This window comes from Melopsittacus undulatus, chromosome 12 (assembly GCF_012275295.1).
Source record: "Melopsittacus undulatus isolate bMelUnd1 chromosome 12, bMelUnd1.mat.Z, whole genome shotgun sequence".
Taxonomy (NCBI): domain Eukaryota; kingdom Metazoa; phylum Chordata; class Aves; order Psittaciformes; family Psittaculidae; genus Melopsittacus; species Melopsittacus undulatus.
In genome coordinates this window covers 2,650,774-2,721,591 of record NC_047538.1, presented here as the reverse complement: position 1 = coordinate 2,721,591, position 70,818 = coordinate 2,650,774, and the positions used below count along the sequence as shown (strand labels likewise).

Genomic DNA, 70,818 nt, shown 5'->3' with positions numbered 1-70,818 from the left:
GAGGGAGATGGCAGGAGGAGGTGGGAAATGATGCTTTTTCCTTCCTTTTTTAAAGTTCACCTGGTCCCTGGTGTTTCTTAGGAGATAAAAGCTTTCACTGGCCTCGGCAGGGAGCCAAATCCCATGTTTATCTGAACACAAACATAATGTATGATCTGCATGACAGCCCCTAATTCCTTAGTTGGTTTGGTGGGGTTTTTTGTTCTTCATGGGGAGCATCTGTCGCTCTCCAGCTTTTCCATGCAAGGGAAATATCAGCCTGAAGGTCCAGGATGTTTCAGTGTGAGGAAAACCCCTTTGGTACCCATGAGGTCAGGGTGTGAGAATGGGATGCAACAAAGCCTGGAGCTTTGGAGGCTCAGTTTGTTTCCAGACTGTGTTGTTCCAGGCATTTAAGTGAAGCCATGTGAGTATCACAAAGGTGGAGAGGAGGATGCTGAGCATCAAGGACCACAATGGTCCCACCTATGAAGTATGTTTGGGTGATGAGAGTTCAGTAAGTCAGATTTACCCAGGTATGTATTGAATAAAAAGGACTTAATGTCCAAGTCTGGACAGGTGGAGAAGGATGAATCCTAAACCTGCTCTATAATGACCTAAATACTATTTAATATCATTGTGAAGGTGACCTGCTTTGCTGGAAGACTTCACAGCTAATTGCTGGTGGTAGTGGACCATCAAGATCTGTGAATTTTGCTCTTTATCCTTGGTTTCCAAAGCAGCTACACTGTAATTAGAGCCAGGGACAGGCTGTGGTCATCCCTGGGGCTTCATCAAGCCCCTTGGTCCTCAGTTTCAGGGCCTCAGGCTGGATCTGGTGCATCAGCAGCTGATGCTTTTCTGGAAGGTTGCAGTTGTGCTCACATAATGTCCCCATGCAAAGTGTTTTGCAGCTGACTGCAAGAAATACTGCAGTTGCTTCTCTTATGGGTCCTTCCAGCTGCTTTGTGATGCAGCAGTAGATAACTGCAAGGTGCAGCTGGATGTGCATTCTTTTTGGGGTAGTCTTCCTCATGATGATGGTTTCCAATGGGTTCGACATTAATGAGATGGTGGGATGATGCTTGCCCCCATCTCTTGGAGCCTGTCCATTGCCACTAGCTGCCTATAGGTTTGCTTATCTAAAGCCTTGATGCTGGTAGACTACAGTGCACCTCTAAGTCTCACATCTAAATCCCCTATAAAGCTTCTGAGATGTTTCACTGGTTGTTATTTGCATGCCTTGATGAAAAGCTGCTTGTAGAAGAACAGCTCAGAGGGTTTTCCATCCTCAGTGAGAACATTGTCCCTCAACCTAGCTTATTGCTGAAAACTGGCTGGTTTGGGGGCAGAGATGGATGCAGAGCAGCTTTGGGAGGGGGATTGCATTGAATAGTCAATTTCCTTGTTTTCTGTGCCTTGAAACTATTGTGTTATTTGTTCAATTTAGTGTATGTATGTATATATATATATATATATAAACACTTTATGGTTGAAAAGCACTCTCTGCACTCTATCTGTTTATCTACCTTATCCTGAGCCATCAATCAACTGTCCTGATTGTGTAGGTGTGATGGACGGGTACGCAGAGGTGACATCAAATCTGCTCACAATATTTGGAGGGGATAAAGAATGGCTTGCAGTGATTTATGATGGTGCCTCTCAAAGCGTGTGGTTGAAAACCCCAGGGCTGTTGCTCAGCCCCCGTCTCAGCAGCATCCTTGAGACAGAATGAAATCTGTAAGATTGCCAGTGGTTCGAAACCAGTTCTGGTTTATGTATTTTGATGTGTTTTGAGGCTGGGGGAATGTGTAAAACAGCTGGAACATGTAACTGGATTCGAGGAGTTCTTAGAGGAACACTAGGACTTCATCTGCTCACACCAAAGAGGAAGAAATACCCAGCAAGTCAATTTAACTGACACATCTGAATGAGTTTTTTAGTTAAAATCACATGTAAATGGCTTTTTCTTCTTTTAAATGACCTAGATGAAAGATGGTTAACCTGACATCAGGTTTTTGCTGCCCGGTCAAGCCCTTGCCTGTAGATGTTTAGAGACAGCAATTACTGGAATCAGCTTCCCCCAGCCCTTGCTCATCCCATGATGGAAGGATGTCCTTTGGGGACAAGGGTAAGAATATATTGAAAGGGGACTTTGGCTGGTCCTTCTCCCCCTTCTGAGGCGTTCTGGGGTGCTGGAGTATTTTTCCAGCTCTCCTTCGGTTTTCCAGGCTGAATTTTAATCCTTCCCCAGGAAATCTGAATTTAGGCTGCCAGTCTGGGGGTGTTTATAAAGGTTTGTTTTCCTTTTTCTATCTGGGCTTCAGCTTGCTTTTCCCTGTGGAAGCACAGTCCTTGGAGGCAATGCAGAGAGAAAATGAGATCTTGAGACACCCCCCCAGTTCTCCATACAGTCCCATGGGCACATGCACCACCCTAACACAGAGAAGAGCATCCCATGGGGAGAAAAAGAAGCAGAAACCCATAATCTTCAGCCAAGAGAGAGAAAGCAAGGGATGAGGAGCTGAAAGCTGGAAAACACCGTGCTCAGCATCCCTAAAAGTACCCCGTTTCCTTCCAGTTTGTAGCTTACTGGCTTATTCCTGACCTTGCCCTCGTTGTTTTTCTTTTGACCCCTGTCTATTTTATTTACAGATATATAAATATATGATCATAGAATGGTTTGGATTGGAAAGGACTTTAAGTTCATCTAGTTCCAGCCCACTGCCAGGGGCAGAGACACCTCCCACCAGACCAGGTTGCTCTCTCTATATATATATTTATATATATATTTAAATAAATAGGTATAAAATATGAAACTAAACATATATATAGCTAAATATGTAACTAAATATATATATGCACATCTCCCTACATGTGCCTGCAATTTCTCCAACCCTCTCCTTTTTTATTATATCTCTTTTTTTAAAGGGAGTTGATTTTTTCACTTGATAATCCTTTGAATGTCGCTTCTCTTCCCCACACAAATCCCTGCAGCTGTTAGGACTTCAAATCCTTCATCCATCAAGAGAGGCAAGGGAAAAGAGGGGGGGACCAGGAGGGGGAATGAAAGAGCTGCCCGGCACACACAAAAGCACCAGAGCCTGAAAATAGGCACTGGTGATGCAGTTGATGCATAAACTGGAGAAAATTTCTGGCACTTGCCATATCATTAATCTGTCTAAAGTGTCTTTGATCTCTTCTGCTTTAATTAACTTATAATTATAATGTCATTATATTATTTCTTTCATTATGTTATTTCTGGGGTGAAGTGGTTTTGCAGCAGTGCCCATCACTGTCCTCGTGGAGATGGGTGACCCTTTCCTAGGCACCTCTGTGCATGAGTCCCTTTGGATTTGGTAGTTCTGGGGGACCTAGTTTAATGTTCATTCTCATTGAGCATCCCTTGGGGACTTGAGCTCCTAAATACCTTCTGAAAGGCCATTTAGCAAGAAAACACTGCAATTGAAGTATTGGGGTCAACTATTTCAATGCCTGGCACCAGCAGCAGTCGCTCTGGCTTCTCCCATACCCAAGAGCACTTGAATTTGTGATTTTGGGTGAGTTTGCTGCCAAAAAAGGGTTTTCTGCAGTGGTGAAGCAATTAGACAATGGCCTAATTTCTAAAATAATGGGGAGGGGGGGAAGAAATTGGGGTGAGGGTCATGGGGCTGCCCCCAAATCCCTGCCTCTTGTGCTTGGGGACCTGGATCACAAATAGCTCTTTACAGGAGCATCTGCTTCAGGGATGGGGAACAACTTGTGCTCATGGAGTTCTTAAACCTTATTTTGGGGTCTATTTGCCTCCTTTCACATCTCTGCATTTTCCAGTTGCATTATGAGCCTGAGGGTGGATATTGGCTTTTCCAAATGGGACACCTCTGCTGTGCAAATAGGTTTTGTTTAGGCAGAACTCATGGGGATTGTGGGATTGGAGGTGCAATAAAAACCCAAACCCCATCCATTTCACAGGTGCTGATGAGGTGAACTTGCCCTGGGAAGGGGAGAGAGGCAGGATGATAACAGATTATATTCCTTTGGGTGATATATATTCCTCCACAATTGCTCTTGAGCAGCTGCTTTGCATCAACATCTGGATTTGGGTGCTGTGGGGAAGATAAAAATGCAGCAAAAGGGGCATTCGCATGTTTTTGCCTGTGGTGGTGCAGTGCTGCTTTGTCCTGAGTTTTTCCTTATTGGTTTTCCTTGTCGTATGGAACTAGTGTGTATTAGAGCAGGGATGGAGGGCTGCAGAGCTGTGTTGCCCTCCTCTAAAACACAGGGGCATTTAGCAGCCCAGTGCCCCAGTTAAGGCTGGGGTTTGGTTGGGGTCTTGCTTGTCATCTCTGATAGCTCTGCACATCTCTCCAGCCTCTCAAACACTCAAAGGACTGGGAGCTGCTCCTCTTCTGCTTTCAGCTTCTTCTTGCCAATGTGCATGCAGCTTCTGCATCCAAACTGCAAATTAACATGGGCAGTTGAACAAGTCGGTATCGATCCGCTTTGTGCATCTGAAATTCCCTATGCTGCTCCATGGAGGCAGCTGCAGGCAGGAAAATTAGGGGGTTTAGTCAGTAATAACTTCAGCAATGATGCTTGGGCATGCTGGTGGATGGTCTGCAGGGGCTGTATGAGGAAAGCAAAAACGCACCTCTCCAAAAACCTCCTTGGCACATGAGCTAAAGGCAGGGCTGTTTCCTTGGAAACTTTTGGAGCCAAGAGCCAGCAATGATGGTTATTTGAGGGATACAACACTGGCTGGAGACTCCTGGGTCTCCTGTATCAGTCAAATCATGTAATCCCCATAAATCGTAATCCTTGGTTTACCCCAGCTCTCCATCTTCTTTCAGTCAGCACCCAGACCCTCTGGATGTTCTTAAAGTTGGTGGCAACAGCCAGAAGATGTAGTTTGGATGGGGCAGGAGAAGAAAACTGAGATTTGGGTGATTGTTTGGATACGGCAGGAGAACAAAAATGAGACTTGGGCGATTCTAAGCTGTTCCCACTGATATAAGCATCTTGCTCTCAAGTTCATGGGCTGGACTGGCCCAAGTTGTTGGCTTGTCTGACTATGATGGAATGGTCCATTGTTCTGTGTGCATCACAGTGCTGGTGCAACAAGAGAAGTGGAAGCAGCTTCAGCTTTCCTACCTGGCTCAGAAATCTAATTAAAATGAAACACCTACTGATTTTGTAATCAGCATCTCAGGAGGACTCCTCTGCTTATAACTGGAGATAACTGGTCCCATAGGACGTCTGGTGTGGCCAAGGGGACACAGCAAAAAGCAGTTGAGCATCTCCATTGTGCCATGTACTTGTTCAAGAGGAGGAGCATGTCTAAATGTCTTTGCATTTTGGCATCTCCTGGGGATATTTGATGGTAATATTGCCTTTGGATCATGGAACATTTAGCTGTTCCCATCCCACAAAGGACTCTGTGGTGGGGTAGTGTCCCATCCTCAAACATGGGTCATGGAGGAACCCACTTTGTCAAAGCTTGAGGAGTCTGGGGTTGTCCCCACATGTTTGGAGGACACCAACGTCAGCACTTGGGTAGCTGTGGGACCTGGTGGAGCTGCTGTGACTGTGAATATTGGCATCTGGATAGAGTGTGGGACTCTCCACCAGGAGAAATGCTGCTGTCGCAGCAGCACGGTGCCTGTTTCCAAGGCAATGACATCTCACCAGAAGATGCTCCTGGAGAAGGTTGCGATGGAGATCTCATTTGCACCTGACAGGCTGGGAAATAGGCATCTGCCAGCAGGAGAAATAGCATATCCTACCCCAAAATTGTGTTTATTGGTGGCGGACACCACTGGGGCCACTGCTGAGTGGCACAGTCAGAGCAGATAGCAAGGGAGGGAGCTTATCCCCATCATTGGACCCACCCCTGCTTCATGCAGGCGCTGTGAGGAGATCCCATTTATAACAAGCATCACTTGGTTGCTTTAATAGATTAGAATTCTAATTTGCAAAATCAAAGAGCTGGTTTCTAAAGATGCATTTGGGTCCCCAGGCAATTCGTATCAAATCCTGCCTTGGTGACAGACTTCCAGGAAGGTGACAGAGGGCTGGTACATCTAATGGGAGACATCCCGCTTGCATTATAATATATATGAGAAAACAGCATCTCTATAAGATGCAAAAATGCTCTGGTTTCACCAGGATTGTGTTTGGGGAAGAAAGGTCCAGAGAGAACAGAAATGCTTTGTTTCATCTTTCATGTTGTTCAAAACCTAACCGCTATACTTACTTCTTTCCTCCGCTTTGAAGCGGTTGGGTTTCAATTTGGTTTTGAAATGCATCAACTGACGTTTCAGAGAAGCCTGAACCGACACTTTCGGAGGAGTTTTCCTCCGGAGAGTCGGGGAAATCGGGATTTTTCCTTTGATTTTCTGTTTTCTGTGAGGACATCAGTGAAATCCAATTTTCATGTTCGCAGGGCGTGAGTTTCTGAACTTGGCCCTTATCTGCTCAAGAGACGCATTGCTCCTTGGGGGCAAAACCCAACTGGATTCCTTTAGGCTGCCTACTGCATGCAGGAGATCACAGGTACCCTGAGGTTATTGCAGCAGCACAGGTCACCCTGCAAGGGGAAGGTGGAAAAACCCTCTCTAGAGGAAAGATACGCAGCTCCTGAGCTCGTTTCCTCTGTGCCCAGCTGTAATATAGAATAATGGAATGGCTGGAGTTGAAAGGGACCTTAAAGCTCATCCAGTTCCAAACCCCTGGAATGGGGTAAGTTGGGACAGGGCTTGGGGCAACCCTGTCTAGTGGAAGGTGCCTTGGAACTGGATGAGCTTTAAGGCCCCTCTCAACCCAGTCTGGTGTTCTGTGACTAATGCTTGTTTTAATTTATTATGGATTTGGGACTTACTGATATAAACAGCCCATATTATTATTGGGATATATAAATATGGGGTTGGAACTGGATGATCTTTAAGGTCCTTTTCAACCCAAACCATTTCATGATCCTAAGGTCCTTTCCAACCCTAAGTATTCTATGATATTTATGTGATCTGCCAAAGGCAGGCAGCAAATACAGAGGGGCTGTTCTCACAGTGGGTGTAAGTTGGTGTTGTTCCTTGTCAGTCAATGGGTCCTAGCGGGTTTTACATCCACAGCAGACCAAAACTGACTGATTTTGTGCTATTTTACATGGATTTTTGCACCCTGTTTCATAGTAGTTTATGTGGGGACAGGGAGGAAAAATGGGCATTATCTTGTGTTTCCTAAAACAGTTGGTTCTTGCACAAGTTGGCTAACATGAATGGGTGTTGAATGAAGCTGTGCTCCTCCTAAGGGTGCTGGGGAGTGGAGGGACCACTGGACCCCAGCAAAAATCAGGTTAGTGGTGCAGCTGAGGCTGACATACAATGGTGAATGATGCTACTTGGGCTAAAAGGGCTCTGAAATGCCCCTTTGGTGTTTATAGTAGGAGATACACCAAAAACACCCCCAAACCATTGCACAGGCTGGAGAGATGGGAGCTCCCAAACAGCAGAAACTTTCATAAAGAAGTCATTTCAAAAAGGCACCTAAAAATACCATATAAAAAGACTGAGCTCTTGCAACCTTAGTGTAAATCCTGGCCTGAATTAAGCAGCAGATCAACGGTATTTACTTTTATTATGATTTTTCCCCCAAGCAGAACTCATAATGTTTTATTGTAAAATCAATGCAAATTTCCATGAATAAAGCAAAGTAAAGGGGGACCAAAGGCGTCCATTGGCACATTATGCTCAGAGGAAGAGGTTCTGGGGACAAACCCGGGGACTGAGCATGATGCTTGAACCCAAAATCTCATCCCAACCTCAGCTCATCCTTGGGAAATTGAGATCAAACTCAATGGATGGGATTTTTAGGTAAAACAGCTCCTGCAGCTTTCAGCCCTGATTTCTTTCTTTATAGCCCCAAGATACTTAATGTGCTGTTTCTTCCCTCTCAGGATGGAGCTGCAGGATGCGGGACTCCTTTGCAAGGATGCCATACATTGGAGGAAGCTGCCATAAGCTTGTAAAAATGCTTATTTTGGGGAATTACATCCTGAATCTATGTTGTAAATTCATTACATGAAGTTTAGCTCCTGGGAAATAGTGGCATGTTGAATTTTTCCCATAAAAACCCAACCCAAAATGTCAAAATATCCCAACAAGGGACGGGCACCTTAGGATTTTGGGTGGATGGAGGCTGTTGTGATGTCCTGTCCGGTGCTTGCTCGGCCGAATCTCCTGAGACTTGTTAAAAACCAATATGGAAAATGGGATTTACAGTTTGCAAAAGCACTTGGAGGCTCTGACTCCTGCCTGGAGATGTATCTCCTTCCCTGGGAGATAGCGATGGGCATCAGGATGCAGCATCCCTGTTCAAATGTGGCAGATAAAAAGGCAGCAGGCGCCCATGGAAGTGCAGGGAATTAGGATGGATGGGGGAATGCTTCCATCCCACCACCTCCTCCCATGCGCCAGCACCATGTCATCACTATTAGGCCTCAGAAGTGGCTAAAGACAGGGAAAAAGGTGCCAATTAGAAGCTTTATTTCAGCTATCCATCTTCCTTTCATGCCCTCGGCTGGCTGGAGAGGGACAAGCGAGTGAAGAAGGACTTAAATGCTTCCAAATGACTTCCAAATATTTAAATAAGACTTCCATCAGTCTTCCTCCTTTTTGACCGGGCATTTGGGAATGGGATGATTTACAGCCTATGGCTTCCTAATGGTCTCAACGTCACCCCGGGCGGCTGCAGGGACAGGATGAGGTTGGAGGATGGAGCTGATGAAGACTGAAGGTTGAAGGAGAATGGTTTCAAACTTGGGAAAAATGAAAACAAATCTGTTTAAGGATTATTGTTCTTTTCCAGGTGACTGTTTTAGATTTGAGGTCTTTTTCCTTGGAAAAATTTAGGAAAATAAAAGGGAAGAGAGGTAAGGGGAGGAGGAGTAGAAAGTGTGAAATGATTAAAGCCACAGTGAAATGCATAGATTGAACTGATCATATTTTAAAGGCATTCATCATTCAGACTTCATGGAGATTGTATATATATATATATGTATATATAGTATTCCCCCCCCCCCCCCCCCCGATTCAGGGCAGAAGCATTTATCAATATCCTGCAGAGAAACCGCTCCCCCTGGTCCCATTTCCCATCCTTCCAGGGCAAAGTTGGGCTTTAGGAAGCAGAAACCAACTATATTTTGAGGTCACATTTATCCAAAAACTGGGATTAAAACAGCATTTACACCATCCATTTAGTTTCTTTCTATCACCAATATATGTTTTCCTCTTTTGTGGTTTATTTTCTGTCCCCTTAAAGACAAAGTTGGGTCCCTCCTATTAGGATTTGCTAGGGCTGGCTGTGTTTGACCCCCCTTCTTGCCTTAATGCTTTGCCTTTAAAATGTGACTTTTGTTTTTAGGGGATAAAAATGCTGGGAGCATTTGCTGTTCTGTCATCACCAGAAATAATATGTAAAAGCAGATAACGGATGAAAACTGGGAAAATCATGGCTGCAGCCACCTCTGAGGTCTCTTTGATGGGAGAAACATTGGGAATTTGTGGAAAGATGGGATTTTTGAGAACCTGAAGGGTTTCTTTGCCTCTACCCGCCCCTTATGCCCATTGTGCTTGTGGAGCAATAGAAGGAGAGCAAATCCTCCGGTGACAATTCACGAGCCAGGATCATCAGTAACAGGAGAGAAAGCAGCCAGAATAAATCTTGTTGGGAAATTAAAGCAGCTTAGGAGGAGACAGGAAGTGTTGGGGGGGGAGAAAAAGGCCATTTAGAGATTTCAGCCTTAAATGAATGAATCCCAAAGAAATGCAGAGAAAGGGGAGAGATAAATGGGATTTCACTGTCCAGAATGAAGGCACGAGCTGCAGAGCAATATTTGAGTGTGTCCCTGTGGACTTGGTTCAGCTCAGCCCAATTTATGCAGGCTTTAGCTTTGAAGCTTTCCTCAGCATCCTCTTCCCCTTTCCCCTTCCTCTCCCTGAGGCCAAATCCCTCTATTTTTTGCCTCCCTAAATCCATCTTTTTTCTCCTCAAAACCTTCCCCCCCTCCCCCAAATTCACCTGTTCTCTCTTATGGCCTCTCCAACAACTTTCATGCCAACATCAAAGTAGGTTTGGGTTTGGAGTGAGGGGTTTTGAGTCCAGAAAGCAGCTTTTTGGGTTCACAGTGAGGCTCTTTGCCTCTGGCAGGAGGATTTGAGAGGGATGGGGAGGTCCTGGGTGGGTTTTCCTGTGCTTGTCATCAGAACCAGCTCCTGAGCAGGGTGGGCAATGCAACCTCCCCTTGAGGAGCAGAAAGACACCTTGACCCCAGGCTTAGAGGGTCTGGGGGACTTCTCCTTACCTGCCCCATGGTGGTCAAATCCTGGGGGTCTTTTTTAGGTGCTGGCCTGAATTCAAGCCCAGTGTGGACTCCCATTTCTTTTCCCCTGGGGAGTTAGAGCTGTTCATGGATGCAGGGGGTGGATATATCCATCATCAGGTTGCACTGGGATTATTTCCCCCCCTCTTTATTTATAGGCATCCTATGGGGGCTGAAAGAAATCTTAATATCGTGGTATTATATAATGCCTTGATTGCCAAAGTGCTGGATGAGGTGGGAATGGCTTCACCCACCAGTGAAAAGGAATTGCTGTGGGAGTGGGAAGCTCCTGGGCATGCAGAGAGAAGCCGGGATGCTGCAAGCAAGTTCTGGAGAGGTTTCTGTTGAGTTAGTGTGTATATTGGGGTAGTGTTGGATGGGATGATCTGTCCTAATCTATCCCCAGCAAACCAAGGGGAAGGGATAGGGTTAATGGTACCAATGTGGAAAAGCAGGAAAAGAGAATTCTGTGGGAAATCTGAGGCAGTTTGAGGAATTTTGCAACTAATTTGTGCTGGGGTGATGATGAGTTCTGTGTTGCTGTTAACTTGAGACCACCAAAAATAGGATCTTCTCCCTCTTTCAATTAACCCAGAGCAAAATTGAGAGCAAGTGTTTCAGGGGAGAGATGTCCTGCTGATTCAGCATCCTCAGGAGCTGCGGTTGGGGTTCTCTGGGTTTTGAGGCTTCAATGCTTTCAGCATCGAGCCCTTGGCAGCAGTGATGATGCTTTGGCAGGAGTAAAGGACAGCGATGCAGAAGCAGAGGGGAGATGGGGTGCTGAGCCCTGACGCTTTCATCACATGGATGGAGGTGCAGAGAACTGCTGGAAACGGGAAGATTTCCAAGTGTGGGGCTGGAATGAGTTATTCAGAGATGAGGGATCGATGGGCCCTGATCCTAAATGGAGCATTAATGCATTAGCAGCAGTTCTGCAGAGAAGCAGTGGTCCTAATGCGATTTCCCAAGGCTGTGGCCAGCAGCCAGCGGACACCAGCACTGCTGCCTGTCCTGCCCATACCCAATCCCATACCCCATCCCTTCTGATACCCAAGACCAAATTCCCTCCACCTCCATTCTCTCATGAAGTTTAAGAGGCATTTTGTAGCTTTCAGAGGTCTCCTGCACCTGGTTGTGGCTTTTCCCTTCCCTTTTGTGTTGGGATGTATGTAAAAACATTTACCTCAAATGTTTTGCCTCCACATAAATCAGATTGAGGTGTCCTCACCCAAGCAAACACTGAGCTAATTAAAGAATTACTGCATGATGGATTCTTAAAACAATACTCCAAATCTGAAACAATTTCTAGCAGAGGAATTAATTTGGCAAATGTTTGACTTGGGCACTGTTATCCTGCGTTTTCCTTCTCGGTGTCAAAACTGGCACTGGCTAAAAGGACTTTGAGTAATTTCATATTAATCAATCTCTTTTTAAGAGGAGCTCAAAGGACATTCAAGGCCAAGGATGGAAATGAAGGCACGAGGCCAAATTAATCCCCATTGCAATGTTATGGACTCTAGCAAAGGAAGGCAGCAAGGCACTGAAGTAGCAGGAGGCAGGGAGGAGATGTGGTTCCCAGATTCCCCAGAGCACAGTTTGCATGGAAATGTACCCAGGCAAGCAGAGGAGTGATGCTCAGCCATGGTGCTTTGCTGGTGCTCCTGCTGGCTGCAGTATCACAAACCTGTGGGTACTTGGGTTCCAGTAGTGCTGGTGGCAGCAGTTTCCAGACTGAAGGTGGTTTGAATTTATACAGTCATGGAATTCCAGCCTGGTTTGTGTTGGAAGGGACCTTAAAGCTCCTCCAGCTCCAACCCCTGCCACGGGCAGGGACCCCTTCCACTGGAGCAGCTGCTCCAAGCCCCTGTGTCAAACCTGGCCTTGAACACTGCCAGGGATGGGACAGCCACAGCTTCTCTGGGCACCCTGTGCCAGCGCCTCAGCACCCTCACAGGGAAGAGCTTGTGCCTAAGATCTCATCTCAGTCTCCTCTCTGGCAGGTTCAAGCCATTCCCCTTGGCCTGTCCCTACAGGCTCTTGTCCCAAGCCCCTCTCCAGGTTTCCTCCTGTTTCAGGGATGCGCAGCCTGAGGTGGGAACAGGGCTTTGAAGGATGGAGTTGAAGCTGAAATAACAAAGAATCAGAGCATTCATCACCCTTGTTGCAGTGATTTGAGAAGGAGGCAGAGGGGACAGGGAACAAACCCCACTTTTCCAAGGAAAAAACACCATGACCCAGCTTTCATGCCACTGTTCAGAGCCACCTTGAACAGCTTTAGCTGCCAGCACGGGGCTGCAGAGTTGAGTTGCAACGGGAGCGCTGAAACATGGAATGATCCTGAGTCACAGGGAAATGGGGCGAGCTCGCAGCATGCTGGGGTACACGGTGTGTGTGGGGGAGAGCTGCTAAATCGGGCTGCCAGATGAGTCACAGCACGAGGGATGTGCTCAGCAGCCTTATAAAAGTTTGCTTTCTCCCAGTTTCCAAGCTGAAGGAGAAGGAAAGCACTGGCGATCTCCTAATGGAGATGTGCAGAGGGATGGATTTGAGCTGTCTGCCCCTCCAGCCTTGGGTATTTCTGGTTGGGGTTTTTATTATTTCACTTTATTGTGATGTTTCTCAGAGCTGGAAACAAGACCTGAAATGAGCAGTGGCTGAGGATGGGGCCACAGCCTTCAGCATCAACCCAAATCACCCCCAAGCACTAAAAACCCTCTTTTTAGGTGAGGTCGTTGCTCATGGCTCAATGCCCTTTCTGTTACTGCAATATGAAACATCTCAGCTGGGTGAGAGGGAGGACTGGGAAGTCGGATGGAACACTCATGGCGAGAGCAGGATTAAAGGGAGAAAAGGGAAGTTTCTGCTGGATATTCAATGTTTTTATGGCAATGCCATCACCCAGCCCTGCCCTCTCCTCGGGGAGGAAGGGAGCAGCTCCCCAACAAGGAAAACAGTCGGCTTTTGTGCCTGGACCTTTATTTGCCTTGGCTGCCGGAGGATTTACCAATTAAATGGCTGTTTAGGGCTCGAAACCCACTAATCAGATCTGCCAAAAGCCTTAATGAGAGCTTTTCACTTCCCTTCCTCTTTGTTTTAGTTCTCTTTTTCTGGCATGTTTAAAGGTTCATTAAAGATCTACAAAAGGTGGCAACGAGTTTCTCAAGCCACGTTCCTCTCCCCAAAGTAATTGCATCAGCAGCTCTGGCCCAGCCGTTGCCGTCACCACTCTCTAACCCACTGCCATGCTGGTGGGAACTGGGAATGGGATGCTTTTCCTTGGGAAGCATTTTGCTTTTCTCTTCCTTTCCCCATTCTCCCCCCCCCCCCTTTTTGTTATTACATTTTAGGCCTTTTCCCTTTGTCTTTGCTATTGTGGGTGCAAAGACTACAGCAAGCCCTTAGGAGAAGGATGTTTGGAGCACATTGTGTTTTCTCCATCCTTGACCTCCAGATCCTTTCTGGACTGTTTCCTGCTCTCATTCCAGCTCCTCTTGCTGTTTCCAGCCTTGGAAACTAAACCTCTCCCTATAGAGCACAAGCCCTTCAAGGGTAGCAGATGGCTGGTGAGGAGGAAAGTCGTGGGCAGAAGGATGCAAATGATATTGGATGTCTTTGCAGTATTCATCTCATCAAGGTCGTGCTACTGGGGAAATGCATCATCCAGCTTGGCTTGTTGCAGGTTTTTACCCTCAATCACACAGGTTTTGGGGTAAATAATGAGTATTTCGTGCTTTTGCAGCACTTTGAATGTCTTGGCCACTATAGCATCACGTGCCAACAAAATATTAAAGCCCCATCAAAAAGTGCTTTGTAACATCATCCAGGTTTTTCTGGAGATGCTGCTCCAGAACAGGCTCCCTGCATCCGCAGGCAGTTTTGCAATGATATTTTCTCTGTCAGTTGGACTAAACCTGCAAACTTCAGGATGTCATCATTTCCCTGTGATTGAAATTCCGTGTTTTCACCAGCTCTGATTACTGGATGTTACCATGCATTGCTTGAGCCATCTGAGCGTGTTGGTGCTTCAAAGATCTCAAGAAAATAACAATTTCCAGCGGGGTTTAGCTTTCAAAAGCTGAGTTTATTTGCAGCAAAATGGGATCTGCTTGTGTTTTGCTAAAAGAAACTCTTGCTTCTAGACTCAGCGCCAACTCCAAGTGTGGTGCTGAGTGAATATGTTTTAATATTGAAGGAAAAACCATCATAAATGTATGCAAAAATGCTGTGGGGTTTCTCAAAGCTACTTATCAGTGGCAAAACTTCCCCAGCCCTCTTCAAAACTGCAAAACTCTGCTCTCAGATGAGCACATTGCACATTTAATTCTCTCTGCACAGATCTCCTCTGCATTGCGAGGCGGCTTAAGCCACTTTAATGTGTGCAGCAAAGGCTGGTGGTGACACATGTAATTAAGTCTTGCAGAACACCCTTCAACAGTAGAGATCAAAGCAATTTGCAAAGTAAATGTGTGTCATTATCTCGACTTTACAGGGAAACTGAGGCTTAGAGAGGGGAAATCTCCCAGCAGACAAAGGCTTGGAGGCAGGGAGGGGAAAACAGGATTCCCAAATCCCTCTTTTGCTGACAAGGCGAAACTGCGTTGAGCTAAAATTGCTGGTGAATATGTTTGGTTGCCTACGAACAACACAGGCTCCAACGGGGAAATAATTCAGCTTGAAAGAAGAAATGGATTGAGATGCAAACAGATTCTCCCCATAGAAATGACAGCTTGAAAGAGAGACTTGAATTTCTGCGTGGGAAACTATTTTGAGGAGGAAAATCAGTATTTTACTGTGTTGATCCAAGGAGCCCCATTCTGCATGAACAAACTCAAACTGTCTTGTCTTCACGCTAGGAGTTGCAGCAACCCAACCTGTTCGCATGCCGTAGGCTCTGCGTCACTCCAGAACTCTTGCTTGCTGCCATGGTATTTACACCTCCACAGGCCATGTATCAGAGACGACATGGAAATCCAAGATGCATCAACATAAAATCACAGAATGGTTTGGGTTGGAAAGGACCTCAAGATCATCCAGTTTCAACCCTCTGTCATGGGCAGAGACTCCTCACCCCCGACCATGTCACCCAACCTGGCCTTGAGCACTGCCAGGGATGGGGCAGCCACAGCTTCTCTGGGCACCCTGTGCCAGCGCCTCAGCACCCTCACAGGGAAGAGCTTCTGCCTTATCTCCAACCTGAACTTCCCCTGTTTCACTTTGAACCCATCACCCCTTGTCCTACTTCTGGCTTGTTCACGTCTCTCTGTGACCATGTTGGTCAAGTAAGAGTAGACCAAACCAGAGGTGCTCCTCAAGTCCCCATTTCCTGTTGCTGTGTGGTGGTGATTTGCTCCAGGCACAATTTGTTGCTCATAGTTCTTGTTAAGCAGAGCTGGATGCCCCACTTGCCCACCCCAAGGCTCTTTGTTTCCAAAAGCCCTCAAGATGGTACCCGATGCTTTCTTTGCTATAATTAAATTTAGCTTTGCAACCACCAAAAAAAATGCCTCCTGCCAACCAGTGAAAAATAATTAGCAGCACATTGTGTCATTAAACACTAGACTTTAATTAAATTGTGTAGAGATAACTGCCTCTAATGACTGGGAGTCTGGAGCCTCGAGACAGCGAAGCACTCGACAGAATGGAGAACAAGACCTCATAAAATAGACACAAGTCAAGTCCTTTCCTCTGGTTGATGAAGCACTTGTTTAAGTAGGACATCACATTATATCTTCCACCTGAAAATAGCTTTTTACTCCTCTTCCTCCCCTGCTTTTCATCTCTTTGGAGCTAATGGGATCATATCAGGGTTGGGTTTTATCCTAGAAAGAGATGCTGCTCTTCTCATGTTGGCCTCCCTGTGTTGGATGACCTGTTTTTAATCATCATGCTGTGGGAAAGGTGTTTCCCCCAGGATGTGGGGTGGCTGGACCTGGACCAACCAGGACCGCAACTCAGTGTAAGTCACCTATGAAATCTGACAGTGTTGCATATTGGTGGAGGCTCATTCAAGTAGTATCTTTGGTGGGCTGACTACATGGGCAGCTTCTTAGAGTATCTAAGCCACCGTGTCCCATTGCTTGCCCATGTCCTTGATGGACTTGGGCTTCTCTAGAGGGGTTGGAAATCTTGAACAGACCCATTTTCAAGGTCATTTTGGGTCTAACCACGTGCCAATTTCCAGGCATGTGCTGGCTTTACCACCTACTGGAAGTCTCTGCTTGGTGTACGTAGGCTGAGTTTGCACCACTCGTGAACTTCTTAGGGTGTCTGTGCATGTTTACTGGTAAGAAGGTGGCAGTTGGATTGATATCAGAGGGGAGAAGGTGCTCCCAAGTTTGCACTTGTTTTCTGAGCTGAAATGTGTAACATTTTCCTAGTACTATTGCCTTGCCCTAAATGCAATTGCGATCCCTCCATCGCTGGCCCACCCTGACATTTTATGCTGACTTCTCCCAATGTGGGAGCAAAGCAGAAACCTTCTTCTGCATGAAAATTTAATTACTGCTTTCTCGCATCTCGCTGCCAGACCTATAAAAAGCAGCTTATCAGGAGTGATAAGCCCAACGTCCTCGGGAATCGCACCATAACTCATGCACAGAGCTGAAATGCAAAGGGGCAGCTCCTTTCGTGGCCTTTTTCCAACCTGGCAGTCTTACAGCCAGGCACTTTGATGCAAATACCCAAGGTTTTGGGTTTGCTTTTTCTTCTCTCTTTTAAGTTATAATTAAAATTCTACTGCTTCTCTCTTGCTTTTTGCTCTGTCTTTCATCCTCACCTCTAGCAGCCGTAGTAACATTTCCCCCTCCCTACTTCTTTAGCTGGAAATCCTCTTGGGAGAGGTTTGTTTTGAAGGGATCCTGTCACTACTGTAAAGAAGCAGAAAGGATCTGGGTCAGACATTGCCAGTGACTCTTTGCTCACCATCATGTTACAACATCCCCCAAAGCTGCCCCTTTGTGAGCAAATGTCTAGCCTAATCTCCAAAGAGCTCATAAATAGAAATCGAAAGGGAAGTGAGATACCTCCCTGCTAAAAGTCAGTTTTCTACACATTCCTCAAGGTGCTTTTCCTCCTCGTAAAACTGCCCGTTACAGACTGAGGTCGGGTCTCCAAAGGAAATAGTTGTGTGCAGGCCAGGGTTGTGGATGTGCCCAGAATTGAGACAAGCACCAAGCACAGTGCTTGCTATAAAACTGCTCAAGGAGGGCAAGGTCTCATCTGAAGGGCTTAAAAAAGCCTTAAAAAACAGAATTCTCTCTTGGTTATCAGCTTGAGCAAAGCAACTGGTTCCCATCCCCTCTTGGCTTTTCCCCCTGTGCAAGCTGGGTCATGCTCTTTTGCTTTTGCCTCCTGGTTGCTCCACAGCAGGTTGCAGTGCTTGGCTGTGATTTATTATTGCTGGGCTTGCTCAAAGCACTGGGGAAAGTGATGCTGCTTCTCCTGTTTCACCGGGATGAGTGGAGGAGTGAAAGCTCCGAGTGGCATCAAAATCATTATTCATTCTCTTCCTTAAAACCATAAAAGTCGTGAAAAATAACATTTATTTTCCCTTTTGCCCTGAAAAAAAACCCAAACCAAATACTTCTTGTTCCTATGTTGGGGGGATGCATAGAACCTGGCTGCTCTTCTGCACCATTTAAGGTCAGCTCTATACATTTTCAATTGCAATATTTGGCTGTCAGCACCACAGCTTGATCTGATGCTGAGCTGTGCATCCAATTGACCAAACCCCTCCTGTCTTGACAGGGCTGTTCTTTCTCTCTTCAAAGGTCACTTTTAGGGTCCTTAGCCATTGTGATTTGAAATGTGGCTTCTCCCATATTGCTGCTGACTCCGATGTCTGTATGTGTGTCCATCCCCATGCAAAGTGTTGCTGCTTCTATGATTTTCCAGAGGATTTGGGGTGGGTTTTAAGGCTTGCTCCCATAAGAGCAGTCTGGTGGGAGCATGGCCACATGGGTCTGCTGTCCAGCAACAGCATGGATGGGCAGGAGCTGGCTGCAGGCAGCAATGGACCATCTGGCAGGGTTTTGTGCGCAGGCAGGTAGTTGGCAAAGGGAACACTCAGTGCTTTCAAAGAAAAGGGGAATAAAAAGGCATTAGGATCAGAGTTGCAAAGTTCACAGGATGAAGAGTCCAGCATTTACGTTGGGTTGGTGGAAGCATTTCCTACAACCCTTGCTCAAATCTACTGATTTAGAGGGCAGAAATACTGTGTACAGCAACCGGTTTTCAACTTTGTATGGAACAGCCCTGTAACCTAATTTGAAGCCTGGCTTCAAATCTCAGCTGTTCTCCTATTCCTGCCCTCTAGATGGATGACAGCTTTCCTTGGGTTTGGGAGGTTTGGGGTGAAAAATAAGGGAAAACCATAGTGTGCTCAAGAGCACGGTGTGATAAGACACCAACAGGTACTTGCCTGCCTGTTCCCATCTCAAGGTTTGCTCCGTGTTGTATTTATTTTGGCTAGCCTGGGGGAAAAATAGTGATTTAGTCCTTGGAGGAAGCATTTATAAAGTCTGCCTGCCTTAGAAGAGCTTGTCTCTGAAGAGCGATCGCAAAGATTGGACTTATTTATCCAAGAGGAGAGCTTGGTAGGAAGGGTATTATGGGCCTGGGAAATACAGAATAGGGTAAAGATGAGAAATCAGGTGCCAGTGGTCCTGGAAGAGGAATTGAGGGCTGAGAAATGCTGCAAAAACCCAGTGGGGAAAACTTGACTTGATAAAAGGAGGATTTCACGCGCCTGGTCCGTAATGAGACTATATACTGTGATTTTAGCTGTTTTCTCTTCCAACTCACTTAACTCCGGGCTGGTGGGTGCTGTGGTAGGTGTATTGGATTTGTTTTCAAGGAGAAAAGCTTCCTTATTGCCATCAGATGCATTTTTTACCTTGTTTCCATGCAAACTTCACTCTGCTTTATTCTGCTGCTCTTCAGGTATTTGGTTGTGGATGGATTTAATACTTAACTACAGCCTATTCATGCACCTCTACCTGCCCGAGGAGATGAGGGGAGTGATTTGCATAGTTATTAAATATCTTTTAGTGGGATACACAAGCCACACTGCTCATCTTGTTCATGATGCTGGGAGGCAAAGCAGCAATAGGAGGAGGGGGAAACCCACCTATGTTAAAAGATATTGGAGGTAAAACAGGCAGGGATGCTCAAGGAGTCAGGATCTTGCTTCTTCTCTGTTATTTCCCCCTTTCTGCTAAACCTCAAGCTGGAAAACCATGCTGGTGCTCCCAAAGGAGTCGCCTGGAGGCAGCGCAGGCATAGAGGTGCAGTGGGGAAAACACTCAGGGTCCCTTTTTGAAGCTTGAAAGACTCATATTGTGCTTGGAATGTGTTGTTTAATATTGCCTTAATAAAAGAGGAGGGCACCTGTGGTGATGGGATGCTCTTTGAGATCAGAGTGTGGTTCATCTGCCTGCCATGCAGGTGCTTTGCAGCTGAGCTCATCCTCTGGATGCTTTTGCATCTGCCAGGGGTGAAGATGATGGGTAGCCAATGGGGTCAGAAGATTGAGGTGTTTTTTCCCAAGTCTGGCAGCAATTTCTATATTCTGGTGCAGCAGCAATGAACCATTGAGTCCTCTTGGGCTTGCCTAAAAAAAGGTTACTTTTCTTCCAATTTTTGGTATGGATTTGGTAAGTAACAAGCTGTTCCATAAGGGATTTAAAGGGTCCAGTGCTGGAGTCTCAGAGAGCTTGCTTTAACCCATTTTTCCTAAAGAAACCCATCCTGTGTGACTGCTTCTTGTCCCACTCTATGCCCAAATCCTGAAATTTGGGTCCAGTTGTCTCAAGACTCCCATTTTGAGCTTTTTGAGCCAAAAAACATCATTTTCCTTTCCCTCACCCACTCCTCACAATGGGGAAGGGAGGAACTAAAGTGATGCTATAAGCCCCATCATGGGCTTGTCTTGCTTACCTGGATGTTGAGGAATCAACCTGAATGTCTTCAATTTGGGTCAAAACCAAGGTTTTTTTGGTCTCCTGCTTGCAGCAGAGCTTGTTAACCCAGCTGCTAGAAGAGCTTGCATAATTCACCTTTTTCCAACGCAGAAAGCAAGTATGTTACTGCTGGGGGGGGGGGGGGGGAAGGCATGCAAACAAGCAAATCCCATTTACACCTTCGGGAATGAGCCTCAGTTGTGAGGAAATAAATGGAAAACTTGGCCACAAACTTCCCCAGTGCCCAAATTTCAGCTGTTTGTGTCCGTGTGCATTGCCTGTTATCTCTGTTTCTTGCTGGGTGATGGGCAGTGCTTAAAGTCAGCATCTAGAGCAGAAAACACGCGCTCTCTTCTGAGATGGATGGATGTTCCTCGCTCCACAAAACATCTTATGTGCCCAAGGTGATAGAGACATCCTAAGAGCTCCCTTGACAATATGTAAAAAATTTATTGTTGCTTCAAGCCTGTAGATTTATGGGCTGGGGAGGTAAAGCTGCATGAAAGCAGAGCGTGTATAGGGATGTTGCGAGTGAGTGAGGAGGAGGAGGAAGGTCTGGGTAATGCAGCTGGTATGGGTCTGTCTTGATAGTGTCAATCCAGAGGGTGTCTTGGAGCAGAGGTGCATAGGAATTGTAGTGAGTTTGCTGGGGAAAATGCACTATTCCCCCTGGCAAAGGTCAGGTTGGGCAACTAGAATCCCTTCAGCTTGTGGCTGCTCAGAGGTGTGCTGCGAGAGGGAAGCAAAGCTGGCTACGTGGGATGCAAAGAGAATTGGGGAGGCAGGGATGAGACGTGAGATGAGATGACAGCTGAGAGAGGCTTGGGTGAGATTGCGATTGCAGGAGTGTAAACAGGGAGGCGATGCACCCGACGGCATCTCTGTTTAAACAGACGTCGGCTGCTGTTTGCTCTTGCGGAGTTGGGTGATGAGAAGTGTTGAGAAGCCGCTCGCCCTGGTGCCAGCCAGGATTGCCCCAAGAAAGCCCTGGAAATCCCTCTGCAAATCTATCAGGGATGTATTTGTCTTACTACAGGCAGGGAAATAGGGAAAGGGGAGGTAGGAGCCAGCAGCCCCCCTGCTTCTGCTGTGCCAGGGAGACAGGCGAGGGCTGGAGGGGACCTTGTCTCATTGCATTTGGCTGGGTCCCAGTGAGCTCCTGCCTTCCCAGCCTTGGCTTTTCCCGAGGTTTAGGGCATCTGTGGAGGAGCTGAGGTCAAAAAGGGATGCAGAATAGAGCTGGAAATGCTCCTGCTGCCATCAGCATCCCTCCTTGGTCCTTGTTTGGGGAGGAAGCACTGCTCAGGGTATGAGCTGTATAAGGTAAATAACACCTTATTCCCCAAGACACAGCTCCTGTGTTAAGTGACTTTTCCATTCTAAAGTACATATATTGACCTATTAACATCCTGTAAACCCCCAACCTGTGCTGGATAAAGCCCAGATTAATCCCCTGAAACACAAGCAAGCTCAGGCATGGCAGAGCAAGATGCAAAACAAACCTGACAGCCTTTTGCAAGCGAGCAATAATGACAGGCACTGGTAAATGAATAACAGAGAGAACCAGGCCTGAGATGGCAGCAGGGCTGGGTTCTGCTGCCCCTGGCATTGCTGTTACCTGCAGGGAAAAGAGCTCTATAAAACACTGGGAAAACTAAATGATAGGAAGGTGGGCAGTGTGATGGGAGAGAGGTTGTGCGCTCCCCGAGTTGCTGTTCATTCTAGCTACAAAGCAAACAGCCCCCATGTGCAGCCATGAGAGCAAAGCTGCAATAGGGATACGCTCCCAGTATGTTATAGCAAGATGCAGTAAAATCCCCATGGCTCCTGGCCACATTCAGCAGCCCTGTACTGGTGCGGAGCTACCTTCTGCCTTTAAAAGATGGTTGTCCTTCTATCCATGTGTCTGTCCATCGTTGTCTGCTGTTGCTTAAGGGCAGAAACACATCGCATGGGTTGGATTTGGGGCTGGGAAGATGCTTTGAGGGGTTTTCCCCATTGTCTGGAGGAGCAACTGGGATTTTCTGGTTTTGCAGTGAGAATTTCCCCTGTAAAGTGGCCCTGACCATTAAGTTGAGGACCTCTCCTCCCTGTGCTGCCTCCATCCCAAAGGATGCTTCATCAATCCCGTGGTCCCATTTTATCCCCAGCATCTTCACGTCTACACTTGAAACCCTTCTTCCCTATCAGCAATCAATTCCCTAATGCTCCTCCAAGGACAGGCTGCTCTTCTGGAGCCCTCAGTGAACACCAAGGATAAATTTGCCCCAGAATTATAGATATCTATGTTTAAATCCAAAATCCACCTTCCTCATCAGTGCAGAAGCTTTGAGGTTCACTCTTTGGCTCTTCTTTCTCGGTAATCATTCATTGTAACCTATTGCAATAAGGGAATACCATTTACCCCTTTCCCTGCTCTTTCCTGGGCTCCTCCATACCTTCCTGAAGCCATCATCAAGCTAGAACAGGATTCATTCCCTAGGGCTGGCAGCTCAGCCATAAAACCCCATGAGATGCTGGAGGTAGCTCTGACCCAGCACCAGCTCCATCCTTTACCTTCTCAATTACAAGGTAATGCATGTTAAAATTACATATTTATTTATAGCCTTTATTTTTGCCACCCCTCCCTTCCCAACCCCACATTTTTACAGCTCATCAGCTGTAACAAATTCGACTGCATAAAGCGAAGGTGCAGGTTATTATTGCCTCATGGAAATAAACGGGAGCAGCCGATCTTTATTCCCAGGCCTGGCATTTGTCTCCCTCAATGCTTAGCACGGTCTCGGTCGACACTTCAGATTTGTTCCAGTCACTAAAGACGGTGACAAGCTCAGGGAGGCATATTCCCTCCCTCTCTTCACTCCTGGTGTTGGGTATTGATGGGGAGCACCCTATTTTTGTTCACCAGGGGGATGCTCCTTTGTAAATATCCCTGTTATTTGTTCAAGGAGGGATGCTCCACTGCAACCCCCACATTATTTGTTCCTTAGGGGGATGCTCTGTTTCAAATTCCCTATTGTTTGTTCACCAAGGTGATGCTCCTTTGCAGACCCCCCATAAATTGTTCAATGGAAGGATGCTCCTTTGCAAGATCCCATTATTTTTTTGCTGGGGAGATGCTTTCTTGCAAACCCTCCATTATTTGTTCAAGGAAAGATTATCTGTTTCAAACTGATAGAATCCCTATCAGTTTTTATGCTTTTATGGAAGGGACCTTAAAGCTCACCCAGTTCCAACCCCTGCCATGGGCAGGGATACTTCACACTAGAGCAACTTGCTCCAAGCCTCATCGAACTCTTGCATTGTTCAGTGGAAATCAGTTTGGTGAAGATGAGGATGGATGTAACCCCCACCAGCTTAAGCCATGAGGCTGGTCCCAAGCAGCTTTTGAGGCCTTTTCACCAAACAGCATCATTTTAGTGCAAAAGTGGGGTTTGGGTAAGGCTGGACAATGGTATTTTCCATTCCTACTGCAAGATGTGTGGGGATGGAGATGGGAAAAGTGCTGGGGACAGGCTGCCTGCAACTTTTAATCTTATTTATATCCACCCCGTGTCTGTCATCAGCCTATTTATACAGCTGTGAAGATGTCCTCTCCAAAGTCTTATATGCATCTAAATCTGTGCATATGCACTTATACATTTATATAGCTCCTGGGAAGATTCACTTAGTGATGGGAGATGCTGCTTGGGGCTGTTTTGGGGTGAGCACAGTGGTTCTGGGATGGAGATCCTATGAAAAAGCAGCAAAATACTTCCAATGGTGGTTGGTGTTAAAGGAACTTTTTTCCCCTTCCAACTTGGAGAAGCTGCAGGAGCATTGGGTACAAAGCACAGCCCCCAACTACAGCACCTAAATTTGGGGCCAGACTTGGGGGAGGTGATTCTAGGATGGAAAGGAATTATTAAGTTTTCTGGCAAATCATGGGTTTGGGTGGGAAATGAGAGAAGTGTTTGGGCTCAAAGGCGATGTGAGCAGCTGAACTGTTTCAATTTGGGGCTTTTTAAGGCAGAAAGTGAAGCAATTTCTGTAACAAAATGTTCTTTTCAGCTGAAACCCTCCATTTGCAGGGAAGGAGGGAAAGGCCACATTAATCCTTTAACATACTCCCAGGTTTCCTAAACACATGACATTCAAACCCCAACACCCCCCCTCCGACTGACTTTCAGTCATCAAATACTGCAGTGCTGCGTGAAAAATCAGAGGGGTTCAATCCTTCACATCTTCATTTTGGTGGAAACCAGGTTGAGAACATTGGGGCTGTTCAGCCTGGAGAAGAGAAGCTGCATGGAGACCTCAGAGCAGCTTCCAGGGTCTGAAGGGGGCTACAAGGATGCTGGAGAGGGACTCTGCATCAGGGACTGGAGTGATAGGACAAGGGGTGATGGGTTCAGACTGAAACAGGGGAAGCTCAGGTTAGATACAAGAAGAAATCCTTCACTATGAGAATGGGGAGGTACTGGAACAGGCCATCCAAGGAAGCTGTGGCTGCCCCATCCCTGGCAGTGTTCAAGGCCAGGTTGGACACAGGAGCTTGGAGCAGCTGCTCCAGTAGAAGGGGTCCCTGCCCGTGGCAAGGGTTGGAGCTGGAGGAGCTTTAAGGTCCCTTCCAACCCAAACCATTATTTGATTCTAAGTCCAGCCTTAATACTGACTAGTGGGCTTGGGGACTGAAATTTGCCCATATAGGAGAGGTGTTTGCCCCTCGCATGTGCCCATATATTTTGTTATAGGATCCCATTTTGGTGCCCAGATGAATGAAATAGGGACTTTTAAAGTGTCTTAACCACTGCCATGGATTTATAATTATTAATATAAATAATAATGGAATCGTTATGGCCCCAAACACCAGCCCTGGGAATTAGTCAACACATGATGGAACTGAGGCTGGCTTGAATAATGCTTTGATTTTTAGAGATCTGGGGATAAAAGCACATTTATCCACAGTTAGGCAGTGGGTTTGGAGGCCCTGGGGCTTGCTCCTGCCTTTCTGCGTCAGTGTTGGAGCACATTAATTGTAGTTTATTAATTATGGCACATGTGCCATGAAAAGCCCCGTCCTAACACAAGGATGCTCTTTTGCTCCTTGAGGTTTTCCACTGCTCATCTTGTCAAGGGAGGAGAAAAGCATTGGGGAAATCACTTTAATTCTCTCCTGCATTACAGAGCTCAGATGCTTCATGTGATCTGGCCAGAACAAGCTCGACTGAGGGCATTCTGCACTCAGTGATACACTGAAAACAAAGGCAATGAGGTTTTTGAACATGGGAAACAATCCCTTGACTTCAGCTGATTTGCTAAGGAAAGCTGGGGTCAGGAATGCCAGAAGAGCTGGAATATAGAAACAAGAGGTTCATTTGTACAATGGGGTTTTATAGCTGCAAAATAGGTGTTGTGGGTGGGAAAAGCCAGTCCTCATGCTCCTGTGGTGTGTGCAAATGGTTTGGGTTAAGCATTATCTGTTGGGTCATGGTTTTCTGCTTTTCCACTTCTGGTGTTTTGTGTCTGATGGAAAACTGCTTGTGAAGAAGAAAATGGATTATTTGAAGTCAGGCATCTGCGACTTGATCTGATTTTGTCCCATTTCAAGCTATTTGGGATGCAAAGAGGGATGAACTGGGCTTAGGAGTACTATGGTAGTGTACAACTTTCCATGGCGTAATTTCCAATGGGCCAAAGATAATGGGAATGATCTGCAGCCAATTACCCCTTCACACCAGGGCTTTGGTAATGGAAAAGTGGATGGGAGGAGGTTTTGCTCTCCAAGCAATATGGGAAATCTCTCTTCTTGCCCAGAGAAGCTGTGGCTGCCCCATCCCTGGCAGTGTTCAAGGCCAGGTTGGACACAGGGGCTTGGAGCAGCTGCTGCAGTAGAAGGGGTCCCTGCCCATGCCTGGGGTTGGAGGTGGATGAGCTTTAAGGTCCCTTCCAACCCAAACCAGGCTGGGATCCTATGATGATGACTTTGGAGCAGGGACTGCAAGATGCAGCTAAGGTGGGAGCTGGGATGCTGAGGGATGACGATGCTCTTGGGGTGAGAACTCTCATCCTTTACCGCCCAAGTTAACTTATTTTAGCTTCCAGCAAGCATTTTCCAGCACCAGGGATGATGCAAGATCTGGGTTTTAGGGACTAGCTGAGATCCTGAATACATTACATAGAGTTTTCCCACCTACAAGTTAAAATCAGGTTATTGCAAGCTTAATGGGAACTTTCTCCACCAACCTGTTTTGCCAAGGAGCATCCCCCCAGTTTGGGATTTGCCCCATTTTGGGAGGCTCTCAGCTCCTCTCAAAGGGCAGGGAGGGAGCTCCGTGCTGTTCTTTCCCTGTTTCCTCATTAATCTTGATTACGGAGCCCTTGTGCCCGACTTAATTTTCTTGTAGATGCCTATCAGTCATGTAGCTGGGAATCTTTCAAAAGCTAATGAGGAATCGCATCCTTGCCACGGTATTACTTGGATAATTAGTACACGGGTTTCTACGGAAAAGGTCAGGAAAGAGGAGCTGAGAAATTTAGCCTTTTGGAGCCTTTTTTTGGACCAAATCGGGGTCAATGAGGACAGATGGAGGAGACTTGCCTGCAATACCCTGCCCTGGATTTAAGCTGCTCCCAAAGGATGTCAGGGATGAGGTTTTGGACCTAGTTTTCCAGTTGGATCCATCCCCTCGCAAGGGAAAGGACAGGGGAATGACAGCTCCATCTAAGAATAGTGAGATTTTTAGGGTATGATCCCTAAAGGAAGTGATCCAAATGGGATGGGGTTGCAGGGAAAAAACCCATTTACTAAATGTATATGGAATAACCACCCTCATGGTCTGGATGGCTGTGTTTGGCTGGGAAAGGAGCATCACTCCCCATCGGCTCAGCTCATTTCATGCCTTTCCAGGGGATGGAAACCCCAGGGGCTGTCAAGTGAGTGGCTTTTACCAGCCGCTGTATTCACACGGAATTAAAACCCAGGCGAAACCCAACTGAGCCAGACACTGCAATACAAACAGCAATATTCTTATCCAACCATTTACATCCCTTACTGTCTCCTTCAATGTCCTGAGATCCGGCTGATGGCCCGAGCACTGCTCACTGGGTTTCCCTGCACTCAAATACTAAATCCGGAGGCTGCCAAAGACACTTTGCCCTGGGAAAACAAGGCCTGCTCTAAATGTTTCGGGATATTCAGTTTATGCTTCTCCCACTGGGTCAAGGCTTTTGCTCCGGGGGAAGGTTGTGCAGTTAAAAAGGCAGAGCTGGAGCTGCGAGGGGCTGAAATGCAGCTTGAAAAGGCATGGGCTTTGGTTTGGATTTATTCTTATGTTAGAATCATAGAATCATGGAGTGGAACGGACCTTAAAGCTCCTCCAGCTCCAACCCCTGCCATGGGCAGGGACCCCTTCCACTGGAGCAGCTGCTCCAAGCCCCTGTGTCCAACCTGGCCTTGAACACTGCCAGGGATGGGGCAGCCATCCCTGAAGGTTTCTGCCTTTACTTCCATGCCAGCAGCACTTTTATTCTTGCAAGGAGGTATCTCAGAGTGAAACTATTAAACCTCCTCCTTCTTTGGACAACCCTTATCCACTTCCCAGCCTAAAACCTTCACCTCTTTTTGCACTTTACCCATGGGTTCCTGCATCCCAGAGCGGAAAACATTGTTCTGAAACCTTCTGTCTGAGTAGACCCTTATATGTAGAAATACAAAAGGACATTAGAAACTATTTGGTGCTGTAGACTGAGATGAGTCTTAGGCAGAAGCTGTTCCCTGTGAGGGTGCTGAGGCGCTGGCACAGGGTGCCCAGAGAAGCTGTGGCTGCCCCATCCCTGGCAGTGTTCAAGGCCAGGTTGGACACAGGGGCTTGGAGCAGCTGCTCCAGTGGAAGGGGTCCCTGCCTGTGGCAGGGGTTGGAGCTGGAGGAGCTTTAAGATCCCTTCCAACCCAAACCAGGCTGGGATTCCATGATTCTATGATTCCAGCTTGCTTGGGTTGTGAATGGAAAAGGAGATGAGCGATGGAGCTGGGGTTTGCAGCTCAGCACAAGGAATAAAACCCACATCTCAGTGGCGGCATCTCGGAGCAGAGGCTCTTACAGGAGCTGACAGCACCATTTGGGTCATGCACGGGCTGTTAACCCACAGAACAGCCCTAAAACAACAGCGTGCTTGGCTTGGCTGAACTTGGTTTTACCCTGGGGCCACCTATTCAGGCTGAAGCTCTTTTAGGATGTGCAGGGATATGTTCTGCCTACCCCTGCCCATTGTATTCCCAGGAGAGTAAAGAAAAGGCACCATCTCTCAGGGGGTCCATCAAATCCACGCTCAGATAAAGTGAGATTTGATTTCCAGACATCTCCATGTGAGAATGAACTGCGGCTTTTCCCAGCGGATAAAAGGCAGGGAGAGAAGGGAGAGAAAACCCAGCTCACTCAAAGGAAATTCAGCACCTAATTGGTTTTATTTAATATTTGATGGACTGATCTGTGCGAAACCTGATTGCTTGCAGGGTGGTTATTTAAGAAACAAGCTTAACCCACCAGCTTTAGCAGATCGGTGTCTCTGGTTGTGCTGGAATCACAGCACAGGGACTGTTCCCCATCTGCATCCCAGGAAACCTTTTGCTCTGATGTTTCTTTTGGGCATATCTAAGCCCCAAGAGATGATTCTGGCTTCTTTGGGATGGGTTATTTTGCATGGGGCTGGCTTTGTGCAGCTGGAGATGTGGGGCCTTTGTGTGATTTTGGGAAGCAGTAGGGTTAAGCTAGGTTTGAGAACTGTAAGAAAAGGTGTTGGGGAGCCGGGGTGGCCATATGGGACAAGGGAAAATCAGAAGCAATTGCAGAAAAGTTCATTAATGAACAAAAGAGTTGTGCTTTTTAGGAAGTGCTGTTTCTAAGGTGGAAAAGGAACAGAAAAGGGCTTCCATCCTCGAGGAAAAGCTTCCTCCAGCCCCCTAATCAAGCCCCATCCTGCTCCCTCCCTACCTGGGCTCTTCATAAGTAATGGTCACATCTTCCCCTATGTACAGGAACCAATTGGATCTGGGGAATAGGAGAAAACAAGGTTGTCTGCACAGCAGGACCATGGAGGGATGCACATCCCTGGCCAGTGTGTTGGTTTGAGGGTCTGAATGGCTCCAAGGCTGGACCCTGCTCCTGTGGGGCTGCAGGGAGAGGGGGATTGCTGAAGGAAAAGGGTCAGGTGGAAACTGCTGCCCCAGGGCTACCTGTGCCTGTATCCCTCATCCCTCCCCATGCTGGACCACACAACCCTACCTGCATCTCTTCCCATCCTGGACACCACATCCCTGCCTGCATCCTGTCTCCATTCCTGTACCCCTCTCCCTGCCTTTATCCCTCCTGCTCCTGCACCCCACATTCCTGCCTGCATCCAGCATCCTTCCTATGCCCCCACCCCCCCGGACAGTGCCCCCCCGCCAGGATCGCACACCCTTTCCTGCACCCCCTCCCTAAATTGCTCACATCCTCCTGCACCCCACGCCCCCCCCTGCACACCACGTACCCCTCACATATACTGCACAACCCCTCCTACACCCCCTTCCGAACCGTGCACCGCCTCGCACCCCCGTACATCCCGCACCCCCTCCATTCACTGCCTTAACCTCCCCGACACTGTTCTGAAGCCTCCCCGAACCGTGCATCCCTTTCTCCACCCCTCATCCCCCCTCGCATCCCCTTTTCCTTTGACACCCCCATTTTGCGAACCCCTCCTTTCAGCCTTCTCTCCCCCCCCCAGACCCCTCCATTTGTATGTTCTCCCCTTCCATTACCCCCCTTTAGTTCCCCCACTTCCCTCCATCCTCCTCGCTTCCCCCCCTTCCTTTCTTCCTCCCCCTTTTGCTACCCCTCCACTTCATCCCCCCCGCATCCTCCTCTCCTCCCCCTCCCTTTGCACTCTCCCCATTGTATCCCCCCCGCTTTACGACCCTCTCCCCCTTTACACCCCCGCTTCCATCCCTCCCCCTGCATCCCCCCTTACACCGCGCTCCCTTCCATCGCTCCAGCGCCTCCCGGGGGCCGGGCCGGGGCGGGCTCACCCGGCGGGGAGGGGGGGGCGGCCGCATCTCGCTCCGCTCCCGCTCCAATAAATCGGCTTAAGGGCGGCAGCGCGGCCGAGGAGCCGCCGCGGGGGGAGCCGCGCACACACGGAGCCGGCCCGAGCCCCCACCGCGATGCCCGCCTGCCCCCCGGGCAGGGGGCTGGGGCGCCGGTGAAGCCCCATGGGGCTGCCCCCCCCGCTGGCATCATGCGGACGATGACCCCCCTGTGCCTGCTGCTCTGGGACCTCCTCGACGTGGCGCTGGGTGAGTGTCGTCCCCCCCCCCCGGGCACAGGGACACCCCCTTCGGCCGCTGGAGGAAAGGGGTGCTCACCTGCACCATGATAAACGTGAGGGGGCTGTGGGGTCTGCACCCCACCGGGGGTAGGGGGGTGATGGGGGGCTATAGAGGCTGTAGGGACGGGGGCAGAAACCCCGTTTGGAGCCGGTAATAGCGCATCCGTTAATAGGGCACTGGGTTTTGAGCCGGTGGTTGGGCACTTGTTAATGGGACGCCCGTTTTGGACCCGTTAATGGGGCACCCCCCTAAGGATGTTGGACCTGTTAATGAGGCAGTGGTTAATAGAGGACCCCTTAATAGCACCTGCTTTGGGATGGGGTGCTAGGGAACAAGGTGAGGAGATAGGGGGATGCTTATCCCTCATACCTTGAGTCAGCATCAATGTGGGGGCACCAGTATCCCCCTTCCCTGCTGCTCCGTACCGCGGCTCTGAGTCAAACCACTGCTACTGATCATTCCATACAGGAAGGGTTCTGTGTCCTGGGGAACCCCATGAGATACAGCTTTATTGAGGGGGGGGGGGGGAATGATTGCAGCACCCAGGGGCACCCCAGCCCCTTGCCCATGCCCCAAACCCCATAGGTAGGATGGAGGGATACCCAGCAGGGAAAAGCAGTCCCCGAATTCCCACTGTCCCAGGGGTTTGCAGCTGGCTTGAGCACCTAAATGACCATCTCGTGGCCCCCAGCTTACCCCATAAAGGTTTTAATAAGAGCCCCCCCCCCCCCCCTCCGCATCCCCCAAAACAGGGCTCCCAGGAGGCAGGAATTAACAGGGCAGTAAACTTTCCCTTTCTCACATCCCGCAGGCTGTGGTGTGGCAGCAATTGAATTTCTTGTACATTGAAGGCAATTTCCCTGCTCTTTCCGCTTATTCCCTGCATGTCCCCGTCCCCACAACATCACTTGCTGTTGGGTCTCAGGTGGCTGCTCTGTAATGAGCACAGCGAGCCCGGCTGCTCTCCGGTGGCTGAGAGGCTTCGGGTGATGGAGGGATGAGCAGGACCTGCTCGATGTCTTCTCTGTTTTGGGTGAAGAATGTACTTTTTCCCCTCTGGAAAGCCGCCGTCAGCTGCTGCAGGGCACAGGGAGGGGGAGCAGCAGCCGCGCTCTGCAGGGCTGAGCAGGGAGAGGGTCACACAATGGACCCAATTCTTCCCCAGCATCTCCAAAACCACCCCTCAAGGACCACGGACCATTGAGTTAGCCAGATCCCGACTTAGATTTGGCTGAATCAGGGGTCGGAAGGCATCCTGCATCCTCTGCATCCCTCTTTGATGGGTTTTATGTGCTGCCAGGCTGCGGCTGATGCTCTTTTTCCTCTTCCGTGCATCCCGAGCATCCCACTGGCATCGTGCTGCCGAACACACGGTCCATAATAAAACCTGTGTGGCTTGGGGTGGGGGGAACAGCAAATCCAGTCCTGCCTCCCTCCTGGATCTCCGCTCAACCTGCACCATGGTTTTATGGTCGCAGGTAGATGATTGTCATGGAGCAATCCGCCCAGCTTCTCCCCATCCATCACCAGTGCATGGATCATTTTTCCTCATTTTCTCCCCTTTTTATCACTGTAAACTGGGTGATTGCTCTTCTGCTGCTGGTTCGTGAGAGCGGGCACGGCTAAATCTGTGCATGCAATGTGTGTATTGGGGGGAAATAGATAAAAGTTGCTTTGTGCTGGATCTAGAGGAAAACAGTGGCACTGGGGGGGTCGTGGGTTATGAACTGATGTGGGAGGAGGGTCTCATGGGCAGGTTCAACGGGCAGTGCTTGTGTCTGGATGTCCACGAGCCAAGTTTTGGCTCTTAAAATCATGCTGGAACTTTGCTGCTTTCCCATATCCTGAGGATCAGCTGCGTTAAGTGCTGGGCAGAGAAATGCTGTCCCATAAAAGAGACAATCTGTGCTCTGCTTTTCCAGTAAAGAGCTAAAACCCCCTTGTTAGAGCCTGGGTTTGGAGCGGGTGCTCCCATCCCGACACCTCCCTTTGCTCGGGGCAGCAGGAGGCTGCGGAAGCCGAGCGCTGCTCCCGATATTCAGTGGGCAGATGGCTTTTCTGTGGCTGACAGCATCCTTGGCTGGAGCTGCAGTGTTGTAGCAGCAAGGGAGGATGTGCCCAAGGAGGTCTTTCCATTCCTTATCCCAGCACTTTCCTTTCCAGGGATGGAGCAGGATCCGGCTGGGAAGATGCAGCCAGGAGATGTGCTCTTCCCTGCTAGAACATTTGCCCTCAGCATCTTCCCTATGTCTCCAAAAGCATTTTTTGGGGGAACCTTGCCTGTTTTTGTTGTCACCTTATATATTGCTTGTCGGGAAGCTGCCCCAATGCTGCTGCATCCCAAAGTCCTGCTTACGGCACATTACAAGTGCTTCCCATCCTGTAAAGCATCTGCACCTTCATGTGGGAGCCTTTTGGGGCTTTCCATCCATCTCCTCATAATGAAAAACCCTTTTCTTTCCCCGAAGGAAGATGCTTGCTTCCTCAGTGCATGGTAGGTCGGCTGGATCCTTACGGATGTGTTATACATCCCTCTGGGGAGCATCACCCCTTGTAATACAGCTTTTTGCTTTTCCTTATAACAAGCTCAATCTCTTCCCTTGGCCAGAAAACGTTGCCTAGGGCAGGGCTAAGTGGGTTAAGGAACCATCAAGATGAGAAAATCAGGGCATGTGGAGGAGGCGAGCGGCTGGACCATGGATAATGATGGAGCTATAGCCTCAGGGTCCCCCCCTCCCCTTCCCTGGTTTTGGAAAGCTGGGAAGCCCCATCTGCAAGCAGAGCGATGGTTTCCTGGCATGGCTGAAACCAGGGCTGGCTGATGAGCCGGCGCTCAGCTTGTCACCTGAAATATGCTTCCCATAAAGTGTTCATCGGGACTTGTTTTACAGCTGTGTAAAATCAGAGCCGTGTTCTGCGAGCGTGGAAGGGAGGGCTAAATGTGGTGTGTTTTGATCGCAATGAGATATTCCTGTCCTCTTTCTCTGAGGGCTTTGCTTTAGCTTCTCTATTCCACCCCCCCATGGCTCCTCCTACAATGGGAAAATTCAAGTGTAGCTCCTTATTTGAAGCTGCTTTGGGGTTTGCTGGGCTTTGCCCCAAAAAGGCAGCTTGGCTGGGGCTGGGCTTTGCAGGGATGTGCCCATGGGGATATCCCTGTGCTGCTTCTCCAAGCCAGCTCCTTCTCCAAAAACCTTTCATAGTCATTGCTTTTATCAGCAAGCTGGATTTTTACCCCCTCTTCATTCCCAGAAACCCCCCAAAGCTTTTCCTTACAGGGATTTCCCCAGCTTACATGCAAGGCTCCTTGCAAGCCTGGAAAAGCTCATTTTCCTCCTTTCCATAGGAAAATAGCTGTGTGAAGCTTTTGCCAGGGTGATGGGAGCCACTTGCTTGTGTCTCTGTTGAGCTCAGCTGGAGAAAAGAGGGGTTTGGTGGGAATTCGTGTGGTTGGGGGCTGTGAGGGGAAAGGAGGAGCATCCTCTTTGCCATGGAAGCAAACCCTGCTTAATTCACCTGCAGATGCACGGCACTGACCTGAAAACCCATCCCACGCTCCCTCCATCCTTCTCTACTCGTGCTTTTCCCTGGCAAATCTTACATTCAGCATTAGGGTCAAGCTCTTTTTAATTCTTTCCCACTATTTCCATGAGTTCTGCGTTTCAGTGCAGGATCTTCCCTTCACCTTGTAACAGACATCATCGGGGGCTTATTAATAAGCATCACTGGGAGATACTCCAGGCTTCATTTCTCCATGGAAACCCTCACACATGAATTCATGGCAGGTCCTGAGCATTCCTGAAGCTCCTTCATGTGTCAGAACTCAGATTTGGGGTATTTACTCCCCATATTCACTTGCTGCAACAAGTATTTGGTATTATTAACACCCCCCTAAAAAATAAGCCAAGGGATATGTAGGGCTTGGGAGGTTGGTCCTAAAATAAGGAAGATTTGGTTTTAGGAGCCTTAAGCTCCTGCTATATGCAGTGTGTTAAATGCTCTATACAATGTGCTATATGCTAAATGCAACGTGCAAAATGCAGTGTGATACTTGCTAAATGCAAGGTGCTGTATGCAATATGCTAAACACATCACAGCCCTCCTATACGCTCTGGATCTTCTTTGATGCCTCCAAGCACTCCCAGGCAAAGTCCACCCTTGGCATTGCATCCAGGCCTGAGCAATGTGAAAATGCAGCTCAGCTCCTGCATGGGTGGGTTTTATGGAGCACCCAGACATGATGCTAACCATGGTCTCACCAGCCTCCCCTTCCTATGGAGGTGTTTTGGGGCTTCACATGCTCCATCTGCTTTCTCTTTTCTGGTTGTCATTGTAGAAATGGTCTTTTCTGTCTGAAAACCCTGGACTGGGACTGTTTGATCTGCTATTGCTTTGCTCTTTTTCCCATGTGCCACAGAAAAGATCTCCACCGTGTTGGGATAAGAGCAGGTTCGATTGAATCCAGATGCATGGATGGCTTCAGAATTAGGCTGAGACGGGGCAAGGATCATGCTAAGGCTCATGCAGGATTTGTTGAGGGAAGCTCCTTCCAGTGATGTGGTGATGGAGCCAATGCCTCACCCTGGCTCCAAGGATGGAGATGGCCAGGACCTGTCTGGGACCCATGTACAGGGAGGACAAAGCATCACCCTTTTGGGACCCAATGGCGATGAGATTTCCTCAGTGCTTTGGCTTTTCTCCCCTATCTTCTAAGAGAAAACCCTGATTTCAGTGCCACCAAGTCAGGCTCTTTGCTCAGCCATCAGCAGAGAGGGAAAGGCAGGGAAGGAGCCCCCAGATCCCTATTTGTCAGAGGCAGAAGGGGCAGCTCTCGCCTTGCAAACTTCTCTGCTCATAAATCCTGCTGCAAAGAGCCGAGCGGGGAGGATGCAGCTGATGTGGCTGGTTTTGTTCCCTTGCCAAACTGCTCTCTTTGCCCTTTTGTTTGCTTTCTGCCGAGGCACTTGGAGTACTGATGGGCTTGTTTATAACTAATGACTGGTGCTCACATTATCTCTCCGCAGCATTATCTCCTTCCCACTTTTCCCCTCTCCTTCCTAAAATAAACCGTCAATCACGGACTTGTTTTCAACGCTTTGGGGACTGGGTTTACCGTAAGTGCCAAGGGCAGGCAGGCTCATAGCAAAGTGCAGGGACAATAACCCATCACTGTGGTTGCCTCTATGGAGTTAGCATGTCAAATTAGGGTTTTAGGGTCTGCAAAGCCATTTGGGAGGAGAGAAGGTGTGTGCGCTGCTTGTTTCCACTCTCAGCTAGCTGAGAAATGGGGTTCAAACCCTCTAAACACTGCATCAGAGCCCTCTTGATGTGTTTGTCTGGTGAGGGGATCTCAAGCCCTTTTGGGGTGACTCCTTGCCTTGTCCCTGTGATCTGACAGGGTTATCAACTGGGGTACGTGTGTGTTTGCAGCAGAAGCCAGCGTTGGAGCTGGTTCTTTGAAATGCAATTAGTGCTTGTATTAGCTAGAAGCAAAACTATCATTAATAGGGTCTTGCCAGCCCCAGCAAGGGAGGTTTGGAGCAGGGAAGGAGTTTTTTGCAGCGCTGGGTTGAATCCACAGCAACGCCCTGCCTGAGGCCTCCAAAGAGGTTTGGGGAACATCAGGAAAACCCACATTGCCCAGCAGAGGGATGCTGCAACCCAACGGGAAGGGGCTGTGGGGGTGGAAATGTGGCATTGCCAAGCCCTTCCCAGCCTCCAGACCACACATTTTGTCCCTTCTGGTGCTGGAAGCACATCCCCATCTGCAAAATCCTTCTTGGCTGGAAGAGTGGATGTCTCAGAGGCACTGCAAAATGGAGCAGGGGAGGCAGGGATTTAGCTCATCTCCTGCCCAAACCTCTGTCTAATTTCCCATTTATATAATGCCTTCTACAATATACTTTGGAGGGGAGGGTGAAGGGGATTAGTAGTGGTTATTTCAGCCCTGCTCCTCCTTCCTGGGCTTGTAGATAAATCCTGATGCTGCATCCTATCTGGCCAGGACAGGGAAAACAAGAGCTGGAGAGCAGTCCATTAGGACACACCTGCTTTGCGTGTGTATTTGTACCTGTTTGTTTCTTTGCCAAGGAATCTGCAGCCACGGGGATGGGCTGGAGTGATGCAGAGATGCTCTGTGATTGGGTTTTGCCCTCCCCAGGGGAGCAAAATGATGGGTGGGATGCAGAGTGGCAGGGGGGATGCGGTGGGTGGCACTTGGGTTCACCTCTAGGTGGACTGTCACCCATGGAAATGCTTTTGGGAAGGATGGGTTTCATGGATAACCCTGGGTTTGCTGGTAGCAGCATTGCTTTTGACAGTGCTTGTGCTGGGGAGCTCTTCCCCAGGGTTTTGCTCTTGTTGCTGGTCATACTTGAAAAGAGGAAGATGAAGAAAGGAGCAATTTTGGCTGGTGATTGTCGTCATCACGGATGCCAAGTGATGTGTTTAGGAACTGCTGGCTCCTTGCTGGGGACCTGAGATGGACCATAGCAGGAGGAGCGCCTTCATCATGAGTGAGCTGTTGGCTGTATCTTTCCTTCTACAAACTAGTCTGGAAGGGGATTTCGGTGGCCAAGTGGTTTAGATTTCCGTCCCAGCTCTACAACTCTAGAGAGTGAGTTCCAGAGCTTGGCTCTAAGTCATGCTTAGGAAGATTTCCATTTGGAAATCAGGCAGTCCTCTATGTACTGTGATCTGAGATACCTTTTCTGCTCCATCAAGCATCTTTCTTGTAGTTTTAAGCCCAGGAAAGCCCTTTTCCCTGCAGATTTAGCTTCTGCACAAGCTGTCAGAAGGAGGGAACCACATGCGCAGGCTTTGCCATCCCACTCCCATGCTCTGCTTTCAGTACTGAGAGCATCCCAAGAGCTTGTGCTTGAATCTGGCTGGTTTCCTTGCTTTTTTGCCTAAAGATATACCTACCAAGTTGTATTGCAGAAGGATGTGGTGACTCAGAGCAGGGTGGGAGGATCTGGGCAAGTTTGCCTTGCCCAGCACCCCAAAATACATACAGCCAGCTGCTGGGGAGAGGGTTTTTTTCCATGGAGGATGGATAACGGACTAGGTCTGCTGATGGAGAAGCACCATGTAGTGGATAGATGCTGCTCCAGAAAGGGTGCAGAAGAAGTATCACCACCAGGAGGAAGGTTGGGTGATAACGCTGCTGGTTTGGTTTCCAGGCAGGCCATCATTCATGGAGGAAAATCCCTCTCTGCTCACACCATCCTCCCCTTGCAATTTGATAATGAGGTGTTTTCCGTAAGTGCTTTCTGAGATGCCTCTTTCTCGTCTCGATTTGTGTCTTCTTGCATTATTATGCTATTAGAGGAGGGAAGCCCTTTGCAAGCAGTTGATGTGTGCAAACTGGCTGGAGATAGTTGGGTTTCCTCCTGACGGGGAGTGAATTTACACCGTTGTAATTATAGCAGCGGCGTGGGAGTGGAGTGATGCTCAAGGAAGCGCAGGCGAGCCCCGTTTCCAAATTAAACCCTTCTGCTCCTAGAAATGTGTCTTTTAGTTCTGTTGTCGGTTGGTTTTGGAGCAGGAAAACTGTATCTTGGCGACTTCCTGGTGGGAAATGATTTGGAGGGGGCAGGAGATGGGCACTTGGATGTTAAAGGATGCTTGTGCCTCTGTGTTTGTTTGCATGGACCCCCCTCCTCTGCCTCCTGATCTGCTAAAAGCTCCCTGCCGTGAGAAAACAAGCCAACTCTTTAAAATGGAAAGGGCTTATTTAAACAATGTTATCTCTCTGGTGAAGGGAGAGAGCATATTGAATGGTTATATTTAGTGCCGGGTGCAGGACAAAGCAGATGCAGAGAGATTTTTAACGCGGGAATGTTAATCACATCGTACTGCCCCGGAGATGTGTGTATACATATATATTTATATATGCCTCACCCACTTGCTCAGACACCCGTGTACTACTCACTGAGGGTGACGATGGGAGTTGAACAGCCCTTCCCGATTTGCTTTTTGACCTTTTTCCACCCTGGAAGCCACATCCTGGCATGGCAAAGTGATGCGGCTCTTGGAGTTGGGGACCACTTGAAGGGATGTGATTTGGTCTATGGGGATGTGCACAGCCCCTTGTCCTTCTGCCCCCCAAAATGGGATGGGGTTGGGAAAGAGAGCACTTAACGGCTTGCAAATGGGTTGTTTAACAACCCAGCAGTGCTCTCCCCACAGCAAGCCGTGAGGAAAGCCTACTGCATTACCCAGCTTCTATTACCCACCCTCACGGGAGCACTGAATTAAAGGAAATATTTTATGATCCCATGCTTCATTATGTTTTATTAAAAGCAGAGCATTGGCCTCCCCTGTCACATTCATCAGAGCAGAGGCTCTGTTGGGCTTTTTTCCCCCTCCCTCCTAAGCTCTTGCTGCTGCCACTGTTGTTCCCAAAGCATCTGACTGCTTGGGTTGGTTGTAGGGCTGGTCCAGGGTCTCCTGGCACAGGAGGATAATAAGCAGTGGGGTGAAAAATGTGGCTGCTTGGTTTACCTAAGGATGCTCCCTATCTAACCGGGCTCAGGGATGTGAGGTCATGATGAGGGAATAGGGATGGATACAGGAAAGTGGAGTCATGGGGAAGTATCACCCCATGGAGGTGTTTGAGTCATGGATGGAGCTGAGTATATCCCCATGAAAAGATGCTCAGAAAAGCCTCCCCTCTTTTTTCCTCTTTGCTCCATCTCAGGGTGGTCAAGCCTGGCATGGGATAGCACCATTCTGGGGGGAAGACCCACCCAAAAAGCCAAGAACGTCTCTGCAGAGGGAAAGCAGTGAGCAGGGTTTGGAGTTTGTTATATAACCATATATAAAGATTATATATATATAACCTTTGAGATCAGCAACAAAAAGCCAGACGAATATTGATAGCTGGGCAGATCTGGAAGCAATTGGGAGACAGAAAGGTATTAATTAGCAGTGATGTCTCAATGGTGCAGAGATGGATAGGGATTAAGGTAAGAACCATGTGCATCCTCTCCGTGAGAGCGGAGGAGTAGCGGTAAATCAGTGTTATGAATCAGGGCTGTAAGAGGGAGATATTCTTTAATCTTATTAGCAGCACGGCATTACTGGGACACCAAAGGGATTATTAATCACAGAGTGTAAATCGGGGCAAAGAGGTAGCTTCAAATTAGCAATCCTGCTCTGGACAGAGAGAGGGGTAGCAGGGATGGAGGAGAAAAGGCAGTGGGTGAAGGCTGAGTCAGGTACCAAGGCAAAAAAGCCCATGCCAGGGGATGAGGGTGAGGTTGGGATGCAGCTGCCCCTTACCTCGGCCAAATTGGTGCCCAGTACCAAAGCCCAGAGCTGGAAAATCCCTGTAAATTGTGCCTGTTGCAGGGTATGCAGGTGTCTGTCCTATTAACCCAACTGTGTGTCTGTCCCTCCATCCTGTCCTTCCATTCCTTCATCCTTCTCTCCACCCATCCCTCTGTTGCTTCCCTCATCCCTCTATTCCTTCCTCTATCCTCTTTCTCCATCCCTCCCTTCCTTCATCCATCCATCCCTCCCTCCTTCTGTCACTCCTCCATCTCTCCCTCCCTCTGTCCTCCATACACTCCTCTCTTAATCCTTCCATTTCTCCCTCTCTTCATCTCCATCATTCTTTCATTTATCTGAGTCCTTCTCTGTTCCTCTCTCTTCCTCTTTCCATCCTTTCCTTCATCCCTCCATTCCTCCCTTAATCCCTCCCTCTATTTCTCCATGCCTCCCTTTCTCCATCCCTCCCTCTGTTGCTCCTTCCATTTCTCTCCCTCCCTCCTTTAATCCCTCTCTCTATTCCCCCATCCCTCCTTCTGTCACTCCTTACATCCCTTATCCCATGTACAACCAGCAGAAGACACCAGCTGCCTCCGGAGCACTTCCAGTGGGAACACAGTGGGTTTTGCACCACTGGAGCAAGGGATCAGTGTGGCTTTGCTGGTTTTTAGCACTGAGCTAAGGACAGTGCCAGTCTGGCTGCCCAAGGCTCCCCCAGGGTCTTTTGGGGTAAAAAGCTGTGTTTCACACTTTAAATTGCAAGAAAAAGAGTGGATTTTGTAGCATTTGGGACTTCCACCCTGCACCAGGCTTTACCTTCTGCTTTCCTCTGCCTGAGGCTGTGCAGAAGGAGAATGTTAATACTAATATTAATACTAATACTAAACCTTTTCCAGTTACACGGAATCGATGGTGTGGGAAGAGCTGGCTCATGGCAGACACCCAGGGAGGGAGGGGAAGGATCAATGGCTGCCTCATTTGTCACCCATCAGAAATAAGGGATAATTGAATTTCCTGCAACTAGAGAAATAAATAAGAGAATTCATCATCTGGGTCATGGTCAGTGGCTGCCTCGACCACCTTGGCACAGCCAAACCCTGCTGGCGCCTTCCTGAGACTCTTAACTTAGTACAAAACCTGATGGTGACATCTATGCCTAAATCCTCATGTTTGCTCTTTGGTGAAATTCGTTTTCCCTCTTCTGCCCATTCTGAGCTGGTGTGTCTGTAGCAAAAGCTGGGAGAGGGAAGGTTTAGGGAGGATTGTGGTGTTTCAGGTGGGAAAAATCGGAACTATGCTTATTTGTTGGAGTAGCATCCATAAGAACCCCTTGCTATTACTCCATGATGGCATTTTGCATCTCAGATGGGTTTGGAAAGGGGCTCACTTTCCTCTTTGCGGGTGGGAAACGGAGGCACGGAGCAGGACTCGCTCCAAAAGCATCCTTTAAGCAGTTTCCTGCTGCTTCTAGCTTTGCTAATTACCCCTGGCTGGGATTATACTCTAGATCAACACCACAAGCCGTGGTTTCATGCAATGAGCTGCTGCGGTTGTAATCCTCACCCTGATGGTTTACAAAGCAGCAGCAAAACCATTGGCTACTGCAGACAAAACCATTCCCAGTTCCCCCAAGAACTGGATCTGGCTCTGCCAGGGGTTTGGCATCTTTTATCCCAGGTTTTAACATCTGTATCTAATCCATCCGCTCCAGTGTGGGGCTCTGACAAACCAGGCTGCATACACGTAATTGCCTTTTCACTCCTGAATTGCATCTCAGGGATGGGTTTTGCTCACTGGTGCTTTCAGCTCTGGCTGGACACAAGATCCTTGATCCCAGGTGAGGTTTTCCATTATTCCCCGTGCCTGGGGGAAGCATCCATATGCTGCATCTTCCAAACCTGACCCTTCTATGATCTTCCTGATGCCAACATGGAGAGAGATGCCAGAAGGGATCGAGCTAATGGGGAATCTCTTCTGTGTCAGGATGGAAAGCTGAGCCTGCTACTGGAAGTCTGGTGTGGGGAAGAAGCACATTTCCAGTCCTTTGCAGCAGAGGATTATGATGTGGTATCTCCTTCTCCTGCCACACTTAATTCTGGATTAAACCCTGCATCTGCATGGGGAGGATTTTCCTGGGTAGCAAACGGAGCTGAGCAGATCCCACTGCCCTCACTGTGATGCTGCTTGCTTAAAAGTACTGGAAAAGCAAAGGGGTGTGAATTGATGAGCCAGGCTGCAAGAAACCCGGACATCCCAGTCCTGAGCACTACTCCACATCGTACCCAGGCATCAGGGAGGCATCTATTGCAAGGTTTGTAGGGAGATTCTGCATCATCCCAGAGGCATTGCATTGAACTTGGTGGCAGATGATTGTTGCTGCTCAGCAAAAGGGGGACTGTAGGAAAATTCCTTGTCTGGTGAGCTTGGGATTTGCCGGAGAAAGAGAAGATCCTGCTGGAAGACTCTGTGGGAATACTTGTAATTACTGAGCTTGGAGGATTGGTGCAGAGTGCAGCATGGGGGAGAGCTGGTAAATGGGGTGAAATAAGGAAGACTTGGGGGGGGGGGGGTTAGCAGGTCCTGGGGTTAATTGGGATCTGCAATGAGGCATTAGTAGGCAAAGGAGAAAGCAAATCTCTCCTGGGAGGTATTAGCAGAAGCGGCACACAGGGGGGAATTATTGCTCTGTACTTGAGGCTGGGGGGTGGCAGCAGTTTTGGGTGGAAAAACTTGAAGGAAACTCCAGCTGCTATGGAGGAAATCTGCAGGAGAGCGAGAAATCCTGCAGGAACTGGGTTTGGCTCATTAGGGAAGGGAAAAGAGGGGATGAAAAGGAAGGGATGTGTGCTTAGAGCTGGTGCAGCGCAGCCTGCACGGGTGGCATCTCCTTTGCTCCTTGTTTAGCCAAAATCTGTTGTCTTTAGCTCATGGGTTGGAAGTAAAATTGGGGTGCAATTCGTTTAGAAGACTCTGCCTTGAATAGCTGTGGGCTTTTCAAGCAGCACTGCAGGCAGTCAGCCCCTATTTGCATACATGCAAATGAAGAGCACCATCTCCATTTAAAAAATGAGGCATCTGAGGCCCAGGTTGACCTGGGCATGATTTGAGCTTCATTATGGCACCAGCAGCTGCTCACACAGCTGAGGAAAGGCCAAGAGATGCTGGCAAAGCCATTGAATCAGTGATGCCATTGGGTTTTCAAGGGAATTTGGCTCTGCTGCACCCAGCTTTCCTCCTCTCCTGGAACAAGACATCATTCAGGACCCTAAAAACCCCCAAACTAGGCACCCAGGATGGCCAAATCCTTAAATAACCTGGAAATGGGGATAAAGGAGCAAGAGCGATGAGCACCATAATGATAACAAACACCCTCCCCTTCCAAAACCCAAACCCAATGACCCATCACAGGTCGTGGCCACCCATTTTATCAGCTATAAACCACAGCTGGGTGCTTCAGTGCTGCACTAAAGCATTATATTTGAATGGCTATATCAGTAGGGTGAAGATGTGGTAGTAAAATAAACTCATTCCCCCCCACCTTAAGCATCATTAGGAGGTGGAGGTGTGTGTTGTAAGCTGTTGGGGATGCACTGAGCACGGCAGCAGAGTGAGGAGGAGATAGTATAAATAAAGTTTTACTGTGCTAGAGTAAATGCTGCTAAACATACTTCACGTCTGCGTGGTGGTGGGAGATAAATATTCAATCTATAATTTATGTACATGGTTTTCCAGCCTGTGCAGGGTTTGGGAGCAGCTAATAAAATGCAATATATCAAGAAGACTTCTCGATGCAGCAAGCGCAACCCTGCTGATAATCTGCGTGGGGTTGTGAGACCCATCTTCTTCATGTTGGCTGCTTCTTTTGGTGTTGATTTATAGGGGTTGGGTGGATGTTTCCTAAGTGGCTCTTGGGTTTCGTTGCGTCTCTGGGCTTCCTTCATGGATGTTTTCATCGTTGGGTGTCTGGTTTTTCTTTAGGGACTCTCCATCAGGGACTGGAGCGATAGGACAAGGGATGATGGGTTCAAACTGAAACAGAGGAAGTTCAGGTTGGAGATAAGGCAGAAGCTCTTCCTTGTGAGGGTGCTGAGGCACTGGCACAGGGTGCCCAGAGAAGCTGTGGCTGCCCCATCCCTGGCAGTGTTCAAGGCCAGGTTGGACACAGGGGCTTGGAGCAGCTGCTCCAGTGGAAGGGGTCCCTGCCTGTGGCAGGGGTTGGAACTGGAGGAGCTTTAAGGTCCCTTCCAACCCAAACCATTCCATGATTCTATGTGTATGTAGAGAAATGCTCATCTAGGGGTAACCTCAGTCTTCACCCTTGGGGGTGATGAAATATTATCCAAATGGAAGATATTTCCCATCCATCCTGGTAAGGTGCCCTGAAAATCCTACTGCTCACAGTTGTCCACTGCCTCTGTTTCCCTTCAGACATCCTTTTTCCTGGCACTTCTCTACTATCTCTCATGGGTTTGGCTTTGCAGTGGCTCATGTTACTAGGGTGGGCAGGATGTGGACCCTGGCTTCATGACTTACACCACCAACATTGTGCCTCTGAGTTTGCCTCTGTGAAATCACCTGATTTTTAGGTTGAGGGATCCATTGAGAATCCAAATGATGCATCCACGGTCATCCAGAGTCTTTGTAGCAGGGCAGGGGCTTGCTCCAGCTGAATGCTTCCTCCGTTTTGCCTCAGAACTTCTGTCTTTTTACTGGAACAACTGATTTCCCAAGGATATCAGGCAAATGCCTTGACGGAAATGTAGTACAAGCACTAACTTGATGCTGTGAGTAAAAGAAGCCAAGCTAGAAATGGGCTTTCTCATCCTGTGCTCCGGTGAGCTGGAACAGCCTTGCCGATGAGCCTTCACTTAGGAAAGGCGTGATGAAGATGCTAAAACAGGGTTTTGTTCCAGTCCATGCCCAACCGACGTAGCTGATATGAATGGCTCTATCTACCACGGATTTACTTGTCATGAGACAAGTACCAAAGCTGGCAACAAGCTTGCAGAAAGCTGGTGTTTCCATCTATTTTACTAGCCAACACTTGGTGATGGATAGAGCTTGGGCTTAAGTAGTTGATAGAAACAAATAAGAGAGGGGAAGGTGGAGAAGAGCAATGGAGAGGGAGAAGGAGACACTGCAGCAACCCAAGGCTCCCACAACCCAAATGACGCATTGTGTTTGCATGCCCAAAGTGGTCCAAACTCTCCTTTTTTGTGTCTGAGGTCATTTACCATTCCGAGGTTGTGCTGATGTGCAGGAAAACCCTACTGAGCTGAAACATTTGAAACATGGTTTTACCCCAGCATGATCCGTTTTGAGCCTGGGTCTTTGTTTCTCTGCAGCTTACGATGTTACTGCACCATATCAGGGCTTAGCTAGAGGCACTGGTATACGAGAGTGAATCTCTGCCCTTAAGAATATCAAGCTGACTCTAGTGTTCATAATGAGGACAAAACTAGTGTAAGAATTGATTTTTCTGAAGGTGTATTGACAGATCTCTTTGGGAAGCCCTTACTTGATTGCTCGGTGTTGAAGATGCTCTCTGTGATACTAAGACTGCTGCACACAAGTGGTGTTGAGTACCATGGCACGGCACAAAATCAGGCATCATTTCTTTCTCTTTCTGACTAGGATACTTTTTCTAGGAGAAATCTGGGATTTAAGGAGAAAACGAAGGCTGTGGACAGTGTCCAAAAGTCCAATCTCAGTTGGGTTTGGTTTTTGCATTGATGACAAAATTTGATGAGTGAATCTTTATCATTTTGTTGTTTTGACCCATTTTGATCATGAAATCCTAACTGAAGCAGACCCTTTATGGCCTGCCTGTTCCCAGGAGCCCCAATGAAATGGTTTTCTCAGTTCATCTTGATTTAAAGGGGGTCAAAAGGCCAAACCAGCCCTGCTCAATCAATGCATTGATTAGAATTATTGACTTACATTACAAGGAGCCAACATGACATGAGACGTATCCATAGGACCTCTCAGGCTCAGTGCACCTATTGCGTCCTACTTAGGCAAAGAAAAATGGACTAAAGCATATCCTATACATATTCCCTTTATATTCTATACATTCTCTGCATTACCTAAGGATCTAGGGGTTGGTTTGGTCCAGCAACCCCCCATCAAGCATAATCAGAGCTACAGCTGCGAAGTGTTTCCTCCCACTTATGCAAATGGCTGAGGTAAGAGGCATCTAATGAAATGTTTGTACTTTAATACACCACCATGTGAAGGAAGATGAATTTTAATTATGGGCTCTTAATTGTTTGGTCCGCCTGTTAATATCCTATTTACACAGTATTAATACAATTTGCTCTCTGCCAGCAGGGCTCTTCCTCACAGCGGGTGATGTTGTTTCAGTGGGTTTACTTTGTGGACCAGCTCCATTATGCAAAAGCCAATGTGATTTTGGGATGGGCAGTGATGGGCTGCGGGATGCTCAGCTCTGCTGGAGCTCAGCTTTTGGATTGCTTGAAGGAAAAGCTAAAAATCCAAAGAAAACTCAAGCAGTTTATGCCTTTACAAACACAAACAGGCTTTTCCCAACCCATTTTTTTCCCCCTTTGCAAAAGGACTGTGCCCTTTGGAAGCATGATGCTGAGTCCATCTGTCACATCCTATTCCACTCACTGTTGTTAAACCTGTGTTAAAACACTTATTCCATCATTTACAAAACCCATAAATAAATCAGTGCAGCAGCTTTCTAGGAGGAAAAGCTCCAGATTCAGCAAAATTTGTCGACTCCAAACTGGGGCAGATGCGAATCCTTCACTGGTTCTTGCCCCTTGCAGTCCTCCTGGGTTAGCAAGGACAGACAGCAACACATTATCATTGTAAATCGACCTGGAATATCATAAATAAGGCATCGCCGTAGCTTCGGAGGGAGGGAGAAGGCATTTGTGGTGCTCCCAGGAACGGGAGCAACTGCTGGTGTTTAATCTTTAATGAACAAGATGTTGCAAAGTGCTGCAAGTCAAAGCGCGTTTGCTTAATGCTCCTCAGCCTCGTGCAGCGGGTGACATCCCTGTTCGCAAGGCTCCCATTCATGGCCATGAACCCTTGCGTGCTGGTGGCCTCCCCTTGTGCTGGCCATCACCTTCCTGTGGTTATGGATGGGGAGCTGGATCACTCCCTGCTGTTTTGGGGTGTGATTTGTAAACCTTTAGCATCCCAGCTGGCTCTTTGTCAAGGGGCAAAGTGCCTCCTTTAGCAGCAAATGCCTTAAATCCAGGAGAACGATCAACTCTGCACCCATTATGGAGCTCCTGGTACCTATTTCCCCCCCTGCCACCCCCCCTTGTACTTGCACCCCAAAATACCATTGTGGGCTTGGCAAAGTGAGTGCCGGAAGGCAGTGGAGAAATTGGTGTGAATTATGTATGAGCCCTGCTAATCACAGGCTGATTAAAATGATGATGTGTTAATATTATCTCTCCCTGTTGCCTCTGCCGAGGGGGATGTGTCAGCACCTGATGGATGGGGGGGATACAGTGGGGGCAGATGGGGCAGCTGCATCCCCACGTGTCCTCTTCTCTGGCTCCCTCCCGAGGTGTTGCTCCACTCTGATTCCTGGAAACACTTTTGCTGCTCCAAATGATCATCACCAAATGCAAGGATGGAGATGGGTTAAAGCCATGTGGGGATATGCCCCAAATAGCTATAGTCCATCGATGGTTTGAGGATGGCTTTTTGGGAAGTGCTGGGAGGTGAGAAATTAGGGAATAGGAGAGCTTTTGAAAATCCAAAGGAGCTTGAGCAGCAGCTCAGGGAGGGGATCCTGCCCCTCTGCTGGGCTCTGGGGAGACCCCCCCTGCAGCCCTGATCCAGCTCTGGGGCAGCAGCACAAGAGGGACCTGGAGCTGCTGGAGCGAGGCCAGAGGAGGCCATGGAGATGCTGCGAGGGCTGGAGCAGCTCTGCTCTGGAGCCAGGCTGAGAGAGCTGGGCTGGGGCAGCCTGGACAAGAGAAGGCTCCTGAAGGGGAGACCTGAGAGCAGCTCCAGTGCCTAAAGGGGCTGCAGGAAAGCTGGAGAGGGGCTTGGGGCAAGGGCCTGTAGGGACAGGCCAAGGGGAATGGCTTGAACCTGCCAGAACAGGGGAGACTGAGATGAGCTCTTAGGCAGAAGCTGTTCCCTGTGAGGGTGCTGAGGCGCTGGCACAGGGTGCCCAGAGAAGCTGTGGCTGCTCCATCTCTGGCAGTGTTCAAGGCCAGGTTGGACACAGGGGCTTAGAGGAAGCTGCTCCAGTGGAAGGGGTCCTTGTCTGTGGCAGGGGTTGGAGCTGGAGGAGCTTTAAGGTCCCTTCCAACACAAACCAGGCTGGGATTCTGTGTAGGTTAAAAAATACCAGGCACATGGGGAAGATGCAGAGGGGTTGCTTTGCAGTGCTGGGACACCCCAAAAGGCTCCATCACCCTGAGGTTTCCAAGGGCACCCCGGGGTGCTATAGTGGGTTGTGTTTGAGTGGTTGCAACCCACCCACTCAGCCATTCTCTCATTCCCCCTCCTCAACAAGACAGAGGCAACCTCAGCCTATTTGGGATGCTCAGATATCTGTCAGCACCTTGGTGGAAGAATCCGTTTGCATCCTCCACTTGCATGGCTGGGATGAAACCTGCCTCCTCCCTTGCAGCTATTCTGTAATTGAAAGCACTGAGCATGTTCCAATGTGCTCCGTTTATTAATGTGTCACTCCTGATTTAAAAGGACATTTCATTTATCTCTCCCTTCCCCCTCCCCTCCTTTTTTTCCACCCCCCTTTAAACTGGATGTCGCAAGAATTCCCACTGTTCACTAGCAGAAATACTCTTCTTTCCCCAGGGATGCGATCTAATCAGAGGGCTGGATTTCCATAGGGCTGAATCTAATCCGAGGGTGGCCTAGGATAGTTGCATTAAGGAATATGTCTCATTTCAAAAGAGCAAAGGGGAAGGAGAGGAGCCTCAGGGTTCAAAGCTGTTTTTGGGATGCTGATAACAGAGAGGATGATGGAGATGATGGACTCTTCCTTTGGAGGTGCAAATCTGATGCTCAGCCCTGTTTAAATAGGCCTTAAAAGTCAGTAATAATTGTCACTGCTGGTTTCTTCTCCACAGTAAATCCAAAAAGGGACCAAAGTAGGGGTTTTGAGGACTGGTGACACTTTGTCATCCTCTGCTGTAGCAAAACAAAGGGAAGGGAGGGGATGAGGGATGAGATACGCACATCAGCCACAGCAAAACAGCAGGTTTTGGACAGCTCCATCTGGATTCCTGTGTTGTTTTTCAGTACCTGGCTTTATTTTCACTGTTTTTCCCTCTTCTTTACACACATCCTTAGCATTTATGGGACTGGTTCCTCCAGGGACCATGCATCTGTTTCTCTCTGCTCTCATTCATGCTCTTCCCCTCCTTTTTCCCATCTTCTAGGGTGATTTTGCTCTGAATTTGGGCAGCTGATGCTCTTCAAGTGGGTGGGTTTTCACCTTCCCTCCCCTTCCAGGTGTTGCTGGGGCTCCAGCATCAGCTATTGTGGAGTCCCTATCCCCCTAGCACTGGTGTGATAAATCACAGTGCTCCAGAGCTTTGTCTTTGCCACGCAGGATCTGCTCAGGAAAACCAGAGCATCCTCTGGTTACACTCTGGTGTTTTTAAGGACCAGATATCCTCCCAGCACAGCTGAGACCAAATTACTGGGCATGGAAATGGGAGCTGATGGGCTGCAGCCCAGTTGCCATCTCAAAGAGGTTTTGTTGCTCAAGGAGGGAGCAGAGCCTATTTGGGCTGTATTTGGAGCCATCTAGAAGGTGCCAGTTGGGGGTGTGTTTGCAGGGGGATTTACTCAGGTAAATGCTTGGGCCAACGCGTTTGCTGCACATGGGTGAAGGTGGTTTACTGCAGCCAGCCCAAACTTGGCTATTTTTGACTCATAAAAGCCACCAACCACCAGGAGATGGCTTAAGCATCCCCAAAACACTCAGCTGGGCTGGAATGGGGATGCTTTAGCTTCCCACCGTTGTGCATAGGGTGTGAAACCCAACGACACGGGAAGAGGGATGGAAAACCATCTGGAGATGATGCAGTTATGAACCAGGATCTGCTATCTCTCAATAGTCCATGGACACAAGGGAAAATGCAGTCTTAACTCTGTTGTTGTCACCCATTGGCTTTATTTGATCCACACCAGGGCAGAAGGGAGGTGGAATCTTGCCTGGTTGATGAAGAAGCAGAGCTTTCCCACATACATAGAGGCTCCATCCCTGGCTTGAATCCATCCCTGCTTTCCTCTGGGCAGCTGCAGAATGTTTGCTCATCCCTTTCCCTTTGCTTTCCTGCCTGTTGCTCACCTCCCTATTGGAAATGTCAAAAGAAAAGCAAGGGGAACCGGGGCACCCGCTGCGAGACCTCACCAGACCTTCCTCGCATCCCTCCTCCTCCTCCCTCTCCCATTGCTGCCTCTCTGCATCTGCAAAGTTCGAGGGGGTTGTGTGCTCTGTTGGCAGCCGCAAGGAATTAATCCCTGCTTTAGCATGCTAAAATAAACCCTGTCCAGGCAAGGAGAGAGGATGGAAAGAAGCTGGCCTGCAATGAATGTGAGGATTTGGGTTGCTGTCAGCAAGGAGGGAGGCATCAGGCTGAGGCTGCAAAGGTGCAGTGTTAAACCCCATCCTGCTGTGCACTGTTTCAGGGCTAAAACAACCTTTATTGAGCCCCCATCCCTGGTCCATGCTGCTGTCTCCTGCTGCATAATGCTACAAATGCTCACCACCACTAACAAAATCCATGGTTTATCCCCTTTGCTTGCATCCAGCAAACCTGCTCCCCCTGGAAAGCAGCACAAAGAGTGTTTCTTGAGTTTTAGAGCCCTCAATATGCCAGGCCACGCTGCTCTGCTGTTGCAGCAGGCACGTGTGTGTGCAGCATGCTCTCCTGCAGGTCGTGGTTGAGATCATTGCAAAAACACCAGCAACTTGGTTTACAAGTGATGGGAGCCTCAAATCGCTGCCTGTGGGACATAGGAAACCACCTTCCCCTATTCCAAGAGATCTTCTGTAGAGGAGTCTCAGTTTGTGCAGCCCTGTTTCCAGCCCTGCTCCCATTATCCAGGTGCTCTGGGGTTTCTTTTCCCCACCGTTTTTTCACCTGATGCAAGCAAATAATGGCTTTTTGCAGTGGGTTAAGTGTTGGTTTGGGGTGTCCTGGTTGCAGACACAGATACAGTCAGGGCAAGGATGCTAAAGGAGGGTTTGGATCTGCCTGGCTGTCAATCTGACATCTTCCAGCAGCCAGAGGAAATAGAGGAGAATAAAACAGAAATGTGACTGCCTGCCCTCCTGACCCTGCTGCTCCGTGCTCCTGCAATCCTTCTGCAGCAAATCGAGGGGAAACAAGGAGAAAAGGGGCAGACGGAGCTGCCGTGCTCTGACTTCCCGTCTGCTACAAGCACAGCTCCTGCATCCAGCTACAGGGAGATGGGGAAGCAGCAGGCTGTCAGCCAAAGCTGGGCAGTAAAACCACAGGTTGGGCTTTGCACATCCTCTGATTGATTTGTTCCTGTAAGAAATGAGTAATTTAAAAGGTTTTCAAACAAAGCAAGGGGAAGAGAAATTTGGTCTGCAATGGGGAGAGAAGCAATGGCAGAGGTGAAGTAGAAGCTGGGTTTAAACTTGAACAGGAAAAGTTCAGGTTGGATTTAAGGAAAGAGTTCTTTACTGTGAGGGTTCTGAGGCACTGGCACAGGTGCCCAGAGAGGCTGTGGCTGCCCCAGCCTTGGCAGTGTTCAAGGCCAGGTTGGACACAGGGGCTTGGAGCAGCTGCTCCAGTGGAAGGGGTCCCTGCCCATGGCAGGGGTTGGAGCTGGAGGAGCTTTAAGGTCCCTTCCAACACAAATCGTACCATGACTCTATCTTCATAGGAAGGATGGGTTTGCGTTTGCAGGTGGGGAAGATGGCTGGTGGGACCAGCGCTTTATGTGTGGATCAGTGTGATCCTCAAAATCCAGGTGCCCATTGTTTATTTGGCCAAAAGTGTAGTTTCACAAAGCTGGGGTGGGGAGAAGCAGCTGAATGCTTGTTCCCTGCATTTTGGTGCTATAAGCTGGTAAATAAGGTCAGGAAGGATTTTTCTCCCGGTTTCTACTTCTTTGGTGTATTGGGAGCAGCCAAAATTCATTGCAGCAACGGGGCAAGATGCCGCTCTGATGGGCTTGCCTATGTGTTGTGTGTGGGATGCAGCCAGAGCTATTAATACTACAAAACCACTTGAGAACAATATTTAACCCCCTTCCCCATCCTTCCCCAGCAGCTTAAGTCTCATTTTCTCCCTTTTTGTACCTTTTCCAGCCTACCTGACAGTGAGCATCGAGCCGCTGCCGCCCGTGGTGGTGGGAGATGCCGTCACTCTGAAATGCAACTTCAAGACAGATGGGAAGATGCGGGAGATCGTCTGGTACCGGGTAAGCAGTGCCAGTGCCTCTTGCTTGCCCTTGGGGACAGGGACATGAAGCCACCCGGCTGCTTTGCTCCTGTCCAACAGAAGGTCAAGGCTGGATAGGGGAGAGAAAGGCAGACGGTGCTCTTGCCAATGGGAATATCGATTCGGTGAAGCAGGCAGGCAGCCTGGCCTTTGAAAAGCTGAGTGGGGAGAGATGTAAAGGGGATTTGTAGTATCCTGAGGGCTCCACGAGGCTTTTTCCAGGAGTCTTGTTCTGTTTTCCAGGTGGATTTGGGGTTGGCAGGATCGGTTCTGGGGGGCTTTGCACTGAGGGTTAGAGATGGTTGGGGTTTAGGAGCAGGGGACTCAAGTTGGCACCACCGTGGGAAAAGGTTTTGCATATTGGGTGTGAAATGATGCAAAAAAGAGAGTGGTTTCCATGCAAAATTAAGCAAAATTGAAGGTGTTCAGGGCTTGGGGAGCAGCACTGGGCTCTTCACACCGGGCTCCTCAAGAAAAACCTTTCCCTTTCCTGTCCTTGTCCCTAAAATACTCATGGATGTGGGATGCTGATCTGGAACAAAGCAAGGCTGGTTTTATCTGGGGAAGGGGGATTTGGAGGCTGCGGCTGTCCCCCCTCTACCACCATCACTCCCATCTGCACCAAGCCTGGATCCAGCCTCAGCTATAACAGTCCAGAGCAGTATTCTTGGCTTTCTCTGGGGAATTTCAGCATAAGCTGTCAAACACAGCTAAACCCCCTATGATGGTTTGACCAGGGGAAACTCAGCTTTCCAGGATAGGAAAAAGTCAGCTCTTTGCCTGGATGTTTGCTCACAGAGGAGGCAAAGAAAGAGCCAAAGGGACTGGTGGCATTGGATGAAATCACTGCCCTTCGTACGAGGATATGTTTTGGTTTTACCATCTTGTTTCTGCTCCCCAAACAAGGAGCATCTTCTGCCTTCAAGCTATTATTTGCCTCCCAGCAGGTTTATCCATAGGGAAAGGTGCTCTCTGGACTGATACGTATTGAATTGCTGGAGCGTGGTGCATGCACAGGAATATTTCCATCATGTCCTGGCTGTTTGTGTTTAGGTGTGTAGGGGATGCAAGCAGAGAAATAGCAAAATACAACCCAAAACCTGTCCTGCACCTTAAATCGCACCTTGCAATTGGCTTTGTCTCCCCCTTATTTTTGGGGAAGAGGGGTTTTGTGCAGTGCTTCTTCCACCATCTCCACCAGGTTTTTCCTTCCCTTTCCCACTCGGTAAGATTGGATTAACCCACTTTCTCGCGAGCTGGGGCTGGATTTGTTTAATCCCCCTGCGTGGAGGGATGCAGGAGCCCTTGGCGAGAGGACGATGCACTGGGGTGGCTGAGCAAATTACACTGTGAGTAACCACAGAGAGAGTGAGAAGGGAAAAAAATCACATAGCTTTCATTTTTATCATCACAAATCCCCTTTTCTTCCCAGTTTTTACCTCCCCTTCCCTTTTTCCCCTTTCCCAGGGAGCTTCCTGCATTCAGAAAGTGATTTTTCTCATCGAGCATCTCAGGATTTCCCAAATTCCCTCCCAATTTTGGGTTTTTTTTCCCCTTTTTCCCCCCATCCTGTCTTGCACATGGACTTTTGCAGCCCAAACCACTGTGGGCAGGTCATGGATGGTCTCGTGTGAGCCAGGTGGAGATGCTGGGGCTGTGCAATTCTATTCCTACCATTTGTAAATCATCCTCACAGCATCTCTGTGAGCACACTGAGGCTCTGGATCATGGTGTGGGGGACCCTCAGGGCCTCCCCTTTCCCTTTCACATGTCTTGTTTTACAGAGAGCAGAGTGAGCTCCGTGAGCTTAAGGATGCAGAGTGGCTCCAGAGGCACACACTGGGTTGGGGAAGGAGGGAAAGCAGAAAGGGGAGCACAGCATGGTGTGCATCCATAAATCATAGGGCACATCCATGACTCATGAGGTGCTTCCATAACTCATGGAGTACCTTCATAACCCATTGGGGTGCATGCATAATAACGAGTTGGAAGCAGGCAGAACCATGGGGTAAATGCTTAACCCACTGGGGAGCATGCATACCCCATGAAGTGTGTGTGTAACCTGTCAGGAGCATGCATAACCTGCTGGGAGCATACACAACACATGGGGATGCATGCATAACCCATCAGGTTATGGGATGCATGTATCTCCAACCCATCAGTGTGCATGCATAGCTTGTTGAGAGCATGCACAGCCTGTCAGGGTGCATGTATAACCCATGGGATGCATCCATAGCCCATGGGGTGCATCCATAGCCCATAGAGTGTGTACACAACCCATCAGGGTGGGTGTATAACCCATGGAATGGGTGTATAACCCATGGGGTGGGTGCATATAACCTTTCAGGGTGGATGCATAACCCATAGAATGGGTGCATAACCCATGGGGTGGGTGCATAACCCATTGAGGTTCATGCACACCGAGGCTAAAGGCTGTGAGGTGTAAACCAGATTCTTACCATGGGTGAGGCAGGTAAAACCCCACTGAGAGGCACCATTGCTGCGAACTAGCACCCCCAAACCCTCTCTCCAGCATGGGAGCCCCATTGCTGAGGGGCAGCAAACAGAAGTGGCAGAAACAGACAACTTCTTCCTCAGGTCTCAGCATGAGCCGCTGCTTTAGATTGCTTAATGCAAGGACTGAAGGAGACCTGGGATGAGCAAAGGGGGCTTTTTCACAGCCCAAACAAGAACATGCACCATCTGCAGAGGTGATAATTAATATTCACCCACCCCCTCCATGCTGAAGTAATCTCCAGAAGGTGCGATGCGGCTGAGAACATGTGCAAACACGGGTCTGGACCCGTTGTGCATCAGGCGAGCATCGAAAACCCCTTGTGCAGAGGACAAGGGCTGTGGCATCCTTGTAATGAGTCCAGGAAGACATGGAGCTGTCAAGCTGTTCTCTGGCATCTTGGGGGTCACACTGAGACCTGATTAGTATGGTCAGTGCCACGCTGCAGCGAGGGATGGGCAGGGAGGAAATGACTTTTTGCAGCAGTGCAGAGCTCTAAAGGAAAATAATGGGAAGCGGGAGAGGGAGGGAAAATCCTCAGGGTGTCTGTTGTGGCTCTGCACAGACATCTGGCAGCAGCCTGTACACACAGCCGGGGGCTCGGATGATGGCAATCGCAATAAAGTCTTTTGCACAGTTCTGGTGGCAGGCGAGGGCTGGGCAGGATTCCCTGGAGGAGAGCAGTGATCCTATGCTCAGCATCCCTCTGCCCAGTGGGGACCAGGGGTTTGGCCTGGGGATGTACAGCTGGAGGAGCCGGGGGTGGAGGGGAGCCCTTGAGTCTGGGGTTGCTCTACCTCAATTAATTAGAGTTTGGTGCTCAGCCTAATTAGCAAGAAGGAAAATAACAGAGAGATGGGGATGGTGTTGCTGTCTGCAGCACCCTTGCACAGGCATTGCTCTCTGTAGCACCAATGCATGAGCACTTATCTACCCCTCTGCTGTGCTCTGTGGAGACCCCCCCTGCAGCCCTGCTCCAGCTCTGGGGCAGCAGTACAAGAGGGACCTGGAGCTGTTGAAGCGAGGCCAGAGGAGGCCATGGAGATGCTGTGAGGGCTGGAGCAGCTCTGCTCTGGAGCCAGGCTGAGAGAGCTGGGCTGGGGCAGCCTGGACAAGAGAAGGCTCCTGAAGGGGAGACCTGAGAGCAGCTCCAGTGCCTGAAGGGGCTGCAGGAAAGCTGGAGAGGGGCTTGGGACAAGGGCCTGTAGGGACAGGCCAAGGGGAATGGCTTGAACCTGCCTGAGGGGAGACTGAGATGAGCTCTTAGGCAGAAGCTCTTCCCTGTGAGGGTGCTGAGGCGCTGGCACAGGGTGCCCAGAGAAGCTGTGGCTGCCCCATCCCTGGCAGTGTTCAAGGCCAGGTTGGACACAGGGGCTTGGAGCAGCTGCTCCAGTGGAAGGGGTCCCTGCCCGTGGCAGGGGTTGGAGCTGGAGGATCTTTACGGTCCCATTCAACCTAAACCATTCTATGATTTACATGGGTCACACAGGAGGCCAGGGCGATCTGGAACATGGAGTGGCACTGCAGGATCTCCTTCAGGTGGAAAAACACCACCTGGCACTTCCTAGCGCTCAGCACCTTTGGCTCCATCTCCATCAGCAGGTTCCTGTAATCCTGTGAGAGACTCCGGTGCCTCAGCATCCCTGAACCCCTGTGCTCCCCATCCCAGAACAGGGGTTTTCAGGGAGTCCACGTAGCTCCACTCGCTCTGCACAATGATGCCCTGCCTGGCAAAGGCTGGGGGGGTGTCTCCAAAACCAGTGGCCAAGGCAGGTAGGAGCCGATGCATTACAGATGTTGGTGGTACTTCTCAGAGCTGCCTGATCAATGGTGACAAAGCTCAGTCCCTGCGGGGGCTGCCTCTGCCGTTGCCCATTAGGAGCAATGAGACGTTACAGCTCTGGCCGGCGTCTCCCTCGGTGGCTCCAAGCAGGAAATGTTGCTGGTGACAGTGATAAAGTCACTACTTGCAGCAGCATCAGCTCCAGGGGAGGGGGAAGACAGGATGGAGGAGCCAAGTGAAGGACACCCAATGTGCTGAGGCTTTTGCAAGCGCTTCCTGTACTGTACAGTGCTGCTGGGACAGCCCAGATTTGGGGGTGCTGGCTTGGGGATGCTGGAGATGGTCCAGGCTGGAGGCATCAGGATGCTGCTTTTTACCTCTCGCTCCCCAAAACTCACACTCCCCTCCTTATTTTCAACCCAACCCCATTTATGGTGGGTTGTGCCTCTGATTTATAAACCTGCTCTTCTATAGGGTAAAAAACTCGAGTTCTAAGGCTGCAGAGATATTCTGTAAGATCTGAGCAAAGCTGCTGATGGAGAGATCTTGGGCTGGTAACTGCGAGAGGTTTGATTCGTGCCATTCATCTACCTGGGGAATGATCATTTACATGTCAGTGTGGGGAACTCTTTTAATTCCTCATGCTCAGGCAGGGAGAGAAGGTCACAAGCATCAGCACAGTTTATTGAGTTCTTTATTACGTCTGGCTACAGGCATCACTCTGGCTCCAGGGATGCAGTGGGGAGCCTGGGTTGTGCTTCCCAGTACCTGTTTGATCAGGCATGTGGTTTAGTGGTACTAGCATGGGTGCTGCCCTTTGGGGGGTAAAGACGGGTTGTAGTGCTCATTCTGGGATGAAACCATCCGGATTTGGGCAAATAAATCAACTACTCTGTATTTTTTGAAGACAAGGGTGCTGGTGGTGGTGTTTTGGATGGTTCTGAGCAAGGAAGGACTGAGTGGTCCAGCAAGCTCAGGGCAGGAGGAAGGATATCAGCTAGAAGAGGGGTTTTCCAGCATGATGTGTTTCTCCCAGTGGTGGTGACATGGGTTTGGATCTAGGGATGCTGCAAACCCCTGGAAGCACACTAAGCATTGCATTCACACCTTACAGCCCCTTCAGGTTATTTTCCCTCTTGCCACAGCAAGGGCTTGTTGCATCTCCTTGGAGAAAGGGTGTAAATTCAGCCCTAGGGCTGGAGCCTAGTGATGCTTCATGTCCCTGAGTGCTATGCAGAGTCCCTATCCCTTTATAATCACTTTGTCCTCCACAATCCCTCCCCGCCAATCCCCTTGGTCCCGCACCCATCTCTCCCTGATGCTTACCTGACCTGTGAGCATCCCAGCGGGATGCTCCAGCAATATTAATGGTACCAGTGTATTTTGGGAACAGCAAAGGGCCGGATAACCCTTGAGAGGAAAGAGGCAGGATGGGGCTGCCTCTGTGACAGCAGGAAGGAGCAGGAGGTTAATGTCTCCCTGTGCAGTGGCAATTGCTAGTGTTTTGTCAGGAATAAGGTTTTTACTAGGGTTTATACATAATGCAGCAGGCAGCCTTGGGCTGCCTGAGCTCAGCTCTGCTGCCCTAAACCTGCCTTTTCCTTGTCCTGTGCCCCTTTCTGCCTACTCCTCAGTGTGGGCACATAATGTGGGGCAATCACCATTGCATGCTGCTCATGCTGCTGAATTGTCTTTCTTTTTTAACCCAGTGTTTTTTAACCTAGTGGCTTGGCTGCTCCTGCACCCCTGTGGCTTCACCAACTTCATATGCAGTTGCTCTCCAAAATAATTGACCCCAGGGCACACATAAAAGGCTGAAAGTAGGTCTAATCCCTGGAGAGAGACTATTCTATATGTGCCTTTCCACAGGAGCTTATTAACTGCCTGTAATTCCCTAAGGATGCAAGCAGGCTGCAGCATCTTGCCTCACTGTGCATCCTCAGGGGGATACAAGGGATCCCATGGGTGGCACGAGTGATGCTTTGAGCTGCATTTTCCACTCCCATCCTTGGATGTAGCTTGATGCTCCCTGGCTTTGCCCACATCTGTCCAGATGCTCTGGGGAACTCCTGTGGCTGCAGACTCCTGGTCTACGAGCATCACCTCCACTGCTCCCCATCCCCATTCCTTGAGTATCCCTCCTTGAACCAACCACTCTGTTGCATCCCCAACATAATCCCTTTGAGATGATCCATTAAGAGCTTCTCAGTCCGGGAGCAGCTCCAAGGTCTCTCCCCCCCCTAACCCAGGGCATCAATAAAAGCCAGGGAAAAATCAGACATGTGTCCTTGAAAACTTCCCCTCATTCCCAAGGCCGAAGATTTACAACATTGATAATTCTTCTTGCAGTTCTTTATCCCACATCCGTGCCAGTGTGTATTTTCTTTGCAATAAAAGCCTCAGCCTTGACAAATAAATGTGAAGAGGTGGTTTTAGTGTCAGCAGTTTGGGTTTTTTTCCCCCTTTCTTTTAGCCATAAAAAAAAGGGAAAAAGATCAAATCTGGAATCAAAGATGAGTTTTGTCCAAGTGGGGAGAGAAACACTGGGTGGTGAAATGGGTTTCGTCCCTGAGAGATGCCAGGTTTGAGGTTTAATCCCCCAAATCCCTTTCTTCTACACCAGGCTTGTGTTAAAAAATAACCATTCTAACCCTCTGATGGACCGATCTGAGCTGTTACAGCCTCAAAATGTGCATATACAAACACACATTGCATTCCTCTGCCTTTTCCCCCTTAGTTTTGTGCTAAATTTTGCTCCTCAGAAGGGGGGGAGATAAATCTGAAGACACTGAGGGGCACAGGGAAGAAATGAGTCCTCCCTGCTCCTAAAAGGAGCCTTTTTCCACTTAAAAATTACAACCCCACTGAGCAGATGGAGATGGGAGTTGGCAACACGATAACGGGTTGGAAATGCACTGGATTTGCTTTTGGTTTCAGCAAGCTCATACTAGGTACATAATATTTATTGATGTTTAAGAAAAATAGTGAAGAAATTAAAGATAAATATAATAAAAACATATTACAAATGAAAAAGTGGGTGTGAAGCTGCTCATTCATTTGCAAACATGACCTCGGGCATCTCATATCCGGGTTTTACTTTTGCAGGTCACCGATGGTGGCACCATCAAGCAGAAGATCTTCACCTTCGATGCCATGTTCTCCACCAATTTCTCCCACATGGAGAACTATCGGAAGAGGGAGGATCTGGTCTACCAGTCCACTGTGCGGTAGGTCACCTTGACATCCCCTTCTCCAGCATGCTGCTGCTTCTTAATGCCTATTTTTAGAAACCTGGCCCTATTTTGGGGTAGGTGAAGGTACTGAAGGACATGGAGCTGTTGGAGCAAGACCAGAGGAGGCCATGTGGATGCTCAGGGGCTGGAGCAGCTCCTGTATGGAGACAGGGTGAAAACATTGGGGCTGTTCAGCCTGGAGGGCAGAAGTTCAGAGCAGCCTCCAGTGTCTGAAGGGGGCTACAGGGATGCTGGAGAGGGACTCTTCATCACTGACTGGAGCAATAGGACAAGGGGTCATGGGTTCAAACTGAAACAGGGGAAGTTCAGGTTGGAGATAAGGAGAAATTCCTCACTATGAGAATGGTGAGGCATGGAAACAGGCCATCCAAGGAAGCTGTGGCTGTCCCATCCCTGGCAGTGTTCAAGGCCAGGTTGGACACAGGGGCTTGGAGCAGCTGCTCCAGTGGAAGGGGTCCCTGCCAGTGGCAGGGGTTGGAGCTGGATGAGCTTTAAGGTCCCTTCCAACATGAACCCTTCTATGATTTGGTCAATACTTGATGTGTCCTCTTAGACTGTCCCAGGGATTCATTGCATTGCTAAGAAATTATCATGCCTTAATGCTCCATCACCAAAAATCCTAGCATTGTCCAAATATTCCTACTTGTCTCTAGGGAACAGGTGACATTGGTGGCGATTTCCAGGGGTGAAAATGGGCACAGAAAAGCGAGGTTCAGGAAAACAACAAAATCACTATCTATATTTAAAGCAGGCAGCATGGAAGTTTGTCTTTGCTTCTCTTCCAAGTGCGAAATCACTTGCAGGGGTGTCAGCTTTATTACTAATTATGCTCTTGCTTTATTGCCAATGGTATAAAAGGAAAACCAAATCTGGTAAAAACTGTCAGGGGGAGACTTAATTCAAGGTAAAAAAAGCCAGGGTGAAGTATTTATTTTCCACAATTATTACTTCTTACCTCTTTGTTTCCTTTTTAAATGAGAAGTTGCCAATCGTATTCCATAGCTCATGTTTCCCAACGTCGTAATAAGAATTCTGTGGCTGATGGGGAAAATACAGTTGTTTTCTCAAGGTGATGTGATGTTTCCAGCTCCAAACGTCTGTGTGTGGTTGGAAAAGGCTTGGCAGGGATGGTCCCATTGGATGAGCATGTGCACAAGTGGAAATTTCTTCTAATTTCTTGGAATTTGAGTTTTAGGGGGGGGGTCTGGTTTTTTTTATTACACTCAGAGGTAGTTTTTTATTACACAGAAGAGTAAATGTGTTGGTTGGCTTCATGGGAATAAAGTGACTGAAGAGGAGAACAAGCAGGAAAGCAGGGCTGGAGAGGACATGGGGTTGCTTAGGAGATGCTCAGGGGAGTCTCAGGGTGCTCAGGAGGATGCACAGGGCTTGCTCATGGGAAGCTCAGGAGAAGCTTGGGATGTTCAGGGGTTATTCAGGGAATATTCAGGATATTCAGGGTCTTGCTCAGGGACACTCAGGGATTCTCAGAGGATGCTCAGAGGCACCATGGGGCTTGCTCAGGGGATGCTCAGGGATTGCTCAGAGGAAGGTCAGGGGATGAGCAGGAGATGCTGTAAGGTTGATCAGAAGGTGCTCAGGGGTTTGCTTAGAGGATGCTCAGGCAATAGGTTGCCAAAGGGATGTTCAGGAGATGGTCAGGGGCTTGCTTAGAAGATGCTGTGGGGTTGGTCAGAGGATGCTCAGGCGCCTGGTCAGAGCATGATCAGGCAATAATCAAAGGTTGCTCAGAGGCTTGTTAGGAGATGCTATGGAGTTGGTTAGGGGATGCTCAGGGGCTTGCTCAGGGGATGCTCAGGCAATAGGTTGCTCAAGAGGATGTTCAGGAGATGCTCAGAGGCTGCTCCACTCCTTTATTTTGTTTCCCATGGAGCACAGGCTCTGCTCAGCAGCTCATGCTGATGTTGTACACATTTCTGACACAACTAATTGTTGTTTAGAGCTTGTGTTGGCGGCTTCACAAAGGGATTACACATTCCCTAACTCACCAGCCTTGCTTCCTGCCATAAACCCAGTGGTTTCACTCAGTGCTGGATTTGGCCATTGCTCTCCTCAAACAGAGAAGCAGCAGGAAAGCTGGGATATTAAACCAGACTAAAACATCCCCTGCGCACGGAGCAAGACATCACAAGCATCCCTTGAGCAAGGGACAAGGACGCGCCATGTTCACCCGGGTTATGGCACATTGCACCACCCTCAGCTGCCTTTTTTGGCTCAGAACCCTCCGTTTTCCTCCCTTTCACCACATATTGTAGAACTAATAGCATTTGCAAGCAGAAAATTTCACCGCCCTAGGACTAAGAACTTAAAAGCATCGGTAATCATCGGCATGGCGCCGGCAAATCATCCGTGGAGCCAGGGATGTTCATGGTAAAAGTCTTTTCACACAGTCGCCTTTTTTTTCAGAGGAAAACAGCAAGTTGCCTGGAGAGAAAGGAGATATTTCTTGGAGGCTCTGAAAAGACTTGTTTTCTGAATCATTGGCTTGATGCTCTATTTGGAGGGGGGAGGTGTCCTGCCTTATTTTGGGCTCTGGTGAAGAAATGGAGCACTATTAGGAAGGGTTTAGTGATGGGTCAGGTGCTTCCCAGCCTTTTCCACTCAGTTTTTCTCTCCCTTTCATTTTACCCTTCTGTATTTTCATCTCTCCTTTTCATCTTTGCAACGGCACGGGCACGTCGGTGCCGTCCCACGGAGCGTTATCCCGAGCGGCGCGGCTCTTATCTGCACGGTGCAGAGGGCTGCCAGGGCTGCCTCTTTTCATAGCAGCTTTGAACGCCGCCTGCTCAGATGTGAAGAGCAAAGCTGAGAGATATCCAACCCTGGATTATTTCCTTTCCCCTCCTTTGATTAAAAACCCACCCTTGTCGAGGAAGGCACTGCTTTATGAATATCTATATAGGTTTTTTTCCCCTTATTTCCAGCATGTTTAGAGGACACAAAGGACATAACGGGCAGCATTTTGGCTTTGCAGGGCTGGGAGGCCCCTCCCTCCGGTCCTTACCCGTAGCAGAAACATCAAACCGACCCAATTAGGACCATTTTACACCCAAATCCACACACACACAAAGGGCTTGTCCTTGGCAGCCACTGGGACACGGTGTCCCCAGCTTGGTGGGGACCAAAACTGCTCCTGCAAGCCACTAACGAAGGTTGTGGATGATTTCCTGCTCGGTGCGTGGGTAATTAAAGGCTGGAACAGATGGAGGAGGCTTAGTTGAAAGCGTCAAGGCCATTAAAAGGAGCTGCCAAGTGACTGTTCGCTTCGACAGGGGCTTGTTTGTGCTGGTGGGGGGCTCATGTAGCAACAATGGGGCATGGGAAGGCAGCCAGAGGCTTCCAGAAAGGATCCAGCAAACCAGAGCCAGATTTACCCCAGGATGGGGATGCCCTGTGAGGCACATGCCTCGGTTTGTCCAGAAAAGTGGAGGGGATTAAGCTCAGAGTAGGTTGAAGGATGCTCCATGTGGGAACTGATCCTATCCTTGTTGTTGTGGTGGGATATTGCTGACCACTGAGGTGGGATAATGCTGGCTGGCAAGGTAGGATGATGCTACCAACTGGCAAGGTGGGGTGCTACTGGTTGGTGAGGTGGGATGCTGCCAGCCAGCAAGGTGGGATGATGGTGCTGACTGATGGGGTGGGATGCTACCAGCGAGGGATGTGGGATGATGCTGCAACTGGTGAGGTGGGATGCTGCTAGTCAGCAAAGTGGCTCCTTTGCAGCTGCTGTGATCATCTCCACCTCCAGCAGCACTGAGCCTTTTGCACATCTCTTCCTCTCCTGGTTTTCCTTATAACTCTGTAAAGACCCTAGATAATCTATCGATCCATGTGTACTTGGCTTTGCTTGGAGCGTTTGATGCTTTTTATCTGCCATGCTTTGCTACAGCCATTGCATCGCCCGAGCGGTCTGTAATGACCAGTGTTGAGCCTTTAACATCAGTGTTCCACAGGTGTTTGATGTCCAGGCTTGGTGGGATTCTGCTCTTGGTGGTGCTTTTAGATCCCGTACGCTTCTCCTTTCTATAATGCAATTACTTCCCCTCCCAAGGAGCTGTCAGTGCTGCTAAACTCCAGCTGCTAAACCACATTACAAGCTCTCTCCTGCAGCCTTTGCAGTTATTAATAGTGTATTGATCCCTGTCACCAGTAAAAAGCAACCCCATCCGACACCTTGAGATCCGGATGCTGACCGCTGCATCCCCCGGGAAAACGAGGTCAGGATGGAAGGGGGAGCAGGTGGTGAGCTCTGTATCTCCTCTCCAGCCTCCCTGAGGTGCGCATTTCGGACAACGGTCCCTACGAGTGTCATGTGGGGATTTACGACCGAGCCACGCGGGAGAAGGTGGTCCTGGCCTCTGGGAATGTGTTCCTGAACGTGATGGGTGAGTGCAGCCCTGGATGGTTGGGAATGGAGCGGAACAACTGCAGGGTCTCAGAACTGGGGAACAGCAGGGATTTGGTTCATTTTTCCATCCCAGGGATGAGGGTGAGGGTGAGGATGGGGACAACAGGTCAAAGGAGGTGATCCTGCCCCTCTACTCTGCTCTTGTAACACCCCATTTGGAGCACTGTGTGCAGTTCTGGTGTCCTCAACATCAGAAGGACATGGAGCTGTTGGAGCAAGTCCAGAGGAGGGCACAAGGATGCGCAGGGGCTGGAGCAGCTCCTGTGTGGAGGCAGCCTGGAGAAGAGAAGCTGCATGGAGACCTCAGAGCAGCTTCCAGTGTCTGAAGGGGGCTACAAGGATGCTGGAGAGGGACTCTTCATCAGGGACTGCAGTGATAGGACAAGGGGTGATGGGTTCAGACTGAAACAGGGGAAGTTCAGGTTGGAGATAAGGGAGAAGCTCTTCCCTGTGGGGGTGCTGAGGCGCTGGCACAGGGTGCCCAGAGAAGCTGTGGCTGCCCCATCCCTGGCAGTGCTCAAGGCCAGGTTGGACACAGGGGCTTGGAGCAGCTGCTCCAGTGGAAGGGATCCCTGCCCATGGCAGGGGTTGGAGCTGGAGGAGCTTTAAGGTCCTTTCCAACCCAAATCATTCCATGATTCAATGGAGATGAGGACTAGGATGGGGATGAGGATGGAGATGTGTGGGTGTTGAGGACATCTCACTAACGCCCCTACTCTGCTCCCTGGCAGCTCCTCCAACGTCCATCTCGGTGCTCGCCGCTGACACACCAGCACCCTTCAGCCGCTACCAGGCACAGAACTTCACCCTGGTGTGTGTGGTCTCTGGTGGCAAACCTGCCCCACTGGTGAGCCCCCGGGGGTTTATCTTCCATATGTATATGTGAAGCTAGCACAAATATATACATATGTGTGTTAAAAATATATCACATATATGTGCTGCTTTTGGAGGCAAAATAAGGCAAATAGCTTCCTGCTACCCCAGTCTCACCCTGCATCATCTTTCCATGGGGACCTTGGGAAGCAGCTCCACACAAAGCCACCCAAGGGGTGGGATGTGGGGATGTCCGGGGTGGTGACCATCCCCACTGGTCTCACTGTCCCTTTTGTCCCCTTGCAGGTGTACTTCAAGAGGGACGGGGAACCCATCGAGGCCACGCCGCTGCCGGAGCCGCCGGTCGGCACCGGGAACTGGGCACCCCGTAACCTCCTTCACCGCGACTTGGATGACACCAAGGTGCCAAAATCCCTGATGGATGAAGGCGAGGTGGGAGCTGGGCAAGCCCCAGCCACAATGGACCCCCCAAGGGGGCTGGCGGCCGAGCGGGATCCCGTCACCGAAACCATTCCCGAGACAGTGGTGAGCCGGGAATTCCCTCGGTGGGTGCACGTGGCAGAGCCCATCTACTACTTCCGCCACACGCATGCACCCGTCAGTGATGGGACGGTGGAGGCGCGGGCCACCCTCACCTGGACCCTCAACCCCCAAATCGACAATGAGGCACTCTTCAGCTGCGAGGTGAAGCACCCAGCGCTCTCCATGCCCATGCAGTCCGAGGTGACGCTTGGTAAGGTCCATGCAGTCTGTGGTGGCTCCGTGGGGCTGTTTCTTGGGGGTTTTGCACTTCTTTGAACCTTTTTTGTACTTTTTCCCCTCTTTTTATTGCTGTTTTCTTTTGGGCATCTTCATACACCCGCAGGCCAAAGCAAGGTGCCACATAGGGCTGCATGATGGTCAAAGGGGGTGATGCCAGGGTGTCAGAGTAGGAGTGTGGGTCCATCGGGAATGAGAAGAGCTTGTCCCCGCTCCTGTTAGGGATGAGTAGAGGGGTGGTCTGGGGTCTATAGGGTGCAGATATCCTTGTGAATAGGGAGGGAAAGAAAGAGGCTTTGGGGATGCTGCCCCCCAAGTCCCCATAGCCTCAGGGTGCCCCATACAGAGGAGCATGACCTCAGTTCTATAGGGTGGAGTTTGCTGTGTTGACACAGGGCTGGGGAAGGGGCTCTAGATGCAGGTAGTGAGGGTTTGGGGGGATGTGTGGGGCTGGCAGTGAGGAATAGAGGCTCCTGGGATATCAGAGCAAGGCAGTGATTCAGTGGTAAGGGGTAATGTGGGCACAGCCCTAGATTTTGGAGTGGGGTGGTCTGTGATGAATGAAGCCCCCTTGGTGAGAAGGGAATATAGGAATATTGCACTTAAGGGGAGGCATAGGACCAGGGCAGGGGGGGACAAGGAGGGGCTGGTTTTGAGGGGAGCCAGGGCTGTGCTGGGTGTAGGGATGAGCACGGAGGGGGGTGTTAGACGTGGGGCTGTACTGAGGGGACCTGGTGTTTGGTGGGTCTTTGCCTTGGGTGCCTGCAGGGGAGGTGGGGAGGTGGTAGCTCCTTAGTGTTACCTCCTATGGGAGGGGATGGGATGGAGGAGCTCCTCTGGACTGAGGTCATGTTGTGGGGGGACACCTTCACCTCATAGGGATGTCACCTTCATCCATCAATTCTCAGTCCCAAGAGACCTGAGGACATGCCATGACCCTTATTGGCCATCACCACCCAACTCAACCCATGGGGATTGCTGGGGATGGGCCAGGCTGGCCCCTGCATGCAGGGAGCCTGTGGGGCTGGTGAGACCCCATCTGTCATAGGGTAGTGGGGTTGATGCCAGGGCCTCCCCATTGGGCGTGCTCTCCACTGGGGGTGCCAAGCTCCAGGGTATCCTCCTGGACAGGCTGCTCCAGCCTCCCTCCCCTTGAGCTGGGTGAGGAAGACTGGGCTTTGTCCTGGCCAAGTGGGGCACTTGGCTCACTGCATGAGCAGCAATGCACCATCTCCTGGAGAGCTTCACCCTGTTGGCTTCCCACCCATCCTTGGCACAGGCTTCAGTGTGCACAAGCCTCTCTGTGCTGGTGCTCTGTCTCTTCGGCTCATCAACCACCTCCATTAGTGGGAGGTTGGTGCCAACGAGGAGGTCAACGAGAGGCTGGCAGTCAGCAGGGAGGAGCAGCAGCTCCCTTGATAATAGAGGGCCCTGCATTATCTGTTCCTCCCCACAGAGCATTAAAGCTCTATTCTGGTATACAGCCAGTCAAAAACCAGCCTAAGTCCTGCATTATCACACCTTCTTCTGCTCATCAGGCTTAGGTGTCCACTCTCAGGAGCTCCCCATGACACCAAGACCTTGATGGCTTGCTACTTCTTCCCCAGTAGCTCAAATACCTGTAATAGCAAAGCTCACCCCAAAATGCCCCCTAAGATCCACAACCCTCCTCATGCACCAAGATGCCTCCAGCCTGGGTACCTTATTGAGCACCCCATTGCCACCATCTACACCCAGGTTTTGGGCAACCTCACAGCAGATCTCCCATTAAACCCCTCTCTCTATATAAATAGTATATAAACACTATATGTATTCCCCATAAAAGCCACATTGAAACCAAGACAAGCCACTAGCTTTGGTACAGAAAGCTATCTTTTGGTACAAACCATAGCACGGTGCAGCACCCACAGCCCATGCACCCTGCTCCAGCACTGGAAGGATGGATCCTGCATGGGTATTGCAGTCCAGGTGCACAACCATGGTCTCTGGTGTGTGTCCATGAAGACCATTCTGGGCCATGGATGCCCTTTCCAAGACCCAGTGTCCACCACCACAGACTGATGTGTTATCTGGTGGCTGTTTGTCCCTTTGTGTGCTGCTGGGGTGATGTTCAGGCTCAGCCTGTCCCATCCACAGCAGTGCTTGAAGATGCAGAGGATGAAATACACGCTCTTAGCAAACCACAGCCTCCTCTCTGCCCATTTTCCCCTTCCATTCAAAGACCAGGCAGCTCCTGGTGCTGCCCCATCCCATTCTGATCCTGTTGGGATCCCCTCCTTTGCACAGGGCCGTGCATGGCATTTGGTACCAGCAAGGCTTTGTGGCCATCTCCCATGCTAACAAACAGCACTCGTTCAGGACTTACCAAGGCCACCTTGTCCTGAGGCTGCTTTCCTGAGGTGTCCATCTCCAAGGCTTCAAAACAGCCTGACCCCTCTTGACTCCCATTTCCGAGCAGAGAAAGGCATGATTTGGAAATGTGTCCTTCACCATCAATGCATCCCCTTACAGTCGTCTATCAATCTCAGTCTTCCCATTCATCCTCCTGCCTACCTGTCTATCAGTCATTTGGACATCCACCAGCCTGTCCATCCATCACCAAGTCACCAGCCCGCCCTGGGCTGGCACAGGCCATGCCACCCCTCACCACAGTCATTCATCAAACCATCGTTAACCCCAGCCAAGGGCACCCACCAGCACTGGGAATGCTGTGCTCAGCTGATGTCTCTTCTTGTCCCCTTCCCTTGCAGTTGCTCCGAAGGGCCCAAAGATCACCATGACCCCAACAAGAGCCCGTGTCGGAGACACCGTGAGGATCTTGGTGCAGGGCTTCCAGGTCAGCATTCCCATCCATCCATGCATCCATCCCCATTGCCATGGGGAAAGTGCCATGCCAACGGACAGCTTTGCATCCACACCAGCACTTTATGGGGTTGGCTTGGTGGCCTTGGGTTGCATTTCAGCTGGACCCCAACAGGTTTTGCTCACTCCTTCCACCCATCTCCCTGCAGAATGAAGTCTTCCCTGAGCCCCTCTTCACCTGGACACGGGTGGGAAGCCGGCTCCTTGATGGCAGCGCCGAGCACGATGGCAAGGAGCTGGTGTTGGAGCGGGTTCCAGCCGAGCTCAATGGTTCCATGTACCGCTGCACTGCCCAGAACCCCCTGGGCTCCACCGACACTCACACCCGGCTCATCGTTTTTGGTAGGGCAGCAAACGGGGTCACCCCTCTCTCCACGAATCCTCACTCATTTCCCCTCATAAACACAATAAAATTGTATCTCTGCTATTTCTTTCCTATTAGAAAACCCGAATATTCCCAGAGGAACAGAGGACTCCAATGGTGAGTGGTGGGGACATTGGTATTTTGACCCAAAACACCCCATGAAGTGAAGAAACGTGCAGAGCATCTCTGCTTGCATGGCCCTAAGCCCTTGGCCATCTCTCCTTGCATTATCCAAGCCCTTGCCTTTGGAAGGGATGTCCTTGCACCAAAAGGGGTCCCACGGATGCTCCCTGCAGCATCCCTGACCACACAATCTCCAGGTTTAGGAGGGCGACCCCCCCCCAAGAAAGCGTGGTAACCCCATCCTGCTTCAAACCCAGGCAGTGAGATGCAGCTCCCTAATCTCCCATCCCTTCTCTCCTCCTGCCTAGGTTCACTTACCGGCCACTGCGGCTTCAGACTAGTTTTGGCGCTCACCCTAACAGTGATCCTGGAGCTAACGTGAAGCTTTGCCTGCCTCTTCCTCCTCCTCCTCTTCCTCCGTACAGCTCCACCCAGCATTTACACCTCCATCAATCGGTTCTCTTGCTCTCTTTTTGGTTTTCTATACTCTTTACAGTCTCGGTCTCTTTCTGTCTGTGTCTTGGCTTCCTCAGACAATTTAATTAAAAGGAAAAAGAGAAATCTTCCCCCTGGTAGAAGGCTGTGCTTCATGTTTTGCCTTGTGCTGGGGTACCCAGAACCATCTTGGGGTACCCAGAGGCTTTGCAAGGGGTGTCCTCTATGAGACAAGGACCAGATTTCCCATGGAAAAGCCATTTATACCATTCCCACTGCACTGCCACAGAAATGATCAGGGGAACAGAGCACCTCTCCTATGAGGAAAGGCTGAAGGAGTTGGGGTTGTTCAGTCGCCTGTTCAGGAAACCTTATTGTGGCCTTTCAGTTCTTAAAAGGAGCCTATAAGAAAGATGGGGAGAGACATTTTAGGGCCTGTTGTGACAGGATGAGGGGTGATGGGTTTAAACTAAAAGAGGGAGATTCAGGCTGGATGTGAGGAAGAAATCCTTTACACTGAGGGTCGTGAAGCACTGGCACAGGTTGCCCAGAGAGGTGCTGGATGCCCCATCCCTGGAGACATTCAGGGCCAGCCTGGATGCAGTTCTGGGCAACATGATCTAGATGAAGATGCCCCTGCTCAGTGCAGGGATTTGGACTGGATGAGCTCTGAAGGTCCCTTCAACCCAAACTATTCTATGATTCTATGCTGGAGATGAGCCCCACTCAGCCTACATGCACACAGACGGTGGTGCTGGGAGCCCAAAATCTTGGATCACCAGCATTATCCAGACCTCGGTCAGGTCAAATCAGCTTTACTGGAAGACAGGCATCACGCACATCACTTGTTCTGGGCTGGACACTCAATCTCTAGTGACAGGCAGCTCCCAACCCAAAATGTCAGCACTCACACATGAGTGGGCAGCATGTGCCCCACCAGGCAGCGCCGGCACCACATGAGTTTAAAGCACCCACATTTGGTCTGTTCCACCCTCCCCATCCCTCTTGGCTAATTGTCACCATGGAAACACATAACAGTCCCGGCCATTGTCATGGTGCCCTGTATCACCAGGCACA

The 70,818-nt window shown here is 49.4% G+C and overlaps 1 protein-coding gene across 1 annotated transcript; it reads left to right on the top strand.

The window, feature by feature from the left end:
* Window positions 1–30,450: 30,450 nt before the first annotated feature.
* IGSF21 (immunoglobin superfamily member 21) lies at window positions 30,451–69,889 on the top strand. Its single transcript, XM_034068354.1, has 10 exons — window positions 30,451–30,622; window positions 52,248–52,360; window positions 59,784–59,905; window positions 64,223–64,341; window positions 65,096–65,211; window positions 65,484–65,931; window positions 68,708–68,793; window positions 68,969–69,161; window positions 69,262–69,300; window positions 69,615–69,889. The coding sequence occupies exons 1-10, from the start codon at window positions 30,565–30,567 to the stop codon at window positions 69,686–69,688; spliced, it is 1,368 nt and encodes a 455-aa protein (XP_033924245.1). The 5' UTR covers window positions 30,451–30,564; the 3' UTR covers window positions 69,689–69,889.
* The last annotated feature ends 929 nt before the right edge of the window (window positions 69,890–70,818 follow it).

What these genes read in the sequence shown, in the direction of transcription:
- IGSF21 (XM_034068354.1), top strand. Translation starts at nt 30,565, where the DNA reads ATGCGGACGATGACCCCCCTGTGCCTGCTGCTCTGGGACCTCCTCGAC. An exon ending in CCTCCTCGACGTGGCGCTGG is followed by an intron (nt 30,623 to 52,247) that starts GTGAGTGTCGTC and finishes TACCTTTTCCAG; the next exon opens with CCTACCTGACAGTGAGCATC. An exon ending in GGGAGATCGTCTGGTACCGG is followed by an intron (nt 52,361 to 59,783) that starts GTAAGCAGTGCC and finishes TTACTTTTGCAG; the next exon opens with GTCACCGATGGTGGCACCAT.